Below are 65,764 nucleotides of genomic sequence, written 5' to 3'. Positions count from 1 at the left end.
ATATTTAAAAAATCGATCATGAATAGTTAAAATAGATAACCATGATAGCATTCCCTTACCAATTACATGTGGCATACCACAAGGTTCGATTCTAGGCCCATTGCTTTTTTTAATTTATATTAATAATTTCCAAGATTTAAAGCTAAATGGTCACCTAACACTTTGTGCGGATGACACCTGTCTGTTTTATTTTGGTCCCACTATACATGACATGATAGCGCAAGCACAAAATGATTTAAATAAATAAATGCAATCTACTAAAAATAAATATATCAAAATTCAAAGCTCATAACAAAATTATTCCACCACACGCTCCACTTAAAATTAACGGTGTTGTATTAGAACATAAAACCCACGAGAAATGCCTAGGTTTGCGAATCGATAGCTCTCTGAAATGGAATTATCACATCGACCACCTAAAAAATAAATTATCAGCACTTCCTAGATCTCTGCATAATATTACTTCTTGCATTCCTCATAAATTACGCCACACCATCTACAACACGTTAGTAAAGCCGCACCTAATGTATTTAATAGAAGTATCGGGGAGTGCTTACAAAAATAAATTAGCGCCACCCACACTTAAAATAATGAATTTAAAACAATTATACTTTTATAATACGTGTATGTTCATCCGCAAAGCGCTACATAAAAATATAAATACAAAATACAAATATTATATTTTCAACATCAAATCGCCACTATCCTAATAGACGAGCTAGCTATCTTGCCCTCCCGAAGATCCGAACAAATTATGGAAGGCGAACGGCAACATACGTTTCTATAACGGGAATAAATGTCTTTAAATCTTCAAATGGCTAAGGCCGCAAGCGACCAATGGCTGAGCTCGGTGGGCTCTGATTGGCTCATTTGAATCGGATCAACAAGAGCTAAAACGCAAAAAAGGTGGATTTGTATAAAAAGCACGTAATTATTATTATTACTGATGGTTACACTTGTGGCTCCGTTCGGATCCACATACGGACGGTGGTGTGGCAATGGATCCACAAATACCAACCGGATCAACAAGTGAAAACGGATCAAATAATTACTAACTATATGGCACGTTTGATCAACATAGTGCCCATGGAGATATCTATATATATATATATATATATATATACATTAATGATATTTAAGTATGTAGTATGTACTCGAAAGTAAAAAATTACTTAACCTTTGTGATGCCATCGCGGGCATCCTCCCGGCATAAATTAAGTAATATTTAGATATTATTTCACTTCTAGGAATCGTGAGCTATTAAATTACCTTTGTGATGCTATCTCGAACATCCTCCCGGTATAAATATGTATATCAATACATTAATGATACTTAAGTACGTACTCTAAAGCAAAAAAATACATAACCTTTGTGATGCCATCGCGGACATCCTCCCGGTATAAATATGTATATCAATACATTAATGATACTTAAGTATATACTCTAAAGTAAAAAATTACATAACCTTTGTGATGCCATCGCGGACATCCTCCCGGTATAAATATGTATATCAATACATTAATGATACTTAAGTATATACTCTAAAGTAAAAAATTACATAACCTTTGTGATGCCATCGCGGACATCCTCCCGGTATAAATATGTATATCAATACATTAATGATACTTAAGTATGTACGTACTCTAAAGTAAAAAATTACATAACCTTTGTGATGCCATCGCGGACATCCTCCCGGTATAAATATGTATATCAATACATTAATGATACTTAAGTATGTATGGTCGCGCCAATATAAAAATTATACTTAAATGTATTCTCGATATGAAAGTGGACTGTATTTAGATCAACGTGGTGTTAGCAAAGAGGGGAAAGACGGGAACACACGGCACATACCTCGTCGGAGGGAGTAGCGTCCAGAACACACGCCGCGCCACGCGGTCAGGGTCCTCCAGCTCGCGGCGGGCAAGAACGGGTCCAGTCCAACACTCCACACAAACACACACGCGGCGGTGAGCGCGACCAAGGGCCGGGGCACGGGATACCCCGGTGGTGTTACAAAAGCACAATGCCTGATGATCTAGAGAGCCTCGTGGAAGCTCTCCGGCGGTGAGTCCCGATCCTCGCGAAAGATCGGAGAGAACTACTGGCTGTCGTTCGTGACATAGGTAGGTCACGTGACGAGCGCTAAATAGCGCGCGATGATTGGTTGTGCTCGTATGTAGGGAAGGATGAAGGAATACACCACAGAATAATAAACATTTAATATCTACATTTACTATTTTAATTATATTGGCGTTACCAATGTACGTACTCTAAAGTAAAAAAATACATAACCTTTGTGATGCCATCGCGGACATCCTCCCGGCATAAGTTGAGTAATATTATATAAATATTATTTCACTTCTAGAAATCATGAGCTATCAAATTACCTTCGTGATGCCATCTCGGACAACCTCCAGGTATAAACGAAAAATATTTGAATATTTTTCAACGCTCAATTTCGTAAGTTATAAGAAACTTTCATTTGTCGTATTACAGATCGAAACGCACTTAAAAACTCCAAAGTACTTGCTTGTGTCGTCTTCGGATTCCGAAGATGATATTATAGGTTTTATGCGACGATGTTTTTTCTTCAACTTCCTAATCTTCATACGATAATAATTAATTTTCTCCTTTGAATTTCTCTCCAACATGACGAAACTTGCACTTATTTAAGACGTCCGTACGTTGCGGCGCACGAAAAAGGAATGAATATCGTACAAAGCAAGCAAATACTTGTCAGGTCGTAATACCCTCAATTAAAAAAAAAAAAAAAATCTAAAGGCGTGCGTGGTTGCTAGCATTGAAAAAGGGGACTACATAGTAAATAATATCTGAAGAATGAAGCGATGAAATATAAATAATAATATACTACGATAAAACATAGATGATTAGCCAAAAATTGATCAAAATCACTAACCTGTGAAATGAAAAATTCCTATTATCATCCGATTTCCCACTAATAGGGCTTTTACAGCCGTAAGCAACACAAGCCATGTTATCTTTAGTCAATTTTCTTTTCATAAAATAACAAATTAAACTAAAACACTCGTTTTTCACTTCAAAAAAAAAAATAATTAAAATAACCAAGCGATAGTCACCAGACTGGTGACCAAAACAAATTGAAATGGCTACATGTCATTTCAAACTGTCGAACTGACATATATCTGTCCTCTTTTTTCGCATGACATTTTGCCATAAGCTAAAAAGGCCAAACTAGTGCTTTATTGTTCAATTAATTGTTACTTCTCCGCTAGTTAATTGCTCCGAGACTTTAACCACAGAATAAATAATAGTAGCTAAACGCTACAGAACGGACACTCTCCGCCTCCCGCCAAAATTAAACACTTACCTCACCCCGCATGATCAGCCATGTTATGGTACCCATTTCCCGCAAGGACGATACTTGGACGATACCAAGAAGCTTATATCTAATACACTGGAGATTGCACTATGACCATTGACTTGTCACAAGAAAATATAACCTTGAATGACGTCAGTGTTGTTTTTTGTCTCTTTCTGTGGGTGACCACACTGGTTTGTATATTCAGGATTTTTCGAAATAGAAAAAACTAAAAATCATGGTCTATAAATAATAACGACATATATTTTTAACAGTATTAATTATATTATAATATTACTGGCCATACTTTATAGGTACATACAATTTTAATTGGTATAGAATGATAATTTTAAAAAACTCTTGGCTACAAAGCCTGGATATGAACCGATATATAGCATTAACATCCTTTGTAAATAAAGGAAAGTTGTGTTTTGCATCAGATGCTGTTTACCAAATTGTAAGCTACTCAGATCTTCTTTTTAAACGCGTTGCTTCGACGGGTCAATTTCAAGCCAAAATCATCAAAGAAAAACTGTTTATAATAAACGCCTTGCACAAATTTCAGCTAACTTTACAAAGTTTATTTTTCAAAAGGTATTTTTTTCTGGGTCGTAATCCTCAGTAATTTTACCCTTGATGGGCACATATATCTGTCTTCTTTTTTCTCTTTTTATTTTACTTTTTGGAAAGCTGAAATACCTAAAACAAAAAATATGAGGTAAGTTAAAAAAGTATAAATTTCAATGTAAAAACGAACAATCTTATCACATGTGAGTGCAATACCGATGTCGAGTGTTGTTTCATTACTAGTAAAAATCTTGAAAATGGTGTTCTAAATTTCATCATAATATTGTTATTACAATATATTCTCTTCACTATCCATAAAAACTCGTCATCATGGTTACCTTACTTGTTAAATTTGTTTATTGAAAACTTGTTGAAAAATGATAAAGTATTAGGAAAATAACAAATTTTACAAGACTGCTTTCTAAAATGATGCAAAATTTTACAATTTTTGCCATTGAAATGATTCTAAACAGGTAAATGCAGGAGTATTGAGGAATATTGTAAATAACGTAATTATATACACTTGCCTGTGACATTCTATGCCAGAATTTGGTGTCCAAACACTTCTGCAATTTTTCACAATGCAATACATTATTTATATTCGGAAAATATTTATTAAATACGCAACAATATTAACTTAAATATTCGAAGCGACGCAATTTTTTTGACACTTATGGCATATTGTCAAAGTGAGAGTTGCTACAATTTTATTATGGTAACTACCCATAATCAGGGAGTATCGCTTTTTAATAATTGGTCCAGATACTTATTTTATTTAGCATAAATAATAATTGTCTCATCCAACAATGCTTCTGAATGACGTTGTTGGCAATTTATCAACAAACTCATGTACAAAAACTAACCTTTTGCACAGAATATTACGGCATACATAGTAGCCTTGGGAAAACTTCGTATTAACAGTGGCAATACCAAGTTAGGTGTGAAAGTGATAAAACACAACAATTTTCTTGTTACATGTCAAATGTTCATACCGAAATCTCCAGTGTATAAGATATAAGCTTCTTGGACGATACCAACGAAGACGAAACGCAACGAAGATTGACAACATTAATCAAATTGACTTAAAGTAATTTTATTATTTTGGATTTGTGATTATCGTTTTTTCGTAGAAAATGGTTAAATATTGTGCTGTTTACGGATGTATTTCATCAGAAAAACGCGAATTTTTTTTTACGCTAGTCACAAATGTGCCAACTTCTTACTGTTCTGTGGTGCCAACCACACACATTTGCAGTCTCTACAGTGTGACTGTCAAAACCTCAGAGCAATAAACCTATAGAGTTCTTATATTGAGACAGAACAAAATACATATTTTCTAATCTACTTACTCTTAGTCAATAACAGCATAAGCCAGATTGAGATAGCGATAGAGTATCTGCACTGTCTTCAAACGTAGCGCGCCGGCTATATTTTGTTTGCCTTCCAGCTGGAGGTCTCGGTGCATCAAGTGTTTTTAACGAAATATTTAGAAAATATAAAGTGTATAGTGTTTCTTTTTATTTGTCAGTGTGCTAAAATCACTATTGTATGTTTAGCTACCGGCTATCACTAGTCGAATGGGAGTTTTGGATGAAAACAATGAGAAAATATCTTTCCATCGGTAAGTGATTTTCAGCAAATTGATAAATATTTATGTTTTAACCCTATTTGAAGGTTTTATCAAGCGCTTTTTTATAATTCTATGTTGTAACTGTAACATTTACCCACTTTATGGGGTTGTAGAATACAAAAGAATTAAATAATTTTTATAAAATGTCACAATATTATCACATTTGGCATTTTGTTTACCACCGTAGTGATGTAACTAACTAGCGTATATTATCGATTTATGACATAAAATCTATTTCATATTAACGTTGATTTATTTATTTTGTTTCTTATATCAGATTTATATGTAGTTAGTTGTTGCAAATAATAGATGTAAATTTTCTACAGCAGGAAAATAAAAAATACCACGTGGTAGTTTTATTTGACTTATGTGTTTAGTTTGTTGTTTATTATTTTCTCTTTTAGATTATTAATAAATTCATTTTGTTTTAGATTTCCAGAGCTAAATAAAAAATGGGTATAAAACATGAGACGAGTAGATTGGACGCCGTCGAAATTTGCTAGATTGTGTTCACTGCATTTCGAACTCTAGAAGAATTGTGCAATCTTACGCTTACGTTTTTTTTTGTTCCTGTACATAATAAATACATTTGATTAAAGAAGGTGAATTTTTATTTGGAATTTTTTTACACATAGGTTACTTGTGTAACTATGTGACAATTAAACGGTTGATTAAATGACAGTTCTCATAGATGAGAAACTACTATTGAAATACATACTTGATATACATGCGTTTTCAAAGAAAAACCCGCATAGTTCCCATTCCTGTGGGATTTACGGGATCAAAAGTAATTTTTCCAAATTTCATTGTAATCGGTTTAGTAGTATTCGCGTGAAAGAGTAACAAACATCCATCATCAAAAACTTTCGCTTTATCAGTAGTTTGAAAGGAAAATGTTTTCTTTAAGACTTTCCTTTTATGAACTTGTTAAAATGCTGCATGATTCCTTCATGCTGACTGTGCCTTTCTATCTTTATTTTAAACTAGATTTCCGCCCGCGGCTTCGCCCGCGTTTTCAAAGGAAAACCCGCATAGTTCCCGTTCCCGTGGGGTTTCCGGAATAAAACCTACCCTATGTGTTAATCCAAATAACCTTCTATATGTGTGCTAAATTTCATTGTAATCGGTTCAGTAGTTTTTACGTGAAAGAGTAACATAGATCCATACTTACAAACTTTCGCCTTTATAATTTATAGTAGTAGGATTAGGTACATTTAAGTTTTAAAATTTATTTTATAATATACTAGCTTTCCGCCCGCGTTTTTAAAGAAAATCCCGCACAGTTTCCGTTCACGTGGGATTTCCGTGATAAAATCTATCCTATGTGTGTAAGTACAAAATTTCATTGTAATCGGTTCAGCAGTGAAAGAGAAAGTTATCCATTCCCGCATAATTTCGCCTTAATTATATTCGTAGGATTAAACAAATAATGTATTGAACTGAAATTAATTATTAATTTTGTTTTTTTTTTTTTATTATTTATTATTTCACGAAACCGTAAATGCAAAATGCATTCACGATTTTATCGATTGAAGCACATCCCATCACTATCACCTTCTATCTATATAAATACGTACCTATAGTAAAAATGGTGCCATGACTATGTTGAAACGTAGCTTGTAGTCTATAGCTATCTCATTCTTTCATACGACGTCTTCTTTAAATAGAGAGAAACAAATATATGTAAATTGTATACGCTCGATACAAGTACTCTATAGGTTTATTGCTCTGAGGTCAAAACGATAATTTTGTATGGAGTGTCCGGGGTGTGCTCTAAAAAAGACTTTAACCACAGTTGACAGATATATACTACGTAGGTACATACTTTAACCACAGTATTACAATATTATTTAGGAAATATGGTACCTAATACTGTGCTTTAACCCTAATGAGTAAAATGGCCGTAATAAATTTTTAAAAATAAATCGAGAAATATGAAAAAAATTATCTTTAAACCCTCCCATACATTAAGTATGAAATATTTTAGCTTTCTTTTTCTTTTTATGGTTTTCTGCTTTAATTACTTCGCAAATTTGAAGTGGCATTTTCCACGCTTTTTCCGGACATGTTCACGCATTTTCCGGATATTTTCCGGGAATTTTCCGGGCATTTTATATACAATACAAATACAAAAAAACTTAGATCATTATGTAATGGATGGAGTACGCTGGCAAATGTTCTAAGTAAACTTTCTGCTGATTTTGGTGCGGAGAGGGTAACTCACACTATTGAAATACAATCACAAGTCACACATTCATAAAAATAATTTGTGTCACGAAAGTCGTAAAAATTTACGACCTTTTATGCGACGAGTTTTTAAATTCAACTCTATCCCCAAGTTCATAAAGATTAAATTTGTATTTCTTTAAAAGATAGTCTCGTAAGGAATGCGATTCATTATCGCGTTTTAAATTCAACTTTATCTGTTAGTTCATAAAGATTAAATTTGTATATTTTCTTTCCATGATAGTCTCGTGGGGCCGCATCAATGATCGAGTAAACATGACTCGATTATTTGTCTTGATCATATTGCTAAACGATACATCGACGATTATTAGAAATTGCATTTAATTAGAAATGTACGTTAAAAAAATAAAAAAATATACACTAATGAAAGGTTATTCCATCTTTTTTAATATTCGACATGTTTGAAATGCTTCTGCAAGACTTGACAGTGCAAAACGGCATTTTTAGCGGAGCACTCGCAGAAGTCCTTTCGATGTTTTACGAATACGCAGAGTGTTTGTAATCGATTACGCAAGTAGTTTTTATGAAAGCATAAGATTTTTCGATTCGAATAATCTTATACCTCGGCAAAAGGGGAAACGCCTGCGAGTGTAATCCATTACAGTGCGACATAAAAGAGATGAAATTAATTAATTTGGAACTAATTTTTTTTTCATTATCTGGCAACCCTGAATTATCAATGCAGCTGTCAAGTTGAATAAAAATTTGTTGTTTATTTGGTGAAGTTGAGATAAAATTGTTATTTTAAACAAGAAATTTACTCAAAAAAGGAGAAATCATGAAAAAGGTTAAACGTAGCGGTGTCCGTGATGCCATATATAAAGTTTTCATTCGGTGTTTCTCATAATTTCAAGCTGAAAAACGAGAAAAATATTTGGAAAACGTTTACAGACGTACAGCAGATTATACCGGTGAGATTCCATTTATTTTTGCTCAGTACTACGTAAAATAGAATATTCCATTAGTGACGAGTGTTTAATGTACGTATCTATGGCGATTATTACGTTTTTGAAATTTAATTTGAGGTTATTTGTATGTAAACAAAAACTAGTTTTTATAGTGCGACCAGCACAATTTGAGTCAAGAAGTTATATCCAATCAAACCAGCCTTAAATAGTATAGTGATAACTATTTTCATACAGCTATCTATGAATCCTTACTTGCTACTTACTAGAGTGGACGCAGGGATCCAAAGTGAGTCTTGGCCTCCGACATAAAAAAAAATAGTTTTAAGCTACTAAATAAATATGTTAAATGTACTATTTGATTTTATTCATCTTAATTCGTTTGTTATAGGGGTTTCTGAAAGCACAGTACGCAGGATAGTGGAGCAAGGGAGTAAAAATGAAGGAGAATATCTACAAAAAATAAATAAAAATATGTAGTTTTCAAATCACCTTGTTTTTTTTACCTGACGGACCCAGAAGGAGCGTAATGTGTTTGAGCCTTAGGTTTGAGCTGTATGTATGTATGTTTGTTTGTTCGTATGTTTGATTCTATGTGCGCCTCTGCTGTCTAAATGGCTTGACCGATTTCTATAAACTAATTCCAAATACATTTAAGTAAAATTTGACCTAGGTAGGTCATTTAAAATACTAATGTATTTTTGTCTTAAATTTACACGATGATGAATGAAACAACTTTAAATCGCGGTATTTATTACTTTTTATTTTTTTGATTTTTATTCTATAGTATCAAGATTGCTTGCGTCGCAGTATCAGTGTTGCTATATGAGCGACGGTGGCGCCCTCATTTTTTGTCATCTCTTTTGTGTCGCACTGTACTTAATGATCTAAGAAAAAAAAAGGTCGACTAAAAACGTTAATACAGTATATAGTTTGGTAAACGATGATCAATTGTTAGCTAAAGGCTAAGGCTTGCTTTTTCCTTATTAGCAGAAGTTTAAAAGAGTCCTTAGTTAGTCCTTGTCTAATGTTTTGACAACTCAACCAATCATTGATGATTGTAGAAATCACAGGTAGAAATGATAATAAGGGTGACCATGAATTTTGTTTGACTTTACACCATCTCAAGAATTGTGTATCCGTAAAAATATTTTAATTTAAGACTTGTGGCCTTCGCGGACGAGGGAATTTAGTCCGCGAACTTTTTTTCCGCTAAAATAGATAACTTACAATTGTATCGAGTAACGTAAACGAGGGATTAAAAGAACCGCGTACAAAAAATCACCCGAATAACCGTGGGCATGCAGGGAGCACACATATTTTAACATAATATGTACACTACCTAATTAATTAGGTAGTAGTCGCGGCACGTAAGTCCAGTGGTGACCTTCAATTTTTTACGGCAAGTTCGCCTTTATTTCGTTCAAATAGATCGCCTCCACTTCAAGGTGAGCGCTAAACTTACGAGCCGCCACTTTAAGCGCATCATCAAAAGTATCTACAGGGCATTTACACGAACGAGTTACAAGCAATTTGTCCCTAATTTTGTTTGGCCATGGTCACCTAATTAGAAAGAGACAAGTTGGGGACAAGAACCTTCTTCGTTATTAGTTTATATCACAGAACAGTTGTGTTTTATATATTATTGTTAATTAAATATGTATTCAATATTACGGGCGTGAACGTATCCGTGTGCATTAATTCCCTCCACATTTCACTCAGCGCTACAGTTACGTGCCTTCTTTTGCTCTGCTTGTTCAAAAACAAACAGGTTTTTAACATTGTGATTGCATTTCTATATAAATTGTAACATTTATGAATAAATTAATGTAAAATAAAAAACACATAAACATAAAACATTCTCTAAAGAATTTTTATTTATAAAATTCATCATTTTTTCCACAATGCTTTTGCGTTCATCAACAGCAAAAATATAGTTGACTGCATTAAGAGCTAATTTGGCTAACTGTGGTGGTTGCAATCCAAATACATCTGCACATATTCTGTATTCTTGGGATAGGGATGTAGAAAACACTCCTTTGTCATCGGTCTGCAACACCAAACATATTTTATTTATCTTGAACTTAATTAATAAAATTTATCTACTTTGTTATATAATTAAAAAAAAAATAGGAAAAATTCCTTAAAAAAAAACCATTTTATTTAAATTAAACCATTATTTAATTGCTATTATAATATCACACAAGAAAGGCTAAAGCGATTTTAATGATTATTGGTTTCATTCCCGCTAGGATTAGGATACTAACTGATAACATTTAAAAGATACCAGGTGGAGCTGGAAAGAACTTTAAAAAATGAATGAGCTTTAGTTATATCAATTACATAAAAATCTAAATTTTCTTATCTTTAATCTAGCCGCTAGGTCTTAAAAACATATAAAGGAGAATACTAACGCATATTATAACAGGAACATTTGCATTGTAGAGCTCCTTAAAGTGGTGTGAATTATAATCAGGAGTAGATTTTGTATTCACATTACTTGTCAAGCAGATTTCTAAAAAAAAAAGTACCTACATTAAAATAATTTATGATTAGTTGAATTTTGATATTTTTATGACATTCAAAATGCCAATAAATATAAATTTTTAAATAATAGAACAAAATTCCATTACCAGGCGAGAGTCGAACCCGCAACTTCCGGCAATCCGGGGCGACAGCCAATCCCACCCTCTGATGGGATTGGCTGTCGATTCTCTCTATTCAATCAAATTTATTCTTTCAGTTTTATGTCTAAGGCACAGTCCGCGCCATCTATAGGAATAATGATTATTGATTAGTTCTTTACCAACTGGTATCTGTGATTTACACAATGCTTGCCATGTTTCCTCAGTGCCACCAAAATCAGGGTGAATACAGACCCCATGGCCGATACGGTCTGGTTTGAATTGTAACATCTCTAATACTTCTGTGGGGTTACACACTTCACCACAATGCAGGGTTACCTGTAATAAAATATATAATATAGCAATTTATTTTTAAAAATTATTGCTTAGCGTGCAATTAATTATAATAAAATTAGTTCTGTATTTTAAATATCATTTTTTGTAATCAATGGGTCGAAATGACATTATTTAAAATCATTGAGTAAACTGAAACATGCTACTGGTAACAGTAAAGTAAACCTTTGTTCTTTACATAAAAAAAAAAGTCAAGGAATATCATTTAGTATGTGAAAGACAATCTGATTTTCTAAACTAATAATTTAAACACAACTGTATGGGGTTAAATTGTAACAATACATTTAACCCAGCATATCTAGCTTTTGTCAAAGCTGGTACAAAATCTTCAAACTTTCCCACACTGGGATTGCCACTTAGTTCAATGCCAACAATAACATCAGGGTACTGTTTGTAACAGGAGGTAGCTAGATCGGCAATCGTCTCTGCTTCTTTTATTGTACTAGTTCTGTTTATAGATACAATGAGCCGTGATTTAATAGCGAGATGGGTATTATTTCTGGAATGTTATAATACTTTTAAATTATAATGAGTCAATGATAATAAAAAATTGCAAACACGTTTTGTAAGTGGAATTTATATTGATAAACAGATACTTTGAAAACATACCTCATAGTTTCAGCAATAGTTTCAATATATTGTTTACTTGTCATAAATGGCGTCTCTCTAGGTGTGCTACGCAGTTCAATATAACAACAGCCATCATCTTGAAATTCCTTTAACGTCAATTGCGTTGCTAATGATAATGTTTCTGGTGTTTTTGTTAATGAATGTGCTATGTTGAATACTTGGAAACAGCTGCAAAATACAATACATAATCAAATTCATTTAAAAAATGAGGCTGCATGAAGTTATATTATAAAATAAGATGTTACATATTTTTTATGCTGTTGTAAATTGAAATTCTGCTAAAGCAAGCATTAAAATACTATTATATATGCCCACTCTTGTAATCATTTTAATTATTATGATGTTAATAAATGTGTTTATGCAAACAAATAAACGATTAAAATTAGTACAAATTGTTATCTTACTCAGTTAAATTTCTAGTATCACCCGCACCTATTAGAAATTCATCCAAGAATGCATTGGCTGTATCGCTGACACCAGAATCTGCATAACAGCGTTTAAGTTCAAGCAAAGTTTTTCGACTTAGAGAACCATTCAAATGAGCATGTAATTCCTGGAAATATCATATTTGTAAGGTAGAGACTATCTATACTATACCATGGACCCAATATACTCTAGTTTCTGGTATATTGGTCCATGACTATACTAATCTATACTAATATTATAAAGCTGAAGAGTGTTTGATTGTTTGTTTGTTTCAACGCGCCAATCTAGGGAACTACTGGTCCGATTTAAAAAAAAAAATTTCGGTGTTAGATAGCCCATTTATTTTATCGAGGAAGGCTTTATAAGGCTATAATATTAATAAATGCGAAAGTAACTCTGTCTGTCTGTCTGTTACTGAATCACGCCTAAACTAGTGAACCAATTTTCATGAAATTTGGTATGGAGATATTTTGATACCCGAGAAAGGACATAGGATAGGTTTTATCCCGGAAATCCCACACACTGCGCAGGCGATGCCGCGGGTGGAAAGCTAGTAAGGCTATATATCATCACGCTAAGACCAACAGAAGCGGAGCAATGCGGGTGAAACCGCGCGGAACAGCCAGATAGTTTCAAATAAAAAGTATAAAAAGTAATAGATAAAAAACCTACCACTTTCGGAATTTCAGGACACAATTTATTTAGATCCATTTTTATGTATCACAGATTAAGTATTAGTTACTATTATGTATTGGAATAATGTATTAATTATTATAGGGCACAGTCAGTAGAGTGTAGAGTGTAGAACAGTGTAGAATAAGAGCTAGCGCACACGAGCAACTTTTGTCTCCGCAACTATTTTGTCTCCCCATCAACTCTATAGGGAGTTGCGTCGCTACGTGCGCGCACTTCCTTACTAGCCCATAGAGTTGATGGGAGAGACAAAATAGTTGCGGAGACAAAAGTTGCTCGTGTGCGCTAGCTCTAAAGTAGCCTACTCACGATTCAATTTCAGTAACAATCTGTTGACACAATCTGCAGTGAAGCGTCTTATTATAGTTGTCTAGTATAGTTGAGGGCACGTTGGGGGCGTAACCCAACATGTTGCGAATTGGATCGGCGCGGAAGCAACCCGACAAATTGTCTCAGCAGATTGTGTGCGTGTTGGAACGTGAGTATTGTGATTGCTCCAATCTCGGCTCAATCGCGCTGCGCAGTAATCGCAAAATGGCGGTTTTGAGATAAACGCGGGAAAGACATTTTTACATATTTGAGGAAGATGTTTATATTTTATAGCCGTTTATACTTTATAGCCCTTGAAATCTATCAATAAAATTGGAAAAAATACAAGCTTTACAAAGATCTTATATTTCATAAATTAGTATATCCATTAATAATGCGTATTATTGCGTTGAGGTTTAGCATCAGGCCAGGCATCAACGTGACGTGCACACGTTGTGGCAAGCAATCGCGGAATGAAATTGTGTCATCGAGGTGTCATCAGATTGAGGGTTGGATGAATCGTGAGTAGAGAACGCTCAATCGCGACTGCAACAAATTGTTTCAGCAGATTGTTGGTTGTGTTGAACCGTGAGTAGGGCCTTAATAGACTTCCCTACTATACTCTTTGGTGTAGACTAGTGTGAAGTGTCTATGGTCTACTCATTCGACATTCACAATCGTGACTTTACTTTAGAGCAAAAGAGTCTTCACAAAGTAAACTTTGTATGACCGAAGTTTACTTTCAACATATTTAATTTCAGAGAGAATTGCTTGACTTTCCTTAGAAAAGTACGGTCCCAAAGTAAAGTACAGGGTAAGACGTGCTACGTGCTAGACGAGGTAGGTACCTACTTTATACGCATAATTTATGTTTTTGAGAACATAATACACAACATAATATTATTCAATTAAGTTATAGGTATTTCCATAAAAAAACATATATAATAATAACATTATTATTTTAAGTATATCAAAAGTTAAATGTTTAGAAAAAAAAACCATCATGTAGGAAGAGTATAGTAGAAATATCAAAAACCGGTAGACGCAGCAAAATTCGTAAGAAAAATATAATAAAACATTATTTTTATAATTTATAACAATAAGACAAACGAAACGATGCAACGATCAACACATCAACAAAAAAATGTTGCTCGACATGACGTTTCGATCTATAACCCAACCATATTAAAATGTGTTTCTATTCTAGGAAATTGGTTTAAAATGAAGGCCTACATGATTTATACGCATAGTCATGTAAAGTTTACTTTGAGACCAAAGTCGTGATTATCGGCTCCTTAGCCTTTACTAAGTAAAGTATAGTTTCTGGAAAGTAAAGATGAGCTTGACACGACTAAGAAATATATTTTTGGTTGAAAGTAGATCTTTCCATCAAAGTAAAGTTAAAGTGCGATCTATGAATCTCGCCCTTAGGCCCAGATTCACAGTCGTGACTTTACTTTAGAGCAAAAGAGTCTTCACAAAGTAAACTTTGTATGACCGAAGTTTACTTTCAACATATTTAATTTCAGAGAGAATTGCTTGACTTTCCTTAGAAAAGTACGGTCCCAAAGTAAAGTAGGTACAGGGTAAGACGTGTAACTGTTACTTTATACGCATAATTTATGTTTTTATTATTATTAAATTAAGTTATATTTCCATAAAAAAACATATTATATAATAAACTGTAATAACATTATTATTTTATATGAAAAATGAAATGTTTACAAAAAAAACCATTATGTAGGAAGATTATAGTAGAATATCAAAAACCGGTAGACACCGCAAAATTCGTCAGAAAAATATTCTATTAATGATAAAAGACAAACGAAACAATGCAACGATCAACACATCGGCCTTAGGCCGAGATTCATAGATCGCACTTTAACTTTACTTTGATGGAAAGATCTACTTTCAACCAAAAATATATTTCTTAGTCGTGTCAAGCTCATCTTTACTTTCCAGAAACTATACTTTACTTAGTAAAGGCTAAGGAGCCGATAATCATGACTTTGGTCTCAAAGTAAACTTTACATGACTATGCGTATAAATCACGTAGGCCTACATTTTAAACCAGTTTCGTAGAACAGAAACACATTTTAATATGGTTGGGATTATAGATCGAAACGTCATGTCGAGTAACATTTTTTTGTTGATGTGTTGATCGTTGCATCGTTTCGTTTGTCTTATAACATTATTATATTTTTCTGACGAATTTTGCTGTGTCTACCGGTTTTTTATATTTATACTATAATCTTCCTACATGATGGTTTTTTTTTCAAAACATTTAATTTTTGATATAAAATAATAATGTTATTATTATATATGTTTTTTATGGAAATATAACTTAATTTAATAATATTATGTTCTCAAAAACATAAATTATGCGTATAAAGTAACAGTTACACGTCTTACCCTGTACTTTACTTTGGGACCGTACTTTTCTAAGGAAAGTCAAGCAATTCTCTCTGAAATTAAATATGTTGAAAGTAAACTTTGGTCATACAAAGTTTACTTTATGAAGACTCTTTTGCGGTAAAGTAAAGTCACGACTGTGAATCTGGGCCTAAGACGTTCGAACTTGGTGCGACCGGACCACCGCACTCGTGCGGTGCGATCGACACGCCACACCACCGGACCGCACCAATCGGTCCAGTGCTTTCCGTACTACTGGATAGCGAGGACGTCGCACTTTAATATGTTTTTGGGCCCGAAAAAGTGACATTCTTGTTTTATTGGAAATATCTTAGGAGCTTCTCTTTTTAAATGCACAAGTAGAACACCCAGAGTTTTATTTCAAAAACACGATTTTTAAAAAAATATTTAAAATATTGGAATTTTCGCGGCCGACTGAGCTAAATAAATTCGTATAAAAAATAATTGATACACTAGATAATTTATTATGTTGCTAATATATGTAGTAATTACAGGCGCAAATTATCCCTTTTTGAAATTTTCGATATTGTCGATATAGGCGAAAGTATTGTAATTTTTATTGATATTCGTTTTTATTTTTTTACAACCCTGACATTGAATTCTTTGAAAATCTATATCTCCTAATAATTTCGTGGTTAGAATGTGGTATTTTTGTCACATGTAGACCTCACTTCAAGGTTTCTATTGGTACCTACTAAACAGACCGTGTTTTCCAATTACAGCACTAGAGCGCATTATGCGGCATAATGCTTAACGTTGAATGTTCCAACTACAGCAACGCTTCGCACAATCGAGCACTCTTAAAAGTAAGGCGCGTGAATTGATGCGTGCAATCGATTTATCGTTAGCAATAATTATTAATTGTTGGAAAAAGCTTTCGTTTCATTGTAGTTTTTTCGAAATAATTAAAGTTAATTCAAATTGTGTTAAAAAAAATAAATATAAGTATTGATAAAGGTACAAACATTGAAAGAAATGTTAATGAAATTATGGGGTTTTGTTACCCACGTAAATGAAAGTGGTAGATTGTGTTAATCCTTTAATATACCTTTCAGTTACAACATTATTTAAATCTATACAGATGTTTCAATGAGTCTAGTTAATAGAGCACCGAGCCACCGAGCAAGTAATGAGTAATTATGAGACAATGAATAATGGCGTCTTAACTATTTGCTCTCTCTAGTGAAAATTAACGGTCGAATCCCTTTCGAAATTCGGCCAAGCGCGCTCCGCTTCGGAACGCCACAGATAATAAAATAAAGATAATATAAGTGGCAACGCCACAAAATAATCAAAATCCAAATTACTTAAAATAACCGTAAATAGTTTTCAACCAATTATTATGTATACCACTTTATTTACACATTAATGAGGTTAATGCTAACTCTATGAATATTTTTTTTTTCAACACTGAACTTAGCGCAACCTGCTGGTGCTTTTCTCTTGAAAAGAATGGGCAAAATTATATTTAAAAGACAGGGATTCGTTCAGACATATGCAGTCATATCATAAATCTTTGTAGAGTTCTAAAATTTCTATTATTAATCTTTCTTCAGTAATAGCCACGTCATCCGACGCCATCGCCATTGATGACGATCGACCGACGTCCGTTTTGTTTGGTGGTAGAACTGTGACTAAAGCGCTGTCCGGACTCCGGTGCGATCGCCCGGCCATACGCGCGAATTGGTACGGTCCGGACCTTATAACATTGAAGGTTGAAAGTACTTTATTTACTTTAACACACATGCTATTAAGATACATTAACACATAAAAATTATAACATTTTCTTACATTTCTTACACATTATCAAAATACAATTAACGGCGCGGCGTACGCGCTGCTGCGCGACGCATAGGTAGCCGTTAGCACGAATCATGGCCGACTGTTGCGGCCCGCGCCGCTGCTAGGGCGAGCGGGGTGCGCGGTGCCGAGGCGGGGGGGGACGGAGAAGGGGCCCACCCCGGGTTACGATTGAACGTCAAGTACAGCGCGTTAGAGCGTTTTCACATTGTCCGGTCCGATATCGGATATCGGGCGCCGATAGCCGATATCCGATATCGGAGGCTAAGTAAAATGAATAAAATGGCTAAGTAAAATTTAGGTACCTGTCTTTCACATTGTCCGGTCCGATATCGGATATCGGAGCCAACACCGATATTCCCGTGAACTATCGGACGATAATGTTCAGTGTTACCAACTCAATTTTCGAAAAGGTAGTATACCAACAGCAAAAAAAGCACTAGTTTGTGTATTTTCAGTCATTTCTAGGCGCTAAATGTAAAAAAAATCCTTCATTTACTTTAAACCTTTTTATTAAGAAAACATTCATTTAAGTATTTAAAGGCATTAAAAAAAATTTTTACGGGAGTTATTTTAATACCGTCCTATAATATACGGCAATTGGTTGAACTGAAGTAAATAAAAATATCTATATCTTTTTTTACGTCTCAAATATAATAAATACAACAAATAAAGTTTTTTATTATAGTTTGCCATGATGACCAGTGTTGCTAGACCTTATGATTTTTCGGGTGATCTACTGATTTTTCAAATAGGTACTAGCTTGGAAAGAAAGGGGTAGTTATAATATTTGTTATGTAGCGACACCTCGCTCTGAATCGCGCAAGCGAAATGTTTCGCTACAGAGCTATATATACAACTTTCCGACATCATCCATTGGGGCCTTCACGGCCGGCCAGTCGAGTAGACTGGTCGAGGATCCTCCCTTTTTCGATGGAGGAATTCCACCTTCCTTCCTCCACAGTTAAATACTACCCAGAATATTTTAAGAAAGGAAAAGTAAATTTGCATATTATGTTAACGAGGTATCAAAATATACTGCACTTTCCAACATGTACAATAAATCAACAAAAATAGTATGACATATTTTAGAAGAAACTGACGAAATAGTTAATGGAGAAACAATTTTATGACATTCAAGAATTTATTACATTGCGGAATCTGTGACAACGAAGAATTAGTTTAGTTTAATTTATTTCGTTTAATATTTGCACACCCAAATAATAGGTAGAATGATGTACATTCTACCTATTATTTATAGGTATAATATATATATATTATTATTAGACTATAAAATTGTAATAACAGCACCTACATTTGTAAATGTAATTTGAATTTATATTTGCCAGTTTCGTCGCTTTAATACTGAGTTGAATTTTATTTAATTTTATTTGTTTATGAACATAACAGTCGTACATGATTTAATATAAAAAAGTTCTAAAATTCACTACGACCACACAACATGTTCTATTATTCAAAAAAAGAAAAACAGCATATAAAAAAAACAAGCCTCACAATGAAATTGAATACCTATTGAAACTAGATTCTGACTCTGCAGAGGGTACAAATCCAAACTCCGCAGTCAGCAGATTAAACCGGTTTGAAAAACATAGTTTATTTATTACTATTTATTTTATTTAAAATAAAGTTTATTTTTTGTAACATAAATGCATCCACTTTTTTTTTTTAATTCTCCATATATCTACTTTTCCAGTTTCTGGCAACACTCATGATATCGGGACGATATTATCGGATAATGTGAAAGGGCAAATTGTGTCCGATATCGGATATCGGCTATCGGCTTCCGATATCCGATATCGGACCGGACAATGTGAAAACGCTCTTACACACTCCGTTCGGAAGAAAAATCCCTCGATCCGAGCGCACCGTCAATAATAATAATTATGTGCGGCGGACCATTGTACACATGATCGAATATGGTCCAAGCGCACCAAGGTCACGGTGCGGTCCGTATTCGAACGTCTATTAATACTTTAAGAATGAACATTGAACTGAACTGAATGAAATGGTTTAGAAGAAAAAAGGAAGAAAAGGAAATAACAAAATTTACTGATTATTATATATCTCACAAAATGATTATATTTAAAGCTTTTTGATTTGTAAAGAATTTAGTGAAATATGAACGCTACTTTATTTTTTATCTTTGTATTATGGCCAATGGCCATTGGCGGTTGGCCATATTCAAAAATACATATTGTGTTCAATTTGTTTAGTGCTGTTTAGTGCTGCTGCCTGCTAGTTTGGTGTGTCAGTGAACAACACGTGCGTGATTTTTGGATTTTTGTAAGGTAAATGCTATATTTTATTGGATAACTGTTACAAACTGTGTTGTTGTGCATAAATTTCAATATATGTCTGCTCTGTAGGTTGTAATTGTAAGAAATACATTGTAATATCAGTGATTTTCAAGTTCAAAAGTGACTACATATAGTCGCATATTTCCGGAGAATTCATGGCGATATATGTTCGTGAATACTATAAAATTACTAAAACACTTAATTGAAACTAGTTTTCATTCAGATTTGACCTTATTTCTTATAATTTTTGTTAGAAAATTTTTAATAAAAATACGAGAAGTCATGTATGTACCTATTCGATGTATCAAAATGGCGGATTTATTGATAAATTCGCAGCACGCCATTTTGATCTCTATTTCGTATCAGTTTACGGTAGTAAATGGCTTGCAATTGTACGGAAGGTGTCGATAGGTCGACAGAATATGATTATGGTTGGAGCAAGGGTTGGATGTATATGTACATGTTGATAGTGAGGCATTGCGTTACGAGTGTATGTTCGTGTATTTGTATCACAGAACAGTAAGAACAAAATATTGATGTTTTGCATTAAAACAAAACATGTATTATGTGTTGAATAAAACACACAGCGTTGGATGAAGAAGCAGTCTATGAATCCTATGAAATCTCTATAAATAACGTCACCTTACCGACTTTCCGTGTATCTTTCACCTCACTAGCAAGTGCGCGTCCCTAGTTAATGTCATCGCTCCTGACGCGCCGTCATCTTCAAATGTCTATACGGCATAGCATCTTCATCAGCAAGCAGTAAACTGCAACGCTGTGTGTTTTATTCAACACATAATACATGTTTTGTTTTAATGCAAAACATCAATATTATGTGTCTTTCTAAAACACACAGCGTTGGATGAAGATGTGTTTGATATCTGCTGGTGAAGAAAGTCATATAAACGCTATGTTGAAATTAAATTATCTTGTTAGTATTGTAATACCTAAGAGTGCTGTATTACAATTTAAATTTCATTCCTTACAGAATGATAAATGAACATGTAATCCTTTAGATTCCAAAAACAATACAAAAGGGTTATGTAGTAACAACAAAAAATTGTTCTTCTTCCATGTAAGAACCAACCATATATCCTCTAAATTTTAAATTGTTCTCCTCAGATAATCTTAGCAATAAGAAAATACTAATGAACTGACTAAGTCTTAGAACCTAAGAACCCATCCTTGAACAAATCAAAGTTCAAAATATCGCACCTTCGGTAGAACAAGGGCACAATTACAGTTTTTGCAATTTTACAGGAGAGCCATTTTAAGATATTTGTAGTACTTAATGTGGTCTAGCTATGATAATAATTTTTTTATGGTTGTTCTGCTTTGTATGACATAAACTATATACTATATTCTTTTAGGTGTATCGTTTACAAATATTAAAAACTGCTAGTTTTTTTTTAATAATATTTTTTTCTTAAGTAGGTGTACATTTGTGCCCTTGTTCCACCAACAAGAAAATTAATTTGTAAATATGGCCATATCTAAAGCTTTAAGTTAATAATTTTGGAATGATAATAACGTGTTTTTTTGTATAAATGTTTTATTTTCTTAAACACTTTAGAAAGCCGCAGTACTTTATCACAAAAATAGAGATCAAAACTTACTAATCAGCCATTACACATCTTCAACAATCTGAAACTATTATGTTTCCTAGCAAAATTCTTTGGAATCGCTTTAAAAATTGGAATAATATTATATTAAGATAACAGAACAAGAAAGAATCATAATTCAATTCCTTGACATTAAATAATTCCTCCTTTTTCGAGGCATTTTTTATAAGGCTTATGTATTCTGCCGGAGTGCATATTGATATTGGGCCAGCTTTTTTTGCACGTTTTACATTCCGGAATGGACGGCATCGGCTTTATGCTGGGTCCCCTAATTTATGTATGATCGATTTTATAGGCAATGTGTTCACAGCAAAATAATACATTCCAAAAACAAATTTGAAAAAGAAAAATAATTATTTACGAATAAATATCTTACTAATATTATTATTTATTATGTAAACTCGAAAGTTTTTGAGGATAGATTTGTGGGTGTTTGTTGTATTTTGATTGGCAGTCCTATCGTTTAAATTTCTAAAAAACTAACTTGTTTTTTTTTGCTCTCTACAGCAATTATCGGAATAAAATGTTACTTTTAAGACCATGGAGTATAACAAATCTTGGACAGACAAGGGCACAATTGTCTGAACGACTTTGTCCTCCCAATTTTTAAATCGTAAACTAGGCATAAGTGTGACAGATATGGCCTTGTCGTTCCAGAAATCAAAAACATTATAGGGCATATTTACATAAACGACGTTAGCGCTCCAAGTGACAGCTAGCTCAGTCCCCGCCGATGGCACAACTAACCAATGAGACTTTGTCTCGCCAAGAGAGAAACAAAATAGCGCCAAAATGACAACGCCACTATTTCAATCTGGCTGTTTTTTGTAGGAATTAAACGAATGTCTTTGTCCCTCCAGTTGAAAGGGCCTTTTTAAAGCATTTCTGCATATTTAAGTCATTTTGGCAATTTTTGACAATTATGCCCTTGTTCTACCGAAGGTGCGATATAATAAAATAAAAATAACATCTTATAAATTACAACTCAATAAGATCAATATCACCAAGGATAAATAATGGAGCCTCTAAGGCTAAATATTTATTTATTTTATTTATCTAATCATCTTTATTGCAATGAACAGTATAATATATATTTGTATGGATGCGGGGTTAAGTATGCTTGTTACACATTGATCATTACCATGATCTTAAATTAATGAAACTGAATTAAATAGTTAATTACTTAAATAGTTTAAGGTTACCTTAAAGTAATCCAGACGCACTGGTACTGGCTAAATTGACTGGCCGGCAGTAAAACTTTATTGAGACTGTATTGCCCCAATGGGATGGTGCCCTTACCTTGGGGCCACTGCTGGACAGGGCTGCTATGTTTACTGTCTTTAAAATCTGGAAGGACCTTATCCAGCCATAGATAAAGGTTTGTATTGCAAGCTTAAAGGGTCCGCCCCTAGATAAGAATCAATTATCTACTTCTATGTCTGAAAATCTGTCCTCTGTTATTTGAACCAAGTTTTCCACATGGTCATGTGTTGATAATGTGTTGTTGTATCAGTATTCAGGCCAGGCTATAATCCTACTTTGCTGTGATAAAAAACTCTCTTTTGAGATTTTCAGAAGTCATGTTCATGTCAAGAGCTTCTCGGTCTGACACCAGTAATAGCATAAGGGCTCCTGAGAGAACAAGGTCAGCTTGCTTATTATAGACCTAAGCTAATGAAATAGAATCTGTGTGTATTAGATTACACGCATTTTTTTTTATTATTATTCTTGTATTTATTGTATCATGATATCATGATAATGTCCTCTTGCTTGGAGGATCATGTTGGCACTGTGGAGGGGCACCACTATTTAACAGCTCCTTCTTCCTTGCTTTACAATGGGCTGTTTTCTCTCCCCCCCCCCCCCCCCTTCTTCTGACTGAGCAGTTGGAAGGCAAGGGCGTTCACCAATGGTCTGAGTGCTCCTGACTTCAGGGTCGGTAGTCAATAACCATAAGCCACCCTTGGGTGCTATGTAACTGCCCCGGTCCTGGGGTGCGAGGTGCGCTAGTACACTTGTAGGATTACCCTAGGAAGGGAATATTCAAACTGCAGATGTCGCAAAATTCGGAGCAGGCTTTGGAAAATATGCCCTGGCACTAAAGCACTCCTTTTTGTAGCGAAATGGTCCACATCTGGAACCTCCGATATATATTTCCTGTTGTACAAAGGCAGGAGAAGCCACTCTGGTACAGGTTGATTTCTTGAGAGGCAATCTAAATCAAAAGCCATTTAGGCGTCCTGGAAGCGTGCCAAGAGTTATCCTAACTTCTCAGCTAGGTAAAGTTACTCAGTTGTGAGAGCTAAGGGAGTTAGCAACCTTTGTATGTGGGCGACCAAAGTCTGATTGCTAGCTTGGGCTAAAGGATGTGCGCCCCTTTAAATTTTCTCAGAAGCAATAAAGAATTGCATACTTATGGTACACTACATATAACTCAGAAATTTTTGTGCCAAGTCCCTTGCTTCCCTCTCCACTTCTCTGACAGGTAAGTACTGTTCAGATGTCCTACTCAGCCCGCATCCGCGGCATCTGAAGTTAGGAAGTGACGAACTTGTTCTTTTACAAAGACATTTCTGTTTATGTTTCTTTCCCACAACTCTTAAGTCTTGTATAGCATGTAGAGGGAGAAAGCCTCTCTGCTGTGAGCGAAACTCTAGAGAAATACTTGGAGGCGACAACTGTACAGTCTGCCACCTCTCAGTGTTAGATTGTATAGAACTGTCTGCAACTCTTTTTTAGTGCACGACATGATTACTGACTACAACAGTATGCTTTATTTTTGAGGCTTTTGGGACTGGTAATAACACAGACATATTTTCTATAGTGTCACCCATGAGGCACAAGTATCCAGGTTTACAATGTACATTTTGTAATTGATGTGCCAAACCCGCTTTTCCAAAATCTCTATGGTCTCCGCGACCTGAGAAGTTAAATTGGAACAATCCTTGAAGACAAAAAGATAATTGTCTAACTAGAAAGGTGTGGCTCATTCTGTGGCTTTACTAAATCTCCATGGTCTCCGAGACCTCTGAAGTTAAATTAGAATAATCCAGGTAGTCTAACTAAATGGGCAGCCTGGAAGAGATCCCTGATAAGCGATAAGGTTGCCTTATGTGCTATGAATGTTTCATTTTCTTTTAATATTATGATATGATTATAAAATTTGTAATGGTACATAAAACTGTTAAATAAATAAATCAGAAGGCTGTGACCCTTTTTGTGATTGGAGTACCAATCAAGCTTTACCAATATCCTCATGGTCTCCGCGACCTGAAGTTAAATTGGAATAGTTCTTATCTTCATGGTCTCCACGACCTGAAGTTAAATTGGAATGGTTCTGGTAGACCAAAAGTTAATTGTTTAACTAAACCAGAAGGTAATGGACTTTATGTGGCTGTAGTGCCAATCAAGCTTTTCCAAAATCTTCACAGTCTACAAGACCTGTGAAGTTAATTTTGTAACAGTCTTAGTAGACCAAAAGTTAATAGTTTAAATAAAACAGAAAGCGGACACCTTCAGCCTGTAGGGTCTCCGCGACCCATTTGAAATGGCTGCCCTATGCAGGCAGAAAATAGGCCAATGATACCTGATTGTACAAGCCAATTCTGGCTTTCTAAAAATTCCATTACTGCTATCAATGATGTATAATTTTACAAGCCAATTATGGCTCTGTGAGAATTTAATTACCGTTATAACCTGTGATATGTATCAAAATTACCTGGTTAATACCTAGGTGTCTAGGTGTCTCAGGTTGAATATCAACCTGGTGGAGCCATCAGCTTTTATTGCCAGAAGCATTTCTGAATGTAAGTATGGCATATATTTTTCTGGGATTTTCTAAACAAGTTCCTTCAGCATCACTAACCATACTAATCATGACTGAGGACACCTTTCTTGAACATATTTACAGTACATATCTTTGTAGAAGATACAAAATAAAAAATACAAAGATCTTGGTTACTTTACCGTTGATATTATAGAATTGTTATCACACCTGAGTGTGTTAATTTTAAGCCAAGCTCTTTCACTTAAGTAAGAAAGGAACTAGAAAAACATCATTATCATTGGTAACATTATAACCAAGAAGGATATCATTCAACTGTTCGGGGATACAGTAAATATGGGTCCTTGATGATGATAATGTATATAAACATATCTACCTCTCCTAATATGCAATGTCTATTTCTTATGATTTTTCAATACTATTCAAATAAGTACCCATAGAATCAAAGCTTATTCTGGTATCAATTGACTATGAAAATAAGCTCTTTATGTTAAGAATTATTTACCATAAACTAGGTAATCTCAACTTGTAGTAATAAGTAGCTCATACTGAATATTGTGTGAGACCGTTGTTCACATTATACATTCTATATCATATCTTAAGTAATGTAAAATCTACATGTGACATGTATCAATATTGAAATGATATTACAATAGTTGTGTAATGTAAAATCTATATGTGACATGTATCAATATTGAAATGATATTATAATATTTAATTAACAATTTCTTCTCTTTAGAATATTGTGATAGACAGGTTTTGTACCTATCTAAAATCTAAGTACCTCTTAATTGTCCTGAATTATTTATGTGGTCAGTGGGCACTAAGTAGTACCCACCTTTGTTGAGGTAGTTACAATTGAATGGTCAAAGTGATTGAGATGCCTCACTACCTGCTGAGTACTGGGGCTCGTTAGCCAGAGGGGATCACGGCCGAATCCTTATACCTAAGTATCTTTTACCTAGGTAGCTTAACGCTATTTCACAAGTCTGGTTAAAAGCAATACTTGACACAGTAACCAATGTGCCTGTGTATGATAAAGAGACCCGATGATAATATAGTGATCTCACTATAGGCATGCATTGTGTTTTATTAATGACCTACATTTAAATATTGAGGCTCAGCTATAGAATAAGCAACACCTCATTTTAAATTGATATTTTTTTGGTAGATAGGTATGGTTAAGAGGTATCATTTACCAAAATATCAAGGTGCGGAGTGCATTTGTTTTTGAGATATATTTTTTTGAAAAAATGTTATATAACCTCCAACTGTGCAAACAAAACGTGATTACTGTTACTCTTTACCATGAAATGTGCAAAAAAAAAAACGCGATGACATATCAAACTTCAACTCGTTTCGATAAAAGCATTTGTGAATGTCAAATTTCCGCGTCAATGACATAATATGGAACGTAAATCATAGACGCGAGCGTAACGTAACTCGTAGAGAGCCAGTGGCGGAATCTGAAGCGACGGTTTCACAAAGTGAACTAGAAAGAAAATTTTGAAGATTGGCTAGTAGAATATTTATGGCGTACTGACATTCAAAAAAGTCATTTAGACAGCTTTGAAGAATTGATAAAAGTAATTAAATATGTTTATAAAATTTTTTTTTTGTTTTTTTTTTTAATTACTTGCTTCCCTAAACAATAAATAATACCCTATTATTAAAACTTAGCTATAAATAATACCCTAATGTTAAAATCCTTATTTACGCAGATCGCAGATTAATAATAATATGGGCGTAGGGATGTGACGACCCCATCGCCCACGGTTGGAACAGATATTCCACCCGTGCAATCAGTCAACCCGCAGGACACCTTGTGGCGGGGTGTCGGGGAGTAGCGACCCCGCGGGAACCGAGTGCTCCCGGGGGAGGCCCCTGTCTTCATCTCCGGCTTGCCTTCACCGGCCGGTCGGAGTGAAGCCTGACGAGGACAGGACCCCCCACCTCTGGCTTGCCTTAACCGGCCGGCCAGAGTGGAGTCGCGAGAGCTTTTAGCTCGAAGGGTGGATGTGAATCGTAAGTGGCGAGTGGGCACGTGATGCTGGACCCTCAGGGAGCGCGTGATCGGAGTTTAAAGTCCAGGGACGCCTCTCCACCCTTAGCTGCTCACAATATGTTGCCCCCTTGTCGCACTATTGCAGCGACTTATTTCGGGGGCCCATACAGTGAGAGGGCGAGTCACCACCTGCCAACAATTTTTTGCTATATTTTAGTAGAAAGGCAGGTGCCATAGTCTTCCATAGTCCTAAATTCCGGTCCATTAACATCCCTTTCCATAGCCCAGTTTATTTTGTTTCCTTATCTTGCAATAGTCCTACATCGGCCGCGGACTGCCCAGGGCTGTATCTCTATAGTGCAGTCATGGGCAGGCTGCGGCTGGTGTCCCACAACACAGTAAAGTTCTCGAAAGGGCCTCTGCGTGTTGGATCCGTGTCCCCACGTAAGCCTTCCAAAGGACCGGGTACCTTCCTTATGATGGTACCCGTGTATTATGGAATTGAGATACATAATAATATAAGCTTTTATTTCCTTACTTTTACAAAAAATGTTTTACAATTTAACTTAACACTTAATACTTTATATAATAATTTGTAAAATCTTAAAACTAGTATATGTTTATTGTTAGTAACATTGATGCTATTCTATGTTAGTACTTATCCTATTTTCTTAATTGTAAGGACCGCTTTGTGCGGTGAAAGCCTCCTCCAAAATTTTCCATTTCTGCCTATCATTAGCCATTATCGCAGATTAGCAATACAAATATACTAGCTTATCATAGAGTATAAATGATACATTTTAATTTTTTTATATAGCTCACTTGCTTCAGTTTTTAAAAACGATTAACTTTTACTTTTAGTATTCAAATAGGTAGCGAGGAGCGAAGCGACGAACGTGTTAGGTTAACTTTTGAACTGCCGCACGAGCCGAGCGAGCGAAGCGAGCGTGCCGCGGCAGCGGCCGGCGAGTGCCAGAAGCGACTTTAGGGCGATTCCCACTCAAACAAAAAAAAAAAACTACGTAGGTTTAAACTTTTGAGGTGTAACCTACACTAAATTGGTACTTTAAAGTGTGAAATTAACCTCAAACTAAAAAAATTAATATAAAATAAAGGGGGGGGCTCCGCACCCCCCCCTTCACAGGGGGGGTTCTACCCCTCCCCCCTCCCCCTTCCCCTCCCCCGCCCCGTTTTGAGGTGTTGCCTATTCTAAAGTGCTTCCCTCTCGTCCTCCGAGGACGAAAAAGAGTTCCCGCCACTATTATACATACCAAAGCACCGGTTTTCGAATTTTTTTCCGACAACGTGGTCCTTTGTGCTTCCTATTGGAACTACCTAATTCCCCGATTACTACTAAAATTTAACTGTGTGTTTTAATTCGAGATTTCGAGAATTACATTCTGCGCGATGTTATTGCGCACGAATTCATAAACGCTATGCCGTATTGACATTTGAAGATGACGGCGCGTCAGGAGCGATGACATTAACTAGGGACGCGCACTTGCTAGTGAGGTGAAAGATACACGGAAAGTCGGTAAGGTGACCTTATTTATAGAGATTTCATAGGATTCATAGACTGCTTCTTCATCCAACGCTGTGTGTTTTAGAAAGACACATAATATAGAAGTGTGATGTTGGCGTGGCCCACGTGACACTAGTAAAGCGGGGAATTCACTTGACGGGCATGTCCGCACTCCGCGGGCAGTCCGTCCGGGCATGCCTGGCGACGCAATACACTTCACAGACTCTTCAGTTTGTTTTAGAACGGCTTCGTTATTAAGGCCCCAGTACACAATGGCCGCTGCTGACCCATTGCCATTGTGTACACGAGGTAATTGTATATGATGGCGGGCAACTGTCTTTCGTGGCGCGCAATCGGGGAGTTGTCGGTTTTTTTGGGCACACTTCAAAGGAATCGTGGCGTAGCGTGCTGTGGTGTTCGCACAATGGGCCATTGTTTAGTTCGTCACCGACCGCTGACCGGGATAGTGCACTTTTTTGTTGCGTACTAGAACTAGAATTTTATTTTTATTTTAAATTAAAATATAGTATTTGATCTCCTAAAATGTCAGTATCGTGGAGCAATGAAGAAACTTTCAGGTTTATTGATTTATATCAATCTGAGCACTGTACGTCTATCGCAAGTGGTTTGCCAGGCAGCAATGAGTTATGAGACATGGGCCATTGTGTGAACAGCAAGTGATTGTGGCCTACAGTTGTGCATTGTAAAGCATGGCCCATCACAGGCCGCCTGGACTAAGCATACACGCTTGGATCTGTCGGTGCCTGTGCAGACAAAATGAAATCGCGCGGACTTCCAACGGGCAGTCTGCCAGACTGCCCGCGGCAGTACTACACTGACTGATAAAGCACAGACATGATAGTAGCAAAACCCGTCGGACTTGCCTGCAGGCTTGCCCGCGGACATGCCCGTCTAGTGAATTCCCCGCTTAAGATCACCTAACTTGCTCTCAGTTGTGCGCAGAAAAATATTCGAGTCGGTTGTCAGCTGTCAAACCTTTTTTTCCATATTTATTCATTAATTAGGGCGTATTGTTCGGTATTAGAGTGGAAAAATGATAGCAGATGAAATAATATCAGCAATGGAGGCATTTCATACCATCGGTAAGTCTTATTTTTATTTATTTTACATATTATATTTTATGTTATAACTTCGCTTGTCGTAATTTGTCAAAAATTTATAAAAATATCTAGTTAAAATGAACCTTAGCTCATAAGTAATTAGTACTATTATAGATTGAACAGCAAACAAGGCTTTCTGGAATATTATTTCAATAAACAAACGAATGTCGGTTTAGTGATGGTTGGGGCGCATATAAACAGTATCGATACTTAAGAAAAGACAAACATTATATTAATTTTTATTTTGTTTTTCCTTAGCTTTCATTTGTACAATTTATTTATAGATTTCCCAATGAGGCTAATTTATAAGAGAATCGGACAAATGCAACGGGACGAGTTAACTGGATGCCGAACAGCACTTAAGCAGTCTAACAAAGGCCACCGATACATGAATCATCAATCGGCATTTCCAAGATTTAAAATAATGCATATTTTCTGTTTGTATTTTGTAAATATAGATTTATATTATTCTATTCCGTTTTTTATTTAATAATAATAATAATATAGGCGTAGGGATGTGACGACCCCATCGCCCCCGGTTGGCATATCTACAATAGATATCCCAACCGTGCAGTCAGTCACCCCGCAGGGCACCTTGTGGCGAGGTGTTGGGGAGTAGCGACCCCGCGGGAACCGAGCGCTCCCGGGGGAGGTCCCTGTCCTCACCTCTGGGCTGTCCCGGTGGCAGTTCGGAGTGAACAATGACGAGGTTCAGGATCCCCCACCTCTGGCTTGCCTTTGTTGGCCGTCCAGAGTGGAGACGCTAGAGCTATATGCTCGGGGGTGGAAGTGTCTAATGGCGTAATAGCGGGGAAACCCGCTCCGGGCCCGCGGGCTCGCGATGGTGAAACCGGTGCCGCACCTCTCTACACCCCCAGCCGTTCAGCTGATGTTGCCCCCTTGTTGCCATTATCGGTAACCTTTTTGGGAGCCCATCGACCGAACTGGCGAGTCACCGTCTGCCATAATTTTCAATTTTTAATATTGAAAAGGCAGACGTCCATAGCCCCCATAGACCCAATATACCAGTCCATCTAACACCCCCTTCCATAACCCAGTTTTATTCATTTCCATTTTTCTGCAATAGTCCTACATTGGCCGCGGACTGCCCAGGGCTGTATCTCTATAGTGCAGCCATGGGCAGGCTGCGGCTGGTGTCCCACAACACATTAAATTCTCTAAAGGGCCTCTGCGTGTTGGACCTGTGTCCCCACGTAAGCCTTCCAAAGGACCGGGTATCATCCTTACGGCGATACCCGTGTATTATGGAGAGAGACATAATAATATGAAAAGATGTACTTAGTAGTAATAACCATACTCCAAAATGTGACACATTATACTATACTCATAATATAATAGAAAGAAAAAAAAGCGCACAAAAAAGATTTATTTGTAAACTAGCTTCCGCCCGCGACTCCGTCCGCGCGGATGTCGGTCTTCGCGTGGATGGTTTATTTCTCCATTTTGAGTAGGTACCTCTGACAATAAAATCTTATAAATATCTATATATACTATGGCCTATAATAATACGCAACGTGTGTTCGCGGTTCTACGGAACAACGTCTATGGATAAAACTGAAAAATTAAGATTAATTTTTTTCTACGTATTTTTCCAGGATAAAAAGTATCCTATTTTACGCCCAGGATAATAAGGTATAATTATACCAAGTTTCATCGAAATCGAACCGCTAGTTTTCACGTGATGCCTTCACATAGAGACAGACAGACAGACAACAACAGAAAATTTTTTTAATCACATATTTGGGTTTGGTATCAATCCAGTAACACCCCCTGCTATTTATTTTTTCAATATTTTCAATGTACAGAATTGACCCTTCTACAGATTTATTATATGTATAGATTATCGATAACAAGGCTGACATCTCTTGGGGCATAGCATCAGGTTTATATCAAGTTAATGTCATTAATGTAGAGTGACACAAATTTCAACCTTATCTCTATGTGTTGAGGTTCAAAGTTCATAGTTATATCTATTGAAAACTAACGCCCTCTGTTGTTGAATAGCTGTTTTCGAATTTGGAATTTCTGAGCAAAGAGAAACAAAACAGCTAATATACCTAGGGATGTTATACTAGCGGGGGTATGAGGCCTGGCTGTTAACCCCCGTTTTAAGGCTAAAAAATGGTTTCTCTTGATTTCCGACAAAACTACAAGTCCTATGGAAAAAAGTTCAATGGCAAAGTTGTAGGTAATCAAAAGTTCTACAACTGTTGTTTTTACAATTTTTTCACATAACCTCAAAATTTTGGTGAAAAATTCAAATAACCAAGTTTTTGGTTTTTTATAATTATATCTTTTTCAAAAAAAAATTTTTTCTACGAAATTTGGTGAAAGCTTACCTTATTATTATGTCCCAAAAACACTGTAATTTATTTAATTGAAAATATTTATTTTTTCGCCTTATTTCAACCTAATACCAAAAAAACAACCTCGTTTTCAATCGAAAAAAAATACGTATTGATGATTTTAAATTGTTTTAATTGTTATTACTTTATCCTTGCAGAATGTCGTCTGGACACAATAGTAAGGAACCTCCAGCAGATTTCTTAAATCTGCTTTATGCAGACGAAAAGGAGGAGTATCAGAGTGACGAGGGCAATAGTGACGTGGAGGTAAAACACAATTTGTTTTGTAACTTGTATTAGCGTATATGTATTAGATAAAAATGTTAAATTTTTTCATAAGATGGAGATAATAGCCTTCTTTACTTAAAAAGGTAATTTTGTAAACTTGCTTGGGTGTGGTGGGTTGGGTTTGATTTTTTTTTTTATGGAACACCATTCATTTTGGGTAAAGGTTTTATAGATCTGATATCTGCATATTGTTTATATGGTGTGATGTTCTAATATTGGCTAATATTCTTTCTTTTTCCTTTATTTTTTAACCAACTTCAAAAAAAGGAGAAGGAGGTTATCAATTCGGCCTGTACATTTTTTTTATGTATGTACAAAGATTACTACTAGGTTTCTTTTTTGTTTGATGCGGAATGGTGTCGAATTGGTCCCATAAAAATTTTATTGGGATAGGCTCAGTAGTTTTTATTTTATGAGCATTTTTGTTCTGATCTGATCTCGATGACTTAATTGAAATGTAGCAAGTAACTTTGATTTACTACCCGGTAACCGATTGAGCTGAAATTTTGTATTTATTTATTTATACAATTCATTATAAATTAAATTAAACTGGCGCAAACATAATCTCTTTAGAGATTTACCGCGCGCCAGCGCCGTCTACATACAAAATAAAGATACGATAATATTGACAAACAATAATACAACATTATTACCTACACACATTCAAACGTATACGTATATAAATTGGATAGCGATGAAACATACATAGTCATAGAGCTGATTTGATGCTTGAATCGGAAGGTGGCCATAGGATCTCAGTAATATATTGACTCTAGTCTCTAACGAGTTTGGGCTCGAATGATTCGTGTTGAAAAATACACTAAGCCCTTAGTATTAAGCCCGCGCACCGACATCGAACTTTTTTAATAAATAGCACATCTAAATAATATGTAGTAGTTAATTAATAATATCAAATCTTTTTTTATTTTTTACTTTTCCATTTTTGAAGTCGGTTATTTTTAATGTAGTTATTTTTTTAAATTACGATTGGGGTAGATAATATTTTGTATGTTTAAGGATGACTATGAAGGGAGCCGGTCGCCGACGCCAGTCGCTCCTCTTAATTCGCCACTTACCTCGCCAAAACGCGAGAGTATAGAAGGGAGGAGTGACTTAAGAGCGAGGTCGAGGTCCCCAATTTGGCTACAGCCATCTGAATCGTAAGTTGTATTTAAATTAATCTATACAGAATAAAAAGAAAAGATTTCTCTGTCATAAAAGTTTACTTATTATATTTTTTTTTTCTTTATGTTTTACGATGTCTTAAATATGTCTTCTGTGTAAAATCAAATTAGCATATCTCTCGTACTTTTTTATTTCGGTTTACTGAATTAAATTATTTGTCTAATAATGGCAATTATTTTTGCAGAGCACCAAGAGTGGTGGTACAAATTTACGACGAAGATGGCACGCCATTGGAAGCCGAAGACACATTTTTGACCGCTGACGCCCACACTATTTTTGTTTCCCCAAATTTGAGTGAAAGAGGAAGGAGTGGACGAAGGAGTAGACGAAGGGTTGGAGGGCGAGGCGATCGGGGTGGACGAGTAAGGAGTGTACGTGTGTTCGGGCAAGGCCGTAGGGGTCCTCGGTGGGAGGTGGGACACCCATTGAATGAAATTTGGGTGACAGATGACGATGTGCCTGATGAATTGAGAAATATGGTGATGGATGTTATAAATAGCAGAATGCAAGGTCGCGATAGAAACAGGCCTGAAAGAGGAACGGAAAGCGAGAATGAAGATGTTTATGAGTTTTTCGATGCAGATGAATGTGGAGATTTTGAATGGGCTTCTATGGAGTCATTTCAGGGGAAGGAGGAAACGTTTTTACCAGCAGTTACTGGTTCAACTCGGGTATATAATTCGGCCTATGATGCTTTTCGTTCATATTGGGACGATGACATCTTAGGTCTGATTGTGTCTGAGACGAACCAGTACGCTTCTCAAATCGCGTCTTCCTCTTTCCAGTCTGAATGGTACGCTACCAACATCCACGAAATTTTGTGTCTTTTTTCTTTCTGGATGATGCTGGGCATCATAAAAATGCCAACCATCACCAGTTGTTTTTCAACCCACCCTCTCCTAATGACCGAAGTCTTCCAACGAATTTTCATTCGAAAGAGGTATGAAAATTTGTCGAGAGCCCTCCATTTTATAGATACCGACCCCGCTAATCTCTCAAATAATACTGCTAAAACCTCAGATCGTCTATACCGATTAAGACCGATCATATCACATCTGAACGCGAAATTTCAGTCTAATTATGTATTAGACAAAGATATTTGTATAGACGAGAGCTTAACGCTTTGGAAGGGGAGATTAGATATAAAACAGTACATTAAGACAAAAGCTTCGAAGTTTGGAATCAAAACTTTCGAATTGTGTGAGAGTGTCACTGGCTACCTTTGGTCGTTTATTGTTTACACGGGTAAACAATCCTCAGCGGATTTAGAACAAGCACATGGTGTGCCTAAAAGTACAGCTGTCGTAAAAAAGCTAATGGCACCTTTGCTTAACAAAGGATATCGATTATTTATGGATAATTGGTATAATTCACCTCTTTTAGCCAGATTTCTTAAACGTAACGGCACCGACTGCATCGGTACTTTAAGACCATCCCTCCGAGATGTTCCCGTTCTAATAAATAAGGCTCCGCTAAAAAGGGGAGAGATTATTGCTAGACATTCCGGCGATGTCTCAGTGTTATCATGGCAAGACAAAAAACGTGTAACCATGATTTCTACTTGTCATGGTTCATATACTGCCTTGCCTAGAGTTCCATCTAAACATATGTCTCGTCCAGTACCATTCAAACCACAAGTGGTACTGGACTATAATAAATTCATGGGGGGAGTGGATCTCAAAGATCAAATGCTAGAGCCTTATTTATTGGAACGGAAACGTTGTCAAAAATGGTACATGAAACTATTTAAACGGTTGGTCAATGTTTCCATCCTTAATTCACGTATTCTTCTTCAGTCATCCACTAATAAAGTTCATGATCATTTAGTTTTCCGCCTTCAACTTGTAGACTCTATCCTCGCAAAGCATCTTTCTCATTGTCCTCAAGGTCGCAGTCGTACTGTATCTAGCAATAGATCTCAGCACCAAGAACTTGGGAGATTAATACCTGGTGCACATTGGCCCACTTTGCTGACAACACCACAAACCGGTGGTAATTCGGCAGAAAACCGCACTTTTCGAAAACGGTGTGTTGTTTGCCTTCGGGAAGGGAGGAAAACAATAAAAACCACCTTTTCTTGTGAAACTTGCGGTGTCCCACTGTGCATACAAAATTGCTTCAAATCGTATCACATATCATAATCATACTTTTCTTTTTCTACTTCTTTCCATCCAATTATTCATAAATAATCGAAATGTTTGAGGTTTGTTTGTTTGTGTTCGCGATTATCTTTGATACTACTGAATGGATTTTCAGGTTTACCCGTGTGAATAATCTTTGAAACTACTGAATGGATTTTCAGGTTTAGCCGTGTGAATAATCTTTGAAACTACTGGATGGATATTCAGGTTTAGCCGTGTGAATAATCTTTGAAACTACTGAATGGATTTTCAAGTTTATCCGTTTGAATAATCTTTGAAACTACTGAATGGATTTTCAGGTTTACCAGTGAGAATAATCTTTGAAACTACTGAATGGATTTTCAGGTCTACCCGTGTGAAGCCGGGGGGGGGGGGGGGGGGGTGAATATAATAAATATTTTGCAATAGGCACAAAATTTCATTTTGGTTTCACGGTAGCTATTTGAAAGGTATTTATGAGAGAAGTGAAAGATTTGGATGTGCTGAGTGTTTGGTGTGTGGGCGTTGGTTTAGTGGCTTCGTACTTCGTAGTAGAAGTACAAATTATTTCATAGATTTGTGTCATATTCAATGATTCCGTTGAAATACATTGATGATAATTAGAATTTTATGGAAATTCCACCGATTAGGAAATACAAATATTCCAGCAATATATTTATTTCAAACCTCCTGCTATTTTTGAAGAGAATTAAAATACACATTATGTTTTTGTTTTTGTAATAGAATCCATAAAAATAGGAAACTTGTTTGAGGTTTTCGGACTACCTTCTTTCTTCTCCGTGATTGAGTTGAACGCAATTGTGACGATGATGATGATGTGTTCATCACCATTGTTTATATTTTTCGATTATAACCAATGTTTATATTTTTCGTGCAAATAAAGCAATTGTAACTTATGTTGTATTTTTTTATAACCCTATACTTGTATTCCGTACAAAAAACGTGACTATCGATAAACTACAAAACGAACAGGTACATCCCTAGTGATGTTGTAGTTTCGTCGGGTCGTGTTTCAAGTGCCGTTTTTATAAACATCTCAGTTTTATTCGTCAAATTGTTTACATAAGTGGATAGCATAGGTCCTTGTTATTTGTATTATAACTGAGAATGCATTTATTTTTTGCAATCTAGTCCATAGTACACGTTTGCAAACTTTGGACATGTAAAACAGCTATACTTTCTTGGTACCTAATAATCATATTATCAATTTTTATAAGATAGGAAATAATATATCAATGAGTAAATTGTCGTTTTCAGAATGATAAAATATGGCTTGAATGCGGAATAATTAATTTTTTTGTGAAAGGCAATTTCTGGCCGCCATTTTAGAAATTACGCATGCGATGTCAAACGTCTTAAACGTCGTATTCACGGTCCATCTTGACGTACGTCCCGCCAAGGTCATACACGATGCACGACGCAAAACGACCGTGAATAGTCTTGACGTACGTCAATAATTATTATTATTACGTTGCTGGATGTGCACGACGAATTTTTCGTCCAGCGAGCATCCCCACCACCGCGAACGTCGTGCAAGCGCATCGTGCATCACAGTATTACTTTACTCTATGTCGTGCATCGTGCATGCTTGATCGTGAATAGGCTTGCTGTATGCTTGCTGTACAGCAGATCAGTGTTGCCAACAGAAATTAATGTAAATACTTGGAAACGTGGCCTATTGATATGATTTTTTTGTGATAACTTAGTAGTTAGTTTAGTTTTGTGATAACGTAGTGAGTACATGAGCAAGCAAGAAACAGTTATTTTATATTTTCATGTACACAGGAAATACCCAATTATCATTACTTTTGGATCAACCTAGTACACATGGACAGTTTATATTCAGAAGTTATTATTTTAAAAGAACTCCAAGGCGAATTGTTGAATAACAAAGATTTTATGCAAAAGTCCACTGCAGAAAAATGGCAATTTATTTTAAAAAAATGTCCTAACGAATTTGTTTGTTTAAAAAAAATGATTAGCTATATTATACTCTCTGTTCCCGCCACTTCAGCATTTACTGAAAGAGTCTTTTCGGTCATGAATGTGAAGTGGCGGGAAGAGAGAAACCGAGCTTCATTAAAAATTAATTAAAAATGAGCTCTTGAAATAAATTTAGATTTGGAATGTTTGGATTCATATAATTCATTTAAAAATAATGAAAAATTCTTAGGTACTGCAAAAAGTACAAAAAAACACATTTTTAAAAATATTTATTTACTCTTTATACATCCAGCACAGTGGATTTCTGGTGGTTTCAGAGGTCTCTTCTGGTGGGTAGCTTGATACTTCGGTGGCAACACTGGCAGCCTTGAGCTGACGTACAGCGGGGATGGACCGTGAATATGCGTCGTGCATCGTGTATGACCCTATATATACAAAAGTACTCTGTGGTGTATGACCTTGGCGGGACGTACGTCAAGATGGACCGTGAATAAGACGCTTCATTCAGATCAAAGAGTATAATATTCAGATCAAAGACTAATTCAGATCTAGATAGATCAGTGTTCTGTGAGATAGATAAGACACCGGGAATGAGGGACTAAGTGCGAGTTCATAAAATTTAGATACCTACCTACAAGAACCATGAAGAAATTATTCCTTGTATTTTATTTATATAATATATTAAATCAAACAAATAGTGAATTAAATATACCTATTGTTGTAACAACTTGGAAATTTGAAAACTCCACAATCGGAGGTAAGGATTAAAAAAGATAATACCTTTTATTTTCTATTTATTAAATCTGGATTTAAACAGCTGATTGATTTAGAAATTGTTTTTAGCTTGGGATGTGCTTAAGGAAGGGGGCTCAGCTTTAGATGCCATTGAAAAAGGGGCGTCAATCTGTGAAAGTCAGCAATGTGATGGAACAGTTGGCTTTGGTGGTAGCCCTGATGAAAATGGTGAAACAACACTTGATGCTCTTTTAATGAATGGGTAACTTACTATTACAATGTCGCTAGAATATACCTAATAAACACTAAAGTAATCTTTCTTTATAAGTATTAAAATATATTTCCTTAGCAAAACAATGAAAGTAGGTGCAGTAGGTGCTCTAAGAAGGATAAAAAATGCTATATCTGTAGCAAGACATGTTCTTGAACATACAAAGCATTCTATATTAGTGGGAGAACTCGCTACACAGTTTGCAGTCCAGATGGGTTTTGAAGAAGAAAATCTAACTACAAAACATTCAAAGAAACTGTGGATGAATTGGCATAATTCTGGTAATTGTCAGCCAAATTTTTGGATGGTATGTAAATATTTTGTGAAGTTTTATAGTAGGTATTAATATTATATGACGTAATAACACTTTTATGTGATACAAACATTTGTAATTATTAAAAAGTATATTAAGAAGCAATTAAAATGTTATTTATATGTGTTAGAAAAAATCTTGATAAATAGTAAGTGCATCTTAAGTGATTTATCTAATCTAAGGATGTCACTCCTGATCCAAGCCAATTTTGCGGACCATATCAACCAAAACAAAACTTGCAAGATAGAAATAAAATGATAAAAGGAGATAGATTCAACCATGATACTATTGGTATGGTTGCTATAGACAAAAATGGTGACATTGCTGCAGGCACATCTACTAATGGAGCTAAATACAAAATTCCAGGGTAAATAATAAAATTATTCAGACAAGTTACTATTTTTTTTTATTTGTTTTTATAAGACATAGTCTCAAAGAAAATATCTGTGCACACAGTAAAAAAAAAATAGTGTACTTGTTGTATGAAGTATGTTCTGACTTGTGGTGTTGCTTCTATAAAATATTACGAACTTATATATTTTTTGAATCTTTTCAGGAGAGTAGGTGATTCTCCTATTCCTGGAGCTGGGGCTTATGCTGATAATACTATAGGTGCAGCCACTGCAACTGGTGATGGTGATGTCATGCTTAGATTTTTGCCCAGGTAATAAAAAAAAAAATGTCACGCTTACGGGTAACGCAAAAATGTTACACTAAATTTTTGTCCAACCCCGATAAAGAAGTTTCACTTCAATAACAGTAAACATTAAAATTGAGCAATAATTGAATCAGAATATTAATGTAAGGATTTAACTTTTTTTAGCTTTTTGGCTGTAGAGGAAATGCGACGTGGAGCATTACCAACGGAAGCGGCGCAAATAGCGATTAAAAGAATAGCAAAATATTATCCTAATTATATGGGGGCTGTTGTTGCATTAAGAAGGGATGGAAAATATGGTGCTGCCTGTCATGGACTTGGCGGCATGCCCTTCCCATTTGTGGTACAGGGTGACTCTATGGATCACCATAAAGTTGAGCTTGTTGACTGTTTATAAAATATTATAAAATAAATAAATTTTTATCTATCTAGGTGCGTTTTTTTGTTATGATTTTTATTTAATTTTATTGGTTATTGAATATGCACATTAAATAATAAAACCGGCCAAGTGCGAGTCGGGCTCGCGCACAAAGGGTTCCGTAGCAGCAAATATAATAAATTACAGTTAAATCAACCTATCTCAAAAACTATAATAGATACTTTGATCAAACCAAAAATCGTTGAAAGAGTTAATTAGCATGCATCACCTCTATTTTTTTTAGAATTTTATACCCCGTAGTTATAAAAATAGAGGGGGGGGACATACTTTTTACGACTTTGAGAGCTGATATCTCAAAAACCGTTCACTTTAAGAAAAATGTTTTTTAGAAAACTTTATATCATTTTAAAAGACCTTTCCATTGATACCCCACACGGGTATGTACATCGAAAAAAAAAATTTCATCCCTCAGTTACATGTATGGGGGGCCCCACCCCCAATTCTTTTTTTTACTATTTAGTGTCATATTTTTGTAGCGGTTCATACAACACATATTCCCATCAAATTTCATCACTGTAGTACTTATAGTTTCCGAGTAAATCGGCTGTGACAGACGGACAGACGGACAGACGGACATGACGAAACTATAAGGGTTCCGTTTTTGCCATTTTGGCTACGGAACCCTAAAAATTATAATAAGAATAGAGAAATTGAAAACATGCTTTATGCTTATTTAAGTTACACGTATTTATGCTTACTTCAGTTACGTAATATCCGCTTCTTTAAAATATATGTACTTAATACATATTTTTTTACTAAACTATATATAAATAATTCTCTTCAGATTATAAAAACTTGTCCAAATTTAAATGAGACACCTTGGGGACATCACCAAAAAATACAGTCAAATTGAGATCCTCCTTTTTTAGAAGTCGTTAAACAGCACAATACACAGAGTCGATAGAATGAAAAAAGTTGGCAGAAACATCTAGCCCGTCATTATCTGTGGAATGTGAGTGAATGAAATGAACGAAACAGGTCAATAGCCGATTGGCGAATGGCTGTGGCGAATGGCGTCTGGCTTTGTGTCGCGGACGCGGCCTCTGCCATTTTGAATTTGACCGTCTTATTTAGCTCACGGCTCTACGTAAGTGAACACTGAACAATTATTTTTCTTTTATTTTAATAAAATTCATAACAGTATATTTTAATTAAAAATGTGAATTTAACCAAACTATAAGCTGAAATATCGTGTAAATTGTTTTAAACTATTACCTGACTTGTTAGAATGTTCCTTTTTTTGTAATTTAACCTATAAACCACGTGGTTCAATGATGAGAAATAAAAATCAAATTCATTCGTGGTATCTACCATAGTGTTTACACGGTGATGGCCATAACGCGTCTGATTTTATTTTAAAATTGATCAAAACGTGTTATGTACGGATTTCGTTGTTTTAATATTTTTGTATCGTTTACAGAATGGCGGACGCAGCTCCAGCCGGTGGACGTGGCGGTTTCCGCGGTGGATTTGGTTCTCGTGGGGGTGATAGAGGCCGTGGTGGTCTTCGTGGACGTGGACGTGGTCGCGGTCGCGGCCGTGGACGCGGCAAGGAAGACCAGAAGGAATGGGTTCCAGTGACCAAACTTGGACGCCTCGTGCGTGAAGGAAAGATCGACAAACTGGAGAGCATCTACCTGTTCTCCTTGCCCATTAAAGAATTCGAAATCATCGATTTCTTCCTGGGGGCTTCCCTCAACGATGAAGTGCTTAAGATCATGCCCGTCCAGAAACAAACCCGTGCCGGTCAGCGTACCCGTTTCAAGGCCTTCGTGGCCATCGGAGACAACAATGGACACATTGGTCTCGGAGTTAAGTGCAGCAAGGAAGTAGCTACCGCCATCCGTGGTGCTATCATCCTTGCCAAGCTCTCCGTACTCCCTGTCCGCAGAGGATACTGGGGTAACAAGATCGGAAAGCCTCACACTGTCCCATGCAAGGTAAAGGATTTTTAAAATATATCTGTATTGTTAAATATAAACTACTTTTTTTTACCTCTTATGATGAAACAATCAATCATTTCATTCGTGGTATCCACTTGAGGCCAGTCCGATGAAGCTTTAATGCGTCTGATTCTCCTACAACATTATTAATAACTACAAATTCTATGTTCAAATATTAATAACTGTATTTGACTTTTAGGTCACTGGCAAGTGTGGTTCAGTCACTGTAAGGCTGATCCCTGCTCCCCGTGGTACTGGTATTGTGTCTGCGCCAGTCCCTAAGAAGTTGCTTCAAATGGCTGGTGTTGAGGACTGCTACACATCCGCAAGAGGCTCAACTGGCACACTTGGAAACTTCGCGAAGGCTACATACGCTGCCATCGCCAAGACCTATGCCTACTTGACCCCCGACTTGTGGAGGGACATCCCATTGACCAAGTCACCCTACTCTGAATTCAAAGTCTAAAATATGAAATACAACCACTTTGATTAAATTATTTTGTTTTATTTTATCAATAATCAATATTAATATGAATAGATAACACACTCATTTCAATTTGATTTATACATATTACAGTTAATAACTCAGCCCCCGGAATCACAGACACAATAGAAAATCTATTGTGTCGTGGTTCGATCGGGCCGCTCGGGGCTCAATGGGTTAAACAAGGAACTATATAGATCCTTTTTATGATAGGTATTTAAGTAAACCTTACACTTTGCGAAGCTATTAAAATATATTTTCGTATCAGATTTAGATATAATACAATTCTTTTCTAGCTTTGCGATTTTATAGTCTTCCATTATAAAAATAGCCTGGTCATACCAATTTTTTGAGCAAATAAAGGATTTAGATATATATTTTACCAACTGTTAGTTACTATGTTACTAACACTGCCACACTAGGAATTTAGTTGTCTTATTTTTTCCTGGATGAAGGCTTGGTAGGTAAAAATTAGCAATCCTTATCAAGGAGGAATTTTCTGATTTGTAATGTTTTTATTTCCTTCAACAATTATTCATATATTTAAATTATTTTAAGCTATACCTACATACTGCTTTACCTTTTTATTTATAACTAGCTTCCGCCCGCGCGGAAAAATTAAGATTTATTTTTTTCTACGTATTTTTCCGGGATAAAAAGTATCCTATTTTATGCCCAGGATAATAAGGAATAATTATACCAAGTTTCATCGAAATCGAACCGTTAGTTTTCACGTGATGCCTGAACATACAGACAGACAGACAGACAAAAATTTTTTTAATCACATATTTGGGCTTGGTATCGATCCAGTAACACCCCCTGCTATTTATTTTTTCAATATTTTCAATGTACAGAATTGACCCTTCTACAGATTTATTATATGTATAGATAATATACTTGTAACATGATTGTATTATTATCCAGTAAGTGAACCTACAAAGTTAGAATTAAGTCTGGCCCTTAGTGGATTAAAGTCTAAAAGATTTGTTTACATAGAAAAATACACACATAAAGGTGAAGATCATAAAATATTAAAAATAAAACACATCTTGCTAAACTTTTGTAAATTCCTTTACTTCTTTTTCAAATACATTTAATGTATGATCACAAACTTTCTGAAGATCTTGTAGTCCTCTTTTTAATACTTCTAAAGCTGGTGTTTCATGTGCCTGTATCCTAAAATGAATTTTTGATTCTGCCGGGTGAGGTAATGTGTACCCACAGAATTGAACATCTTCACTGCAAAAGATAATAGAAATTTATTTGTTTGTTATAATATATATTTCATGACTTGATAACTAAAGAAAATGACATTGTAATTTTCTAAATAAATAAATAATTACTGTTGAAAGTGCTTGAGTGAGTAAAAAGAGGTAGCGGCCACATTCATAATTACACAACTAATATTGATAGATAACTTGTCAGATCTTCCTAATAAATATTACAACTTTTGCAAAATCCTCGTAAAGTGTTTATGAATGGTTCTAAACAAGTCTATTGTTCTATGTATGTATTCATCTTTTAACCTATCAAAAACCCTTCCTTACTTACTTACTTACTTTACTTCCTTAATTCTGATACTTACTATCTATTTATGATACATTTTAAGGCATTTCCTAGGGTGTGACTTTCATTCTGTATAACGTACGTCCGACAGGTTAAGTCAGAGTTTTCATCACCTGGAAGCTGCAATAAAAAGTCAATTGGCATATTGAGGATAATTTTTCAATAATATAGTTCAGTGTATCGTAGCCTATTTTAATAAAATGAATCGTGTTATATTTATCAGGCTTTCGTTAACTTTTATTAAATACTTTAGTCAAATAGGTTATAGTTTAGTTCACTTGTCACCTCAGATATTTTCATTTTAATACAAATTAGGGCTTTTATGGTTTAACTATGGAGTGGGTAAGTTTAACATTAAAATTTTGCTAGTACAAAATAGTTATATGCTGAGTCGTTTTTTATACGACAATGCTTTACGCTTCTGTTTACAATTTTTGAATTTTGACTTGTTAATTGTCAAATGTCAATGATGAATGATGGCAGCGGGAACTGTCAGCTGCCATGTGACAACTGACAAGCACAGATCTACTACAACTTAGAGTTTTTCAAGTTCTATTCGGCTTTATTTATTATTTTAAATAATTATTTAAGTTATAAATTATCACATAAATTATCGTGACATAATATACCTATCACGTTTTCATCATAATCAACATCTCATATATTTTGCTACCACCACTACCACTGCAGTCTGCAGCGACACAGACCTCATACTCTACGCCTTAGAGTATATATATACTATCTATAGAGTGCGAACGTGGTGCGAACAACCAAGTGGGAACAGTAGGCACAGGTGGGAACAACACGACGCTCCCGCCCGCGCCGCGAGCGCTCGCAGTCGTGAACCGTGGTTGAGTGCTCACGAAGTGCGTTGCTCTGGATTTTTTTCATATTTACGAATAAACGTGGTGAAATGTGCAGTTCTATCTTGCAAAAACGATACTAGAAAATACACAAAATTGAAATCCACTATCACATTTCATCAGTAAGTCGATTGTTATACATAATTTTATGAAAATAAATCTAGCATCGCGGGGGTGAAGAGTAGGTGGGAGGCGGACACGCGCAGGCTCGCTCGCGCGTCTCACTGCCGCCACGTGATCGTAGTGATGTGACCTGACCAGCGCTGTACTCGATATAAAGTTTACTAGAAGAACTATATTTTAACAAATTATTTATTTAACTTTAATTTAAAAATGTATTATAAATAAATTTGTGGTGTGTTTTGTATGATACACTTTCTAAATTATGAATGCGAATGTATTATAGTGTAAATGTAAAGTATGTAATGTTACGATATATTTTGACCCCTAAATTGATTTTGAAGATTTTGATAGTAGAATGGCTAAAATTAAATAAAAAAAATATTAATTATAGTCGAGCCAATTTAATAGGCAACATTTGACGTCTATCAATTTTATCTTCGAATAGAGGTAACCGGCTTAAAAACATCGATTAAAGTGAATTAATCGATAAGGATTTGAAACATTTGTCAATCGAATTTATTAATTTATGATGATTTTTATTCACAAGTAATCAATGCATTCGATTCTAGATGTCAGATTTCGATTTTTAGAGTAACGTCTCTGGTATTTAAAAAGAAAAAAGGTTTATTGACACAAAATTGTAGCGACGTCAGTTGTTCAATTCAGAAATTGTTTATTATGTTTAGAATGGTTTATCAGTAAAATGAAATCTTAAAATTACTTGTATCGGTCATTATTATTATAAATATTTAGTCGTAATTGAAAAAAGTTAAGCAAATGTGCAGTTTTAACAAAACGAAATATCATGTTATTCTATGTCGTCGTTACTAGGTTACGTTGTTGAATTTTGTTGAACTGTCAAATGTTGCCTATTAAAATGGCTCTACTATAATATTATAATATTATTTATTATATTATAATTTTAAATTATTAATTATTCCTTAATATTTTTTACCATTTTTAAAACATTATTATTATTGTTTGATTTATTATTAAATAAATAGCACTAAACCCGATCTTTTATTTTATTAACTTTATTATTTAAAAAGTACTCACGTTTTTCTGATATTCCAATCAAACATATTTTTTTAAAGTACTTATAATTAATACAAGAAAATTTTTTATATAATATTTAATATTCAAATGGAATAAACAAACTTTATTCAGTTGGTAAACAAATTTAAAATTACATATTTATACTTTATTCATATATTTTTCCTTTAATAACGTATTGAACATAAAATTTACATAAGATACATATTTATTTACATAACTTATCGATAGTTCAACACGCAATTTATATCTACCCATCCCTATTTGTCACACACACATCTATATAGTATCTATAGCTCATTTGCCTACGATGCGCAATATGCAATTTGTGCAATACACTCGCTCTATACTATGGTAATATACATATATACTCTAAGCTCTAGGCCCTCAAAGCCTCATACATTCAGGCCTAAAATCCAACACGCAATGCTGGCTTCTTTGTTTCGAGAAGTGGAGCGTATTACGATAAGGTGAAAATAACTTGAAAAATCTATTTATTTCTTGTCGATCTTGGAGTTACTACTTATTTATTGAACAGTATACAATAATAGTCTATAACAGAAATGTTGAATCAACACACACGTAACGAAATATCGATCCTGTTCTTAGTTGAATCTAAATCTAACAAGTAGGTTTCTTCATCTGGTTCCTTCCTAGGTTTCTTCCTCTACAGATTTAAAAATAGGTTTTCAAATTTGAGAGCTCTTAAAGTTAAAATAAAACTTCTTAAGATTACTGACACTATTCCATAATCCATTATTGTAATAATTCTAGATTAAGGAAAAGAAAGATTTAAGATAGATACCCATTAATTTCCACTCATGGAGAATTTATTTAGGTACATATTATACAAAGCACTAAAATAAATTTATTGTATGTTTTGTGGTTTTAATTATCTCAATTAAAACCTTTGTAGATATCGAATACAGGTGCCTATTTCAAATGTATGTTGATTGTTGGGCATCTAATTTAAACATGTATATATTATGTTTTTTCTTATCAGGTACATAAATTAATAATATGTATTATAATATACTGTATTGTATACTGTGCCTAACTTATTAAGACATGCTCAACGAAAAAAATACTTTAATTTAGTGACTACAAATATAAATTTGTAAAGAATAGAAAAAAAACGATCACGAGGCCCGCTTCGAGAAAGGATGCGGGTTCGAGTCCCGACTCGAACCCGCATCCTTTCTCGCCAGTCCGGGGCAAAATTTTTGAAATACAAAGAAGGTAACTTAACTTACTTCTGGTAACTTAACTTAAAAGTTAAATAATTACCTTTATATAAATAAAAAAAAACAGACAGTTCGTACGTAGGTACCTACTACGTATGCAAATGTAATAAGTTATACTAAATATTATAAGAAAAATAATAATTTTCTCTACAGTACCTACTTAGACTTTGCTAATATTTTAAATAATATAATATAATTTACACTTTTAATAATGTCTATAAACTATGGAATTGCCTATTGTGAAGTTGTACAAAGGAAAGTCCATTAATTTAGATAATGGCTTTAATCGTATTCTGTTTAGTAAAGTTATTTCGAGTGTAAATTAAAGGACACCATTGACAAAGGTTGCTTTTATTAAGTAAAATTCATCCATGGGGATATATTGTTATAAATATTAAACAATATTATTTTGTCAATAAAATAGATATAAATTAGGCACGCATCAAAAGGTATAGACCAAGTTTTACCACGTTTTTTTTGTATTGCTTTTATTATCTTGGTATTTATAAGTTAATAAAACGTCTAAGTACTATAAGCTTGTATCAGTTTTCTCTGACATTATTTTTATTATATTATTTGTTGCTTGTTAATCGTAGATGAACAGACCAAATTTATCAAGTATGTAGTTTTCTTACTATCTCTTATTAGACAGTTCTAATAAGAAGTCTTATGTAATACATTTTGCAAAATAGATTTGTAGATTTGTAGGTTGCACACTTGCAATTGTTTTATTATAACCCTGGATCACACTAAATCCGTATAGGTACGTCAGGCGACTGGGGGCGTAAATCGTAAAAGTTAACGGTGTACATAAACACTATTATGGAAGGTAGACGCTTTTATTAAGTCGACTAAGCTCACTCGACGCTAAACCACACTTATATGTCACTCTACCCATCCGTTGTACACGTAATATGATACGAACGTATGCGTACGTTTTCATTAGAATAAACCTATTAGGTAGTTTGCGTACAGTCAACAACGTGTGTTTGAATATTTACTTTGATATAATATGTGGTACTAAGTATAAGATTGTGTGTAAAGATCCCGATAGAGTGCAGGATGTAGGTATTTTAAATTAATATTAGGTACCTAGGCACTTTGTTCATAATGTACCTAGGTACACGCCCTATACTCTATAGCGTTGCGATGATCTTAATTCTTAACTAATTGTTTATAAATTATAACTTATAAAGTTATAAATAGGTATAATATAGCCTGTCGTGTTACAGGACATGCTCAATATTTGTAAAAAATAATAAATTTTGTAAGTTTTTACTTAAGTACAATATATCTTAGTTAATAGATATTGAACAATACAGAAAAGTTATACACTTCAATTTGAATAAAGTGTACCCATTAATTAATATAAATATACCAATTAAAATGGTTCTTTATTACCTAGATAACTATAATATTATGCAACCATATTCACCGCTTGGCACTCGCATTATTTTCAGAATTTAGAGGCGAACTAAAGCCACGAAAGCCATGCCGAAAAGTTTTGTTACAATATGAAAATTGTTGGGTTTCATATTGAAAGTAAATTTATGGAGCTCTTTTATTCTTATGACCTTAGTTATGACAGTTACGTGGACAAATAAATTTAGAAAGTGGAATATTATTTCACAAATTCCAATAATGTTAAAGAATATGACCATATTCGGAAAAGCTCTGTATCTTTGGATTGTTTGTATTTCGGATCGTACTTCTAATAAATGCTGATCAAATTGATCATTTGAATTTGAGACTTTGACGTTTTTAATTTGAATTAGGCGAATTCAGTTCTCTGCATTGATGAGTTTTAAGTAAATTATAACTATTAAGTTTAGATATAAAGAAAAAGGCGTTGAAGTAACCTAATCCCTAAATTTCTAAGTCTTAAAAGTCTTAATTAGCCGAATCGTTAAATTGGTATTTCACTTTATTGCGCATAAAGAAAACGTGACAAATGTTTCTGAGTTTAGCCCGTTTTAATGGTCGATTATTTTTAACAAGTTAATTATCTCGTAAAACTTTACGTACCTATTTCCATTATTTTTATTTATGATTATGACAGTTAATACCTAAACCAAAGTGAAATTATTGAATGAACTGAAAGAATCAGATGAGATTCAAATTCCTTTCTTTCAATTTTTACTTTTTATTTATTTAAGCCCCATCAAGTTCGGATTTTTTATACCTATCTTTCTTAAATAGAAATTACTCATATAAATATACCTAATTTTTATGATGATAAACAACTGTAAAAATTTATGAAAAAAAGAAAAACATTTACTAAAAGATTGTAGGTATGTATCGAAGACAATAATTAACTACATTCTTGTATAGTTTTATGTGTTTTCCAATTCCCTCGTTGAATTAGCCTTAATTAATGTGAATTCCCAAATTGCGAAACCATATTATGCGAAAAGCAATATGATTAGGTACTCTATATTGTAATTATTGGATATTATACGAATAGGTACGCTATAGAGACATAAAGAAAAAGGAAATATAACTACCTATATTCTGATCGCTTTAACTCCTGAAATTATTTAATAAAAGTAAAATAAAATGAATCGAATTTAATCGAAATAAATTAAGGCTTCATTGCAACAACAATTTATCCCATAAAAAGAGAGATTAATGTCTCGATTTAAATGAACATTCGGCAACTTAACTTTATTAAATGAGCGCGGGAACAATTTCCATTGTAACAAAGTTTAAATTTCATTTAACATCACCGACGGAATTTGGGTTCATATTTTATAAATTTCGAAATTTGTGGTGCCTTTCATAAATTAGGAGCAGTAGATTTGCAAATCGCGTTTATCTTTATGAATAAAATATGGCTGTCGTTTTATTTAATAGAAACATTTTCATATTAATTAAACCTAATAGCGTGTGATTAAAATCTATAATATTATAAAAATGAATTGCCAAATGAGCTCGAGAATGGCTGAACCGATTTCGTTAATTATTTTTTTATAATTTTCCTTGAAGTACGAGGATGGCTCTTAAAGAGAGGAAACGTAAACATGTAGACCGTACCACGGGCACAGTATTACAAATAATATTGTAATACTGTGGTATTACCGTATTACAGTATTTCCTAGGAATTGTATCTAACTGTGCCACGGGCGTAGCCGGGGGGACCGCTGCGCTAGTGTTAAATAAATAAAGGTACATACATACGTCATACGTGCCCATATTTTTCTATGTTTTTCTTGATAATAAGTAAGTATATAACATGTACATGTACATTTGTTGTATTTATTTTGTACGTAATAGAGAATATAAAATGTAGGTACTAGGTAGTAGTCATACTGATATTTTGACCCAAAAATATTCAATATCTTAGAAACATATTCCTAGAAATAATAAACGATTTTACCAACATTGTTACAGATTCATATAATAGGTACATTCATAAATGATAAAAAGCATTTCTCTCATAGGATATCGTAAGACAGATGGAGATAATATTTTATGTCAGAATTCATAATGCGAGTGGATTTATTATACTGCTAGCTTTCGCCCGCGACTCCGTCCGCGCGGAAAAATTAAGAAAAGTTAAGATTTTTTTTTCTGTGTATTTTTCCGGGATAAAAAGTATCCTATTTAATGCCCAGGATAATAAAGTATAATTATACCAAGTTTCATCGAAATCGAACCGTTAGTTTTCACGTGATGCCTAGCGTAACGCGATATATTATTAGTTATTACTTTTTATCATTTTGTAATACGGGAACAATACCTATACGTTTCTTTATAAGCTGTGTTCAGTGTTTTATTAAGTATCTGTATGTTTTATTTTTTTTGGAGACCATATTGTTGATAAATATGGGTATAACATGGCTGATGGCACGTTGTATGATTACTGTTCATATTATAGTATAAGTAATTTATATTAAATTTGTTTCAAGAATGGGTTATAGAATATATTGGTTACACCTTTAATGGTGGTTGTGGTACAAGAATGCTATATTAAAATCTAGGATGAGTAGTAGTATATACAAGCGTGGGTCGGCGTCCGGCGATTCCCGGTAGTACTTAATAGTTCAGTAACAAATTATGTTTAGTCTGTGGCCCTTCGGCTAGTGTTTGATGAAACTTTTATTAATCTAGATGGATCTGGATTTACACATATTTTATGAACAAGCAACCATTGATTTAGTTTTGATTACGATTCTAATGAAATGGTTTAAAGCCGAAATATAAAATGGATTTTAATTTGTAAATGTTCGTATAGGTAGGGGATATTATTTTCTCTTAAGTTTATCTCACAATTATTTTCAGGGTAAATTTAAAATTGTCATAAGTAATAAATTTGTAAAAATATAAAAAAAACTAGTGATTAAATTAACATTGACGAATAGAATAACTGTGAATTTCCCTTTCAAATTCAACCAAATCCTATTATCCTATAGCAACATCCTTAAAAATAAAAGCTAACTCAAGGATGAAAAGGTATTTAAACGTACGAAGAGACGTCATTATTAAAACGACACTGCGGTTTAGCGCCAAATTTTAATATGGGGGAGGCATGTGTTATTACAGTCGGTGAGGCTCTAATGAAAGTGTATCTATACGTAAAGACGCCGTTTGTCACCTTTGTACGGTTGGCAACACAAATTCAGGAGCTTCATCATTTATTTTTGTATGATATGGGAGCAGTATTCTTATTTCGTGATGTGTGTGGCTACTTGCAATTTGTTTATATACGTGTGTCATGGTTGCTCTTCTATGTTACATTAAGGTTTGGGAAATATGAAAATCGAAGAAATCAGACAGGCATTTTCAATTTCTTTTGTATTTAACTAGATGGTTGATAAAAGGGGTAAGCGGTATCGACACGATTTAGAATTCCCTCAAAAGGATCAATAAACGATGTAGGTATCCTCGTGTTCTAGAAATAATATGTGCTTAAATATTAGAAAACTGTCCTTCCTTATTGCTCTTATCGTCATATCCAGTATAATTGGAACATTGAAAAAACAATACTTCGTATTTCATAAAGTGAGTCATCAGTTAGGAATGCTGAACAGTCTCTTTATGTCAGGGATAATTAGAATTTAGAGAATCTGCTGCTATTGATCTTGTTGATTGCTTTTTATGCTTTATTTTTCTTAAGGATATTTATTAATTGTTGTGTGTTGTAACCATGTATACCATGTATAGGTTTTTTGGTTGTTTTTGTATGAAAAATGTAAGTATTTTCAACAAAAAGTAATGTAAGAAAACGTAGGTACCTACCAATATCTCAAATTGCTAACATTTCGCAGCGGATACAAGATAGGTTTCCGGGTTTATCGATATTGAGGTTGCTACTCGCTGTTTATTTAGAAACAGGGAAATAAATGTTTTTATCACTATCTTGCTGATCTTTTATTATGTTCATGTATATTTACGGTAAAATTATCATTTTTTAAGCATCCATAAAAATGTTCGTTGACAAAGCTTTTGTTTTGAATGATATTAATTTTTCATATTTGACATCGCCATTAACATTTATAAGATAAATGAATATAAATTACTAAAATTAGAGTATCTGATTATTTATTCAGGCTAGGTAGAAATTTCCTTTATAATATTAATTTCCACTGAAGTCGTGATTGCCAACAGCGATTAAAACTTAACAAAACTCCTCTATCTTTCGACATAATTTCCAAGCCCTCCGTGTTTAACTTTATGGGGAATTTAAATAGAAATTATTCAAAGCCTTTCCTTAATTATAAGTCGATTGTCGATCAACATTATATATCAGTTTCACATTAAATATTGGCTCTTGGCACACTTAAAAGTTTTATTAAAGTTGAAATTACATTTTTAGAACTACAAAATAAAACCTTTTGAAGTGTGAAAGAAAAGATTCGATAACTTTAAGTTGGACTCAGTTGTGTTGGTATTGTATTGAATTGTTTCTTGTAGCAAAAAGGATTCGGTACTCATATATCTAGAATTAGACTGTCACGGGAATATCCGGAAATCTTTGTTCCATAATACTTTACTGGTATAAAATGTAATTCATAGAGAAATATTCTCAATGGAGAAATATTGTGAGATCCAAAGAAAATATATTATATTGTAGAAAAGATAGTTTTGATCCACACTGGAAGTTATTATAAAGTAATTTTGACCGGTCCAAATCGGACAGTATTGACGAAGTTGGCCAAACTTTAATTGGATCCCGACTTCTCACGCCCTCGCCTACTCGACCTTACAAAACTTTGGCGAAATGTATCCAAAAGTTTTAATGTAACTTAGCAAGTTCGCAAATACAATTTGAGTATTTTTATGATATTTAATCCGATACAATAACAGCTCAATGGTATAAAAAGATCGAGTGTTAAGAATTTTAAGTGTGTAGGTAACTATTTATAAGAATTGAAAGAAATATATATTATAATAACTAACAATTATGGTAAGATAAATAATAATATACAGAATAAATATGTTTCAGTCTTGATAAAACAAATTTCAATACATTAAGTATTTAAAAACGACACGATAAGTAAGACCATATTTGTGATTTGAAATAACAAGGAAGAATAAGCAATTTTGCAACTTTCGGAAATCTGAAATAGGTATATCAACTTACAAGAAAAATTGGTATTCCGACTGAAACAATCGTTTTATGATTCCAATCGAAAGATCAGAGAAGTGTGTTATGTTTGTAGGTACGTGATACTACTTTTATGTAAAATTTTATACAAATAAACAGAACAACATTCTATAGTAGTCATTAAAAAATCAGGTTATTCAATTTAACAAGAATTTAACAATATAAAATAAGTAGTAACGGAATTAGATCGCACTCCCCTAGAGTAAGACCAACTAAACGAATCCACGTACAAACTGTACCAAAGTTAGCAAATGCAAGGAAATTATGTTCAAGTGATATGGTTTAAACTCCGGATTCTCAACACGTACCAGTATACATTACAGTTATTAAAACTTACAGATCAAAGCTCTGTTTCAGCTTAACTAATAAATGGCTGCAGCTTCGTATCGCCACGCTTTGCTCGACACTTAAGTTGTGTTACTTTTATTTCTTCGCAAATTTACGGAGATTCTAAAACATTATTATAACCAAATATTATACTGAATTTAACTGAATTGAAATATTCTAAACCTATATGAAATATGAAATTTTAAGTAATGGTAATCAAAACGTTATTACGAAGCCAGAATTGTATTTGGTTTTAATTAATTCATCTGAAAACATACAAAAATCTGCGTGTTGTGAGGTTTTGAATTCAAATTGTATCTTAAAAATATAGTGGCTATGTTAAATAACTATTATTATTAGTATAACGATAAATAATGGTCTATGTTACTCTGTACCGTAGCGTTCTAAAGGTATAATAATGTTAAAACCGGTAGAGTGGTTTTGTGTTAAATCCAATAAAAATACGTCAAATTTTCCCCTTTTTAGATTTAAATGGATTAATAAAGAGACAAAAAAGTAAATTGAGGCTTTGTTCTTGATCTTATATTTAACGGAAATTTTTCCTGTTAAAAATTCTGCATCAGCAAGCCACTGATATAATGTTATTTTTTAATTTATCGGATTTAGAGCGCTTCAACATCAGCACCCATTTATCCGTTTACACGGCTCCACTGTTTGCGGGCTGCCTGAATCTAAATTTCCATTATTCAGTGTTTGGTTATATGAACCCTATCGGATTGCATAATTATGATGAACTGGTTGGCTTGTTTGTTTTGCATTTTGTTAATTATGAATTTCCTTTCTAATACCAGTAATCTGTTATTACTTTAATGTTCAATATGTTCAAACACACTTCGAGTCTGTTAAAGTATTGCTGCTATAATATTATAAGAGTGAAGATTAATTCTGCTTTCAATAATATTTGGATCTCCGACAAGATGTACTGTAAAATAAGTTTTAAATTTTCAAGAAATTGCCTCTCTATATGATAGTAACTACATCGAATTTACGTCAAGAAAATCGCGAACTTATTTACTTTTCGCACATCTTGGTAATGGGATGTGGAATAAGCCATCTCCGTAGTACATGAGATCCGTATTTCATATCCATTAGGCTTAAATAAATATGAATCATATAATGTTCTTTTTGTTCCAAGATTAAAAATAAATTCAAAGATTTCTGTTATCCAATATTTTTCTACGAATGGACGCTTTAGCAGTCATCATTTTTTTAGTAACGCAAAAAGAATGATGCTTGAGATTCCAAATATTGGAAGTTGTGATTAAGGTTAAATGAAAAAGTATTTGTTGATGGAAATCTCGATGTAAAATAAAGGAAAACGTGCCACGTTAACTAAAGTAAAGATAGATTGTTAATAACCTTAAAAGCTTTCTAGGCCTCCATGAAATTTATTTTCTATAGCGGATACAGTTCTGTGGGATACAGGGACAGTTTGTCAACGTTTTTATTTGTTTGAAAAAAAGTTTGTAAATAGCATTAATTTATATGTGATTTATATGGACCATTAAAATTAATTTAAAAGTGTGGCAATTTACTTTCGAGATTTAGAAAATCTAAAATAAATATTCAAATAGGAATCAAAAATCAATATCATTTATTTAAAGGATACTTATGTGTCTCTCAAATCTCAATGTTAGCCAGAAGGGCTTCTACATTTTAACGCGGACGCGTGGGTGAACTGAAGGTTCACCCTGGTAGCAACATGCGCAAGGGCGTCCTCCTTTGACGGGGATCTCGAACCTCGGCTTGGGCTGTCGCTTGAGTGGAAGGCCGGAAGGGCCCTAGTCGGACGGGAAAGGATATGTTTTACTAATAATTGTATTGTATAGTCAGCGTCTATAGCTACTATTAAGTATTCTGTGGTATACATATGATTTGTTTATTTTATCAATGGCCATATTGATTATAAATCAAATGATATATTGAAGGTTTTATGAGGTATTTCACTAGTCTCGTATAGGCTTTGTTTGTATTAATGACTGCCCGGCCCTGTTTGTTTATAGGCTCAATATAGGGTGATATAGGTAATGGTGCTTGCGTGCTACATACATTCTTATATATGCTCTTGGCGAAAATCAATGTCAAACAAGATTATCTTTTATAGTTCACCAATTTTTAGTTTATTAGTCGAGAAATTGTGCTTAAAATGGGGATTTAAAAAACATAAAGGGCTAAAGGAGAACAAAACATGGGGATATTTTTATTAATCTAGGTTTTGATAATATAAAATTTTGTTTTGATAATACTAGTACAACAGATTACTAATAAGAATTTGATAAGTATCATGTAACAATTCGATTGTGGGCTTTAAAAAAAAGAATTCAAAAGAGGTAAAGCAATAGCGTGACTTTCATTCAATTCTATGTGACAAGAAATACGATTATGTAAAACTATTATGAGATTGTGCGGAAAATCCCCCGAGACCTGGATAGTAGGGAAAAAATCATTTCTGTTTAGTATGAGTTGGCACGGAGGGAAATTCAATTTTTCCACCCATACATATTTTCCTTATGTAAATTTGTTTGTGAATACATATCATAGTCTACGTGACGACAGTATTCGTAAATGAATTAGGATAATATCATTTCTATTCATGATTATAATATTGAATATCGTATATGTGAATAAAGTGATAAAGCGAACTCTACTAAACAATATTCTCTAAATTTATATCTAAACGTTAACAGAATAGGTACGTTAAAATATAGTTCAGCTCCTAACCTCGCATTTAAGTCTGAAATCTATACATATAATAAATCTGTAGAAGGGTCAATTCTGTACATTGAAAATATTGAAAAAAATAAATAGCAGGGGGTGTTACTGGATCGATACCAAACCCAAATATGTGATTAAAAAAATTTTTGTCTGTCTGTCTGTCTGTATGTGAAGGCATCACGTGAAAACTAACGGTTCGATTTCGATGAAACTTGGTATAATTATACCTTATTATCCTGGGCGTAAAATAGGATACTTTTTATCCTGGAAAAATACGTAGAAAAAAATTAATCTTAATTTTTCAGTTTTATCCATAGACGTTGTTCTGTAGAACCGCGAACACACGTGGCGTATTATTATAGACCTAGCCGTATTTGGGTCCAATAGATATTTTAATAAGATGTCATTGTTAGAGTTACTCAAAATGGCGAAATAAACCATCCACGCGAAGACCGACATCCGCGCGGACGGAGTCGCGGGCGGAAGCTAGTTAAAACTATATTGACATAATTTTAATTAACTCGTTGAAGGTTCAACAACAACATTCAACAACGGTAAAGAAATATTTGAAATATAATGAACTTGAACATTTTGCTTAATGAAATTGAAAACTATATCTACGTAAAATATTACTATAGTAATATTACGTTAGTATTTAGTTTAAACCGTTGGTACTAACGACGGAATAGATAAAACTTTTCTGGGGTAATTAACTAATTTTAAATTACAATCAGAAAGTTTGGATATAATTTACGAAAAAAAATCATACATACTTCATCTGATTTATATGGACATCTTGATTGAAAGAAATGTTTTGTTATGTAAAATAACAATAACCAAAGCTATTTCGACTTCTTTTTAAAAATCACAAGAATAATTTGAACGAAATACAAAAAGTGAAATGTAAAAGATTACACCAATGATTACAGCTTCAGTGTAAAATAAAAAGAAAGAACATTTATACAATGGGTTTGTTCTAACTTGCTATCTCAGCAACACCTGGAAAGGCAAGTTTAAATTACTTTTGAACTTTTATTTAATTTATTGAGAGCGTTTGCATAATGTTGATTCCGTCTGGCGAATCTTGAAATCAGGTAAGTAATGAAATGTTTTTACTAAATTAGGATCTTGTGGAAAGTTTTCTATATTAAATTTTGCCTTGTTAGTTTTATGTTCATTTATTTGGACGCAGATTTTAAACCATAATTGGGGTCTGCGTGAATTTCATTTCAAAATTTTCCAATAATCTAATATGAGCCTGAAAGTTTGTTTGGGTGGTATGAAAATGTTTGTCGCTTTTACTTTGCATAAAACTATTGTTGTTTTTGTTAATCATACCATCTAATATATATAAATCTCGTGTCACAATGTTTGTCCTCAATGGACTCCTAAACCACTTAACCGATTATAATAAAATTCGCACAACATGTGCAGTTCGATCCAACTTGAGAGATAGGATAGGTTTTATCCCGGAAATCCCTCGGGAACGGGAACTATGCGGGTTTTTCTTTGAAAACGCGGGCGAAGCCGCGGGCGGAAAGCTAGTAAAATACTAAATAATAATAAAATTAATAACACATCATTACTAACAAGCTTAAATACGTTATACAAAATCATAGAATTCTTTAAAACGAATAAGTATTTCATTGTTAAAAGATTAAAGTAATAAGGAACATTTAAATTTTATTCTGTTACGCGTTCCGTATAAAACAAATTAGATTTTGAAGAAAGATTTCTTGCGGGAATAAAAAATACGTAGACAACCGACGCTGTACCATTCTGGGTGATTTCCTTAATGCAGAAATTTAGTTTAGTTTAGTGTCTTGCATTAAACCAAGATGAAATGGGATTGCCATCTCGAGGGAATATTTTACGAAAAAGATTTATAAACCATTTATGAGAACAGGAGTTGTTCATTTGCGGCTATTATAATCTACTAGATCATTTTAAATTTTGTATGCGGAAGAGATCGATCATCATTATCTTTAGCTGATATTTGAATCCACTGCAGAGGCACAGTTCCTTGTGTGTAGACTGTTGACCATTCGAAATTATGGGTTGCTAATTATTGGTATAATATAATAATAAATTGTATTCTTGTTTCTTTCACGATGTTTCCTCTTATCGATATCGGCACTGAAAATACAATTAAATTAAAAAAGAGATATAATGATATTTTTTCTTTGGCAAAGTTATATTTTACTGACGTGAATGCCTATAGTCACGCCACAGTATTACAATATTATTTCCTACAGTAAGGAAACGCCTTTGATGTCGCGCGATGCCGCCGCCAGCGTAGGTACTTACGCTGCCACACGAAAATAGGCTAAGGTTGCAACAAATGGGAAATAAAACAATTTTGATTATTAATATTATGATGAAATCATTTATTCATATGTACATTCAAAATAATTGCGATTATTATTAAATCTGATGTAATTATTTGTTCATAAATATATAATTACAGATATTGCACTGCTAAATATTATTTACGTGGTCTACGTGGACACTTTATTTTTGTATGTTCTTAATTGTATATTATACCATTTAACTAAGTAATGCATTCGCATTGGGATGTACAATCTGATAAGAAAATAATGAGGACAACATAATATACATAGCTTTGATTTTAATTCAACAGATACAATTAATACAATCTTTCTGAAATATTGTTTCCTTCTGGGATTTCAATGTAGATTTACATCCGTAAACGGAACAGTTTTTGCACGCCATAATAAAATATGTAAGTACCTATGTATAATAAAATTATTACACAAAAAATACGACTGCGTCGTCCTTTCGCGATAGTTAATGCAAACTCAGCGTGATTGCATTAAGCGGCCCGCGTCGCGTCGCCCGACCCCCCGCCAGTTCCCCTCCGTTTCTCTGCACAAGTACATTCGTCGCACTACTGTAGGAAATATGGTAATACTGTGGTCATGCCCTTGCATCTCAATTGATCGTATATCTTCTCTCTATAATGTTCGCTTGTTATGTACCCAGAACTTACAACAAACTGCGACACCTATTAGAGTAAAAGTTCCTACTGTAAAATGATAGTATAAATGTTGAAATTACAGTAGTTTACGTAGCTACACTCCGCCGTTAGATACCGATGTACTGGCCCAGTTGAAAACCACTCCGAGAATAATGACTGTCATAAATTGTCTGCACTTGCAGTTTATGCATACAGTGTATGTATTAGCTTTTTAGTATTTACGGTTGTGCAGAACTTGGTGAGTTTGAATCTATAAATATTTGGTTTTAAATTTTGCAACTTGAATATCAGTTTATTACTTTACAAATTTTTCTTTTATTTTATTAGTCTAAGTTTAAGTTACGTATATGCTTTTAAAACTTTTTTACATTATAAGTCACTTTCAATAAGTCTATGAGATGGATATATCTAATATTTAAGTTTTACTTTCGTTCATACAGTCTCAATATCTATTTAGGATTAGAACTTGCTGATGCAATGGCATTCATGTGATAGCAACGAGCTGGAACGACAAGTATGAAAATCCAGTAAAATACTGATGCCAACCGAATTTATGTCACAAAATTCCACCCTGAAATGTAATCTCGCTTAACGAAGCTTATAAAGTATTCATATTTCAAGTTAGTTCAGAAGTTATGATGTCTAACTTTGATATCATTTTCTTGGTGGCAATGTGTTTCAGGTTATTTTATGATGGAATTTGTACTTTTAGTTAGTTATTAGTTAGTGTAGTATTATTATAATTGTCACATCTCAGCGGCTCCTACTGCGTACTAGAGTGTAGAAGAAAATAAAAATGTTTATTATTGTCTCTAAAATATATTTTAAATAAACTTGTAATTGTGTAATATACTTGAACGTAAACTTGAAACAAATTACTGAAGAAAACTAGATTTTGTAGAGACAATTGAGTTGAATTCACAAAAGTGCATTGCAATCCACCCACGCTCGTTAAAACTGAACAAGATGGTAAATTGAACTGAAAATAGATTTTGACTCGATCTCATGTCGACTTATAGTTCAAGTTAATATTGGCTATTAAAACTGAAGTTTACCAACCGTGGTTAGACAATTTCGTAACTGTCTACACAAAAGCTATATCTACACGATTGCAGTTACATTGTTAGTATTTCCATCGAAAAGTTTGGTTAGGTTTTAATGGCACTTTGTGTGCTCACATATGAAACTATTACGGGCGGGTAATATGAAACTTGTATTTAATAATGGAACGCTTGCTTGATACAGCTGTACCCTAGAAAACTTATTTCATATATTACCTAGGATATTTCGATAGTAAGGTCTAGTTTCTATTTAAGTACCGTGTATATGTCAAATTCGGATCCTTTGTTGCCTTTGGAGTAAAATTATACAGATATTTTCTATTCAGATTAACTACAATATGTTCGTGTCATCTGCATTAATAACTGCCAGTTTCACAATTTCTGGATATGACATTCTGTTTAGCTTATCTGTCAGTTAAAATAACAATTAAAATGTATAGAAATAAAAACCAGACAAAAACTAACAATTAGTCAAAAACAAGAGACGCTCTACAATTTAATTGAGAACTTAGAAAGTTATATGAGTGGAGTTTTCTTAGAATATTTGTGATCCTTATAAATATAGGTACATCTATGTTTCCTATTGGGAATATTCGAATGCGTTTGTATGTTATTTTATGCACATTTATAATTTGTTAAAAGATATTCAAAAGGTTGAAATTCTATTTATAAATTTGTATTTCTAAGTTTATAATGTTTACACACCCGTCGCTTCATTTTTAATAAGCGGGCTGAATTTTCTCTGAGGCAAAATTTCAGACGATTTAATAAACCAAGACTTAATAATGGATGAGTGAAGGCGAGAGCGGATTCATAAGATGCAGTATTGATTTTGCCTACCTACAGTTTTCATGAGCAATAGCGAGTGTGACCGAATACATCGATCTTATAAAAACAATAATATGAGTTAAACGTGTAAAATAGAAAAAGTGTTATTATATTATTTTGGGAAAGATTTTGGCATTCTTTGCAACAATGCTAACCGAGATCGTGAAACTAGATCCAATAACTAATGAAAATCTCACTAAACGACACCTTTTATCGACATATCACACAGGTGAGAATTATGTCGCCGTATGTTGTAGCGTGACAATATTTACTATATTTTTAGTTTACATATTATCGGGTAAATTACTAATGTAGCTTATCTCATTTATACTCTTTATATACTTAAATGATTTTAAATTAAATGTACGTAAACCACCCGTTATTCCTTCTAGAGATGGTTACGTGCGTACTACATAAAAGAACCTTTGTGTCTTGGTTTTCAAGTAAAGAAATAAGGCAAGGTAACACGTCCATGATTTACGAGGTCTCGAAGAAAGGATGCTTTAAATGAACAAGCGTTACGTGCACTCACTTTACTATTGAGAGGCTGAGTGACGAGATTTGATGTTCCGTAGTACTTTAACCTGCATCTTATTTGACGAAATGTCTTACTTTACTTACCTTATTGTAAACCAAGTATCAATACTACTACTATAAATGTAGATACTAAAGTTTTAGTACAAATATACAGGGTATTACTATTGGTATACTAAGCGCAAAGGAACTTTTAGTTTTGCATACACTGATCACATAAAAAACAAAATTACGTCAAAAAATGTTTGCTAAATTTTTCCTTAAAATCCATTTTTTCATCTCTAGCTTCGCGCAGCCGGCGTATACCACTTCGCTAATGTGAGCATTCTGTCTATGAAAACATATCTTACACGATAGCACACGTGCGGGTGGCAAAATTGGGTGGAATGCTTGTTAGAAGTGTACACAGAGTTTTAAGAATTCATCCTTTTGAAAAAAAAATGCGTATGGAATTTTATAAGTATTTTTTACGTACTCAGCTTATGCAAAACTATAACCTCCTATGAGCTTAGTATATCGACGGTGGGACACCAAGTATGTATAAGTAAATTTTGGAATTTACATAAGTATGTAAATTTAAAAGAGCTTTATTACAATTCTCTTTTCTTTTATTTCGCGTCTTCTAATTTTTTTTTTGTATGCTGTCTTCATACCATTTTTTAAACGTTCTAAGGTACTTCTACGTAGGGCATGTAACATAGCGCACGCAAAATATTTATCGCTACGTGTAAAAAAGCTTTCCGTTTTCTTACAAACTATTACGTAAATCCAACCTCCCTATAAGCTGTATATAGAGGCATATTCTATCCGAGGCCGTAAAACGTAAGTAACGATAAAGTAAAATAATAAACAAAGATTTCTCGGAACTTCCGACCGTATCAGCCATAACGTTTGCCCTCTATGGCGTGATAACACAACTTAGCATATAACTACAGGCTTCTAAACCTTATGTTTATATGTTGAAGACCATCTTGCCTCGTAAACAAGCTACGCACGTAAGCAATAAATGGGAAACTTCATACGTGTTTAAAGTTTTATTATAGCTGTTCTTAACTCGGAGCGTCTGAGCTAAATTGCGGTCTTCATTTCTTCACTTCGCTTAGTCATAAATTCTACTTCAACAACTTTATTGAATGTATATTATAAGTTTTCAAAAGTGTTGTAAATTTCATTACGGAATGTTGGAGTTTATTCTGTTCATAAGAGTATGCTGCAGAGTGCAGATGCAGACACCTGCATCGGAGAATTTAATTTTATTTCTACATGTTATATTGTTATATTTATCACCTTTCTATTCGCAAACAGCTAATTTAAACAGTTATATTCAGATTCGTTCTGAATGTTAATCTTGAATGATTTTTTTTTCTAATTTTCCACCGATTAACAATTATTACACTATGATAATATATAAAAGGGCTAGATACGTTACCCGCTCTCTATTTTGGCAAGAAAAAACTCAGGTAAGTGCCCGAGTTTCACTTAGTCACGCACCATTCAGCGTCGTGGCGACGTTCATTTTATATTTTAATCGGCAGTTGTTATTACGAAGTACATGAGTGAGACATGTATTATGTCTCGTGCGTGAGAGTGAAAGAGAGAACAACTGTATTGGTGATAATGCGTTAGTAAGTAGGTATGTATTAATTACGCTGTTTTTTAGTGCAATGATGTTGGCGTATGCCGCGTCTACTAGTATAATTGTCATTGTTATTACATAATATTTTTCTTTTATTTAAGTATAAAAAAAAATCATAATTTTTTTTTATATGCAGCTGGTACTTATTCAAAAGCTCACAAATATACCGCGATATTGTGAAAAACTAGAATTGGAACAGATACATATCGATACCTATAAATTTTGGGAAAGTGACTGGCAGAGAGAAATGGAAGTCCTTTCCCGAGGGAGATATAAGTTATGTTGTCGTTTTTTATATTGTTATTGAAACCAAAAAAAACTTTAACAAATTTGAATACGATCATTTAAAGTTTCATCTTTTAAATATATAAAAAACATACAGTTTTCTTTGGAGTTGATAGTTCGATTATATACCTAATATTCGGTAAAGGAAGAAAAATTTACTGTTAACACGTTAGCTGCGAAACAGGGCTTGAAACACCCTGTCCGTGTCTCGTCGTTATAGCGGTAGGAAAAAACTTAAACTTCTCTGTCGTGCGGGAGGCATAACTTCCATCTGGTTCAGTGTAGGAAAGTGATATCTATATATCTGAGATGTGCTATTGATTCCTAGTTCAATGGTATACCGACCTTAATACCGGGTTTCTTAGACCTCGTACCGCACTGAACAAATAAAAATTCTAACACAGTGCGGAACGAGGTTGCGAACACCTCGTACCACCACGCACCTCGTACCGCACCCTAAGGTAGCTTCACGCGGTTAGTGTTGTGCAACGCATTCGAGACTATTTGTGGAACAACTTATTGAAGCTTTTACAAAGAAGTACTTGAATGTGGATACAGGTAATTTTCAAACATCCTAACTACTCGTCATAATAAATATCGTTAATAGAAACGTGAATGTGACATGTTGAGTAACTTTCTTCAAATAGGTTGATAATCATGATTACTATTAGTGTGTTTGTTCATTGAATCAACTAGCGGCAAATCCAAAACACCCGGCAATCGGGGTATGGCTCATCAAAATTTAACTCTTGCCCAAGTCAACAAGCCAACAAACAAGGCACATCATCTCTTAAAGGGAT

The 65,764-nt window shown here is 34.2% G+C and overlaps 5 protein-coding genes and 1 long non-coding RNA gene across 7 annotated transcripts; 4 read left to right on the top strand and 2 right to left on the bottom strand.

The window, feature by feature from the left end:
* The first annotated feature begins 8,386 nt into the window (after nt 1–8,386).
* LOC123692000 lies at nt 8,387–9,180 on the top strand. Its single transcript, XR_006751467.1, has 2 exons — nt 8,387–8,698; nt 9,084–9,180. It is a non-coding gene; the product is annotated as an uncharacterized LOC123692000 (long non-coding RNA).
* Nucleotides 9,181–10,538: 1,358 nt separating this feature from the next.
* Nucleotides 10,539–13,525, bottom strand: LOC123691999 (adenosine deaminase-like protein; the record flags this gene model as incomplete). Its single annotated transcript, XM_045636601.1, has 8 exons — nt 13,475–13,525; nt 13,399–13,443; nt 12,705–12,853; nt 12,280–12,468; nt 11,953–12,169; nt 11,499–11,655; nt 11,107–11,207; nt 10,539–10,742 (listed from the first exon to the last, which is right to left on the bottom strand). Coding segments are annotated over exons 2-8 (1,056 nt in total), but the record flags the coding sequence as incomplete, so codon positions are not given.
* Nucleotides 13,526–20,154: 6,629 nt separating this feature from the next.
* On the top strand, nt 20,155–37,212 carry LOC123691998 (piggyBac transposable element-derived protein 4-like). The gene is made up of 4 exons (XM_045636600.1): nt 20,155–20,270; nt 32,861–32,969; nt 34,008–34,150; nt 34,360–37,212. Exons 2-4 carry the CDS (start codon nt 32,862–32,864, stop codon nt 36,314–36,316), a joined length of 2,208 nt encoding a protein of 735 aa, XP_045492556.1. The 5' UTR covers nt 20,155–20,270; nt 32,861; the 3' UTR covers nt 36,317–37,212.
* Nucleotides 37,213–38,804: 1,592 nt separating this feature from the next.
* LOC123691782 (N(4)-(Beta-N-acetylglucosaminyl)-L-asparaginase) lies at nt 38,805–40,668 on the top strand. The gene is made up of 6 exons (XM_045636337.1): nt 38,805–39,017; nt 39,104–39,257; nt 39,345–39,573; nt 39,762–39,946; nt 40,136–40,243; nt 40,403–40,668. The coding sequence occupies exons 1-6, from the start codon at nt 38,903–38,905 to the stop codon at nt 40,632–40,634; spliced, it is 1,023 nt and encodes a 340-aa protein (XP_045492293.1). The 5' UTR covers nt 38,805–38,902; the 3' UTR covers nt 40,635–40,668.
* A 950-nt stretch (nt 40,669–41,618) lies between these two features.
* Nucleotides 41,619–43,113, top strand: LOC123691783 (40S ribosomal protein S2). Its single transcript, XM_045636339.1, has 3 exons — nt 41,619–41,763; nt 42,097–42,616; nt 42,819–43,113. The coding sequence occupies exons 2-3, from the start codon at nt 42,098–42,100 to the stop codon at nt 43,083–43,085; spliced, it is 786 nt and encodes a 261-aa protein (XP_045492295.1). The 5' UTR covers nt 41,619–41,763; nt 42,097; the 3' UTR covers nt 43,086–43,113.
* A 1,039-nt stretch (nt 43,114–44,152) lies between these two features.
* LOC123691784 (probable DNA-directed RNA polymerases I and III subunit RPAC2) lies at nt 44,153–45,119 on the bottom strand. 2 transcript variants are annotated; one of them, XM_045636341.1, is made up of 3 exons: nt 44,955–45,119; nt 44,689–44,789; nt 44,153–44,342 (listed from the first exon to the last, which is right to left on the bottom strand). In XM_045636341.1, exons 1-3 carry the CDS (start codon nt 44,967–44,969, stop codon nt 44,156–44,158), a joined length of 303 nt encoding a protein of 100 aa, XP_045492297.1. In that variant the 5' UTR covers nt 44,970–45,119; the 3' UTR covers nt 44,153–44,155. The 2 variants fall into 2 exon arrangements, with proteins under 2 accessions (XP_045492297.1, XP_045492296.1); XM_045636340.1 differs by lacking the exon at nt 44,955–45,119 and having other exon boundaries at nt 44,689–44,813.
* Between the last annotated feature and the right edge of the window lie 20,645 nt (nt 45,120–65,764).

This window comes from Colias croceus, chromosome 5 (assembly GCF_905220415.1).
Source record: "Colias croceus chromosome 5, ilColCroc2.1".
In the NCBI taxonomy this organism is placed as follows: Eukaryota; Metazoa; Arthropoda; class Insecta; order Lepidoptera; family Pieridae; genus Colias; species Colias croceus.
Note: the sequence above shows the minus strand (reverse complement) of the source record. Positions and strands in the feature narration are given on the sequence as shown.

Excerpts from the sequence above, each read along its gene's own strand:
- LOC123691782 (XM_045636337.1), top strand. The coding sequence starts at position 38,903 with ATGAAGAAATTATTCCTTGTATTTTATTTATATAATATATTAAATCAA. Across the intron at positions 39,947-40,135 it reads GCTAAATACAAAATTCCAGG|GAGAGTAGGTGATTCTCCTA; the intron begins GTAAATAATAAA and ends GAATCTTTTCAG. Across the intron at positions 40,244-40,402 it reads ATGCTTAGATTTTTGCCCAG|CTTTTTGGCTGTAGAGGAAA; the intron begins GTAATAAAAAAA and ends AACTTTTTTTAG.
- LOC123691998 (XM_045636600.1), top strand. The coding sequence starts at position 32,862 with ATGTCGTCTGGACACAATAGTAAGGAACCTCCAGCAGATTTCTTAAAT. Across the intron at positions 32,970-34,007 it reads AGGGCAATAGTGACGTGGAG|GATGACTATGAAGGGAGCCG; the intron begins GTAAAACACAAT and ends TGTATGTTTAAG. Across the intron at positions 34,151-34,359 it reads TGGCTACAGCCATCTGAATC|AGCACCAAGAGTGGTGGTAC; the intron begins GTAAGTTGTATT and ends TTATTTTTGCAG.
- LOC123691784 (XM_045636340.1), bottom strand. The coding sequence starts at position 44,813 with ATGCCAATTGACTTTTTATTGCAGCTTCCAGGTGATGAAAACTCTGAC. Across the intron at positions 44,343-44,688 it reads AAATGTATCATAAATAGATA|TGAAGATGTTCAATTCTGTG; the intron begins GTAAGTATCAGA and ends TATCTTTTGCAG.
- LOC123691783 (XM_045636339.1), top strand. The coding sequence starts at position 42,098 with ATGGCGGACGCAGCTCCAGCCGGTGGACGTGGCGGTTTCCGCGGTGGA. Across the intron at positions 42,617-42,818 it reads CTCACACTGTCCCATGCAAG|GTCACTGGCAAGTGTGGTTC; the intron begins GTAAAGGATTTT and ends TTTGACTTTTAG.